This window comes from Falco punctatus (genome assembly GCF_963210335.1).
Source record: "Falco punctatus genome assembly, chromosome: Z".
NCBI classification, from domain to species: Eukaryota; Metazoa; Chordata; class Aves; order Falconiformes; family Falconidae; genus Falco; species Falco punctatus.
This window is the reverse complement of record NC_137586.1, coordinates 48649112-48710059: the sequence shown is the minus strand read 5'-3', so window position 1 is coordinate 48710059 and position 60948 is coordinate 48649112. Positions and strand designations below refer to the sequence as shown.

The window sequence follows — 60948 nt, the reverse complement described above, 5'->3', positions numbered from 1 at the left end:
TGCCATAGTTGTCACATTCGTTGGTAATACTTGCAAAGTTCACTGAAATCAAATCTCTTTAAAGAAGCACATGAATCTCAACAGAGGCCTTTTGCAATGAAATACTAGTTATGGAAAGGATGGAACAGCTTCTCTCTTGCTTACACATAGGTAAAAGACTTCAGTGAAATCTTTCCAGCTATTCCTCTCCCTCTTGCTTTCTCTGCTAGCTCTCTTTCCTAGGGAGAATCCTTCATGGTTAACCAGAACAAATTAGCAAACCATCTCTAAGATTTGTATCCATTATGTTTCCATCCAAAATTTGATTCAATGAATGGTTTGCCTATTCTGAATTTGTATGCATAAACATAGTTCTTCCTGAAATTATATTGAGAATATTTTATAAAATGAAATGTTTAATGTCCACACAGAAATTAATTAGAATGATCAAGTTTATTTGTGAAGTGTCAGCAAATTTAGCAGGGAAAGAACATTTGCTAGGTTAGTGAGATTGTGTAACTCACAGAAGTAGGTAGTGGTAGCTGTTAATGCAAATGTAGCCTCCCTGTCTTACGCCAGCACAGTTGAAATGGCCAGAATATACCTGCATTCATCCTTGTTCCAGGACTGCAGCAGTGTTACAGAATGGAAAGGGCTCGTTTGTTTAGAACCCATTTACACAGAAAGTCCCCAATTCTCAGTTCCACAAACTGGCACACCTTGAACTCTAATTTCAGTGAAGCTAAGCTTTCCCCCACTGAGTATTTTGCTTAAGGTTGCTTGCTTCTTACAAAGAAATCTCCCCTAGAAATGGAACAGCGACAGCAGCCTTCTTTGAGCTAGCCCTGGGATATTTCATAAAACTGGCAAGAGATAAGGCACACGTGTTTTGCTATCCTACATAAAAATATTCTACATAAAATTTCATTTTTTTAATAGAATTCCTATTTCTTCCATAGGTACTATTACAGAAAAAAGGACAACTAGCCAAGTTCTGCCTTCAGCTGAACTGTGCAAAGCCCCAGTGTAAAATCAATGAGAATCTGACCCCACAATAAATATTATGGCCATATCATAAATGTCTAATAGTTAGTGGGCTTTTAAGGAAAATTCTGTTCTTAGATACACCATTTATATACCTGAATGACTCCCTCAGCATGAATGCAATAGTGTTAGTGGTGGCATTGCTGCACAGTAAATGAAGCTCTTTAAAGTCTTACTTCTGCCAATGCAGACCTTTAATCTTCGAGCCACTGTGCGGGCCGTAGACTCTTTGGGCATATCTACATGCATCGTACAACTGTGCAGCACAGGATCTAGGTACTGGCAGAGGTCCCAGTTGTAAATCATCAAGTCACTGAAGTCGTAACACTTCACTTTTCAGCAGAACCAATTACTCTGATAGAACTACTGAGCCAAGATAGTTTTGCTGGTTTTGATTTTAGAGCTAGCTTATCTGGCACAGGCTTAAGTATCTCTTCATAGTACACATTATGTTCTTTGGACATACTTTAAAAGACCCAGAACAAAAGTCATACAGCTTCTTGCATCCAATTCTACCAGCTTTCCTTAAGAAAAATTTTCATAGGACTCACGTTTTGTTTTAGCAAGTGCTAAATCTCATGATCACATTTACAGTCCAGGTCTTCTGAGGCCTGTAATGCTCCAGACACAGACAAAGCCATGTTGTTGCATATTATTAACCTATGACACAGTAATAATGGCAGAGAAGAGGGTAGAATTAGTTTGTATAAATGGTATAATTTTTAATGTTTTTCTTAATTTTTTAAATACTAATATCTTGAATAAACATGATTATGCTATTCTGAAAACATTCTAGGTTATCATTATTTCTTTTAGGGAAAGCAAATACCATATATTCCTTTTATGTTGAGCAGTATAATAGCACACAGCCCACACAGTGGGTAATTTAAATGAACAGCAGGCATTCAAATTACACTGAAAGGATTGTTATATTTCAAGCAGGGAACATTTTTTATTACAGTCACATTCCTGATATCCTACAGGATGCATGCACTTTTTTTCTTCTTTCTTAATCTCAGACCAACAGACAACAGCTGGGGTAAGTGGGCATCTCTGAGATACCCATGAACAGTATATGAATACAGGTACCCCACCTATTTGATGCTGCAATGTTTTGTGCTGAGGGAAAACTGTATTTTGTGCTGAGGAACTGTAGCATGAATTGCATGCAAGCAGCCTCATCATATACAATCAGTGATGCAAAGTTCTGTTCAAAGCAGACAGCTACTAATGGCATTATCCAGCCCAACGAGCACAGATTTGTATAACAGGGCTTCCCAAAAGTATTAATCTAGCAGTGAAGGGAGGCAGAAGCTCAGTATTTTCTATTTGTGTTTGACCTCTTATCATGCTTTGGACCTTGATACAGCCTTGACTGCTTCTCTCTTGCTTTGGAACGAGCCTGGCCATTTTTCCTGTAGCTACACTAGGACTCCAACTGATGGTAGTCTTACACCAGATCTTTAATCTGTGTTTTCTCACCTCATTAGCTTCCTCCTTCCTCATCCTCACTATCTCTTTCAATTTCAAGGCTGCAAAGCTGTAGTTCATTATAATGAACTATGGTTCATTAATGGTGCTCTCCCAGCTATGGAAATTTCTCACCAAAAAGCTGCCACACAAATAAAGTGAGCTAAATGACTGGGAATTTTGCAGTGTTCAAATGACAGTTTTGCACAATCTTTATCACCTCAAAAGGAAAACAAGCATACCTGGGCATTCATAAAAATGCATACTTTCTAATGCTACTAAACATATTAGGCATCAAAACGGGAACTTAAACATTTTTGTTAATCTTTCCATGTGACTCAGATTGTGTCTTTATTGCCCACTGATGTGCAGCATACAGATATCCAAAAGTGCTACCTAAAACCTGCTGTAAGTCTGGAGGCTTTATAGCCAAAGGCACTCATGATTCCTTGCAAGCAAATCTGCTCTTGCCTATACAGCCACAGTAAGACTTCTTCTACCCACGTGACTAGCAGTGAAGATGTATCATCAGAATCCACTGCCATGTTCTCATAGTGAATGTAAGGAACTAGCAGGAGGGGCTAGTGCCCAGAGAGCACTAAAACTCAGCACAGCCTATTCTTAGCCCTGTTACCAGTAGACTAGATGATCTTAGACATGTGAATTCGCCTCTCCAGACCTCAGCTCTACCTACTGAGGGCAGTGACAGCTATCTGCCCTTGGCTTATGATCTGACACGTACTTGGAAAAGGTTTAATACTCCTCTTATTATTCACGTTTAAGGGTAAGTGAAGAACATGCAAATTCTGCCTTTAATCTATTCAAGCATGACCTGTATTCTAGAAACTGAAGTTTTACACTTTCAGTTACTTGGAGTAATGTTCAAAACAGTAAATAACTCCTGTCTTCCTCCAAATTAATACAATTTCTGCCAAGAAATTTTGCTTACCTAGAACTGTCCTTCAGAAGATTGTCCCTGATACCTTAGCTAATATTGTTTTTAAAGTGGCTTTGAGGTTTCTCACGTCCATTAAACAACCTTCATTTTTCATACTTTAAGGCAATTAATAACTAATAAAGAACAAAAAAGTAAGGACTTTATTTACTTATTTGCCTGATCAAGCTATTTAATATGATAACTCAGACAAAAGAAATTAAGTCTCTTGTGTTGTTCTTTTCTACGCTGGCAACTCTATGTTTTTGTGTGGCTAACAAGTTTCATTCCAGATTCTGTATTTTTACAGATATGCAGAGCCATTGGAAGAGAGGCTGTCCTTGTAAGGAGACTAAATATTCCTGACCGACTGTCCTCTGCAGTGAGTCCACAATGACAGGATGAACATGAAGCAAGGACAATTGGTGAGAAGGATCAGGTGTCATTGACACCATGATGAATAAGTGTACAGATGCCAGCAAATACCTTAAAAATCTTAAGACATTTAATAGAGAAATATGTAGTGAGAACCACAGAAAGAACTGAAAAATCACCAAAAAAATAAAAGTCAAATGGATCACACCAGATGTCTTATTCAGCAGTTTTCGTTGCACACACACCCCACCCCCACGCCCCAATCCTGACCTATGTTACCATGGCAATGCTCAAGTGATAACCCGCAGTGGCGGCTGAATTGGATACATCTGGCTGTGACAGCTGTATCTGACTCAGAGTGGATGCAGGAGAGACAGATAACAAAATAACAGCCACGGGCTGATTTGAACAATGTGCCCACTTAACAGTGCTGGTCAAGGTCTACTCAAGCCAAGTTTGAAAGAAACTAACTTCTGTAGTCAATATGCAGAGATGAGTCAATTAGTCAAATGTGAGTCGATTATCTTACTCCATAAATAGCGGACAGTCCAGAGCCCGTTGAGTTCTCCTGCACAGCGGTGGGCTGCACACCAGGATCTTCCCCCGAGGAGGGACACCTCTCAAAGGTTGCTCCTCAAGGCTGAGAGATTACTTGCTCCAACAGATGCTCAGTAAGTAATTAATAGCATGCTAAACCTTGACATCTTAGCTAAGTGGCATAAAAGACTGATTGCACACCTAGATATAAACAGTTGACCAAATCTGAGACTAAGTCTGGATCTAGGTGCACTTAAACTCTCCTCTGAGAAGGAGTTTAGAAGGCAAGGGAGTCCTTTCTGAACCTCATGACTCAACAGGAGGATCTTCCTGACATTTTTTTCTGACCTTGTTCTCTGTGCAGTAAATAATCAAATGTATCTTGCTATCAATCTTGTTAAACCACTGTCATTTACTATCAAACTTTATTAAATTGTTATTTTAGACAATAAATATATTGCTACTTGTTTCTTATGAGTGAAGTGCATCACTCCATCTGTGACATTCAAGAAGTAGATTATGACTGATATTGGTACCAAAAGGCTTGTACACTGTGTCAGGTACATCTGTAGTATTTAACATTTCATTACAGGCTTAGGAGAGCAAACCAGGCACTTAATATCCATAGGGCTCAACTTAGCAGGTACCATCGACAGATACATGGCTCTACTCGCCACTGTGAACATCCTCAGGAAAGTGGTGAATAACAATAGTACACAGCTCTGCAAACAGCAGAAACATGGACAGAAGCGGAAAGGATTCTTGCTACGCAAACTCTGGGCTTCAAATCTAGTTGGTAGAAGAGAAAGGTGGTAATAGACTTAGCCCAGTGTCAAGAGGAGAGCATGAAAAAGTCCTGATGACATTGTGTGTATACTGTAGAATCGGAAGAATTGCTAACGATGTACAAATTTTGTGCACTTACACTATAGGCTTCTAAGACAAACACCGTTTTTGTCCTTGGATATTTCTACAAAGGCATGAGATTAAACCACTGATACTAGGAAGAGTTTCTAATTAGTAGAATTCATGTCTAATTACTCTGATTGTACTCTTTATATGGTAAAAGGTTCAATAGCAATTGAGAGCAGAAATCCAGCAATTGATAGAGGGCTCTTTCTGCTACTACTCACATCCAATTACTGTTGAGGGATCTGAGTACCAGTCAGGTCTGTGCTGACCTATGATGAAACTTTCCATTTCAAATAGGTAACAATAAGGTCTGAAGAAAAAACCTGGGAATTGTGACTGCATAAATAAAACTAATGTCATTTGCAAATTATGTAGTAGACCGTCTATAACTAAAAAGTTAAGACCTTTCTCGAGCTGTTTGATGTAAACCAAATGTTTAATACAGAACACTTACAGCTAACACTTCAACTAGTTAGCCTTAAACACAGAAAGTAATAGCAAGTTTCCCACCCTGTTTATCAACAACTGAAATTTACGCTTTCAGTTACTTGGAATAATGTTCAGAACAGTAAATAACTTCTTTCTTCCTCCAAATGAATGCAATTGATCATAAACGGGGAAGTTATGTGGCATTGAAAGTGCAAAAATAATATGATGATTGTACGAAATCATAGCATCATAAAATAATTTAGGTTGGAAAAGACCTTCAAGACCATTAAGCCCAATTGTTAGCCTAGCACTGCAAGTCTACCATCAAACCATGTCCCTAAACACCACATCTCCACATCTTTTAAATGCCTCCAGGGATGGTGACTTCACCACTTCTCTGGGCAGCCTGTTCCAGTGCTTGACAAAACTTTCAGTGAAGAATTTTTTCCTAGTATTCAATCCAATCTTCCCCGATTTTACTTGAGGCCATTTCCTCTTGCCCCATCACTTGTTACTTTGGAGAAGGGACTGACATCCACCTGGCTACAACCTCCTTTTAGTTAGTTATAGAGAGCAATAAGGTCTCCCTTGAGCCTCCTTTTCTCCAGGCTGAACAACTCCAGTTTTCTCAGCCTCTCCTCATAGGACTTGTTCTCTAGACCTTTCACCAGCCCCGTTGCCCTTCTCTGGACATGCTCCAGCACCTCTATGTCCCTCTTGCAGTGAGGGGCCCAAAACTGAACACAGGATTCCAGGTGCAGCCTCACCAGTGCTGAGTACAGGGGGATCATCACTTCCCAAGTCCTGCCAGCCACACTGTTTTGTTTGGATGCAAGCCAGCATGTTGTTGGCTTTCTTGGCCACCTGGGCACACTGCTGGCTCATGTTCAGCTGGGTGTTGACCAGCACCCCCAGGTCCTTTTTCACCAGGCACCTTTTCAGCCGCTCTGCCCCAGCCTGTAGCGCTGCGTGGGGCTGGTGTGACACAAGGGCAGGACCCGGCACTGAGCCTTGTTGAACCTCATACCATTGGCCTTGGCCCATCGGTCCAGTCTGTCCATGCCTTTTGGAGTAATTTATATGAATAATAACAGATGGTAATTTTTATATTTATGTATACATGCTATGTACATATACAGTGCTGTAAAATTAATGAGGTTAATACAGTAATGGTAAATAATGATATTTTCTTATACAGTGTGACCTAGTTTCTGTCTGGTAATGGTAAATTAAGGGTTTTTTTGGATGATACTGAGTAAAGCAATTACAAATCTTTCACTGATCACTCAGTTTTTGCGAGCCCTTGTGGTGGGTTGACCCTGGCTGGGTAAGGGGTGCCCACCAAAGCCGCCCTATCATTCCCCTCAGCTGGACAGGGGAGAGAAAATATAACAAAAGTCTCATGGGTCAAGATAAGGACATTCAGCAATTACTGTCATGGGCAAAACAGACTTGACTTAGGGAAATTAATTTAGTTCATTACCAATCAAATCAGAGTAGAATAATAAGTAATAAACCCAAATCATAAAACACCTTCCCTGCACCCCTTCCATCTTCCTGGGCTCAACTGTACTCTGTAATTCTCTACCTCATTCCTTCCAGCAGAGCACGGGGACGTGGAATGGGGGTTATGGTCAGTTCATCGCACACTGTCTTTGCTGCTCCTTCCTCCTCAGGAGGAGAACTCCCCAAACTCATCCCCTGCCCTAGCGTGGGGTCTGTCCCATGTGGGACGGTCCTCCATGAATTTCTCCAACACAACCCCTTCCCATGGGAGGCAGTTCTTCACAAACTGCTCCAGCGTGGGTGCCTCCCATGGGGTGCAGTCCTTCAGGAACAGAGTGCTCCAGTGTGGGTTCTCAACAGGGTCACACATCCTGCCAGCAAACCTGCTCCAGCCTGGGCTCTCTCCATGGATCCACAGGTCCTGACAGGAGCCTGCTCCAGCACGGGCTTCCCATGAGGTCACAGCTTCCTTTGGGCACATCCACCTGCACTGGTGTGGGGTCCTGCATGGGCTGCAGGTGGGTATCTGCTCCACCATGGACCTCCATAGGCTGCAGGGGCACAGCTTGCCTCACCATGGTCTTTACCACAGGCTGCAGGGGAGTCTCTGCTCCGGTGCCTGGAGCACCTCCTCCCCCTCCTTCCTCACTGACCTTGGTGTCTGGTGTCTGCAGAGGTGTTGCTCTCACATATTCTCACTTCTCTCTTTGGCTGAAGTTTCTACTGTGCAGTGTTCCCCCCCACCCCCCACCCCCTTCTTAAATATGTTGTCCCAGAGGCTGGTCTGAATGCTGTCTCAGCTCTTTCCCTGCACTGAACCTCTTCAGTGCCCAAGACAGCACCCAAGCTGTCACCTGGCCCATCCCTGTGCCCTCACTGGTGCCATTCTGAAAGGCAGGATCTCTTAAGCATCTCTAGAAGAGTTCTGGCTCCTTTGGGGAGGATCAGCAATGGGCTCAGGCTTGGCCAGCGGTGGGTCCATCTTGGAGCCGGCTGGCACTGGCTCTGTTAGACATGGGGGAAGCTTCTAGCAGCTTCTCACAGAAGCCACTCCTGTAGACCTCCCCCCACTATCAAAACGTGGCCACACAAACCGAACACAGCCCTTAAATGGTTCGCACCTAAGAGCTGCTGTAAAATATGAACGGCATTGTCCTCCTTTTAAAAGGGTACAAAATAACTGGATGCATTAAAAAATTAAGGTCTGCACAGTTATGTTTTTTTTTTCCCCCTTTTCTTAAGTTTTATTTTCAGGTGCAATGCAAGTAGCTTTGAATTTTTAAGGCATTAAGCTTATACAAATTTAAGTCTTTGACTACCTAAAATATCATTTGTCCTCTGCTAGCTGTAATCACATTTGCAATAGCTGTGCTGTCTTTGCTGATTCTCAGTCTCATGTAAATGTTGAAGAAGAAAGTAATCCCAGCTCTGAAATTCTGCTGCTTCTTCATTTTCCCTTGTGTCTAAATGCTTGGTACAAGAAACATTTGTGCAGAGTAATATATTGGCACCCAAGAATAGCAGAGTTAAGATCAATGAATGACTCTTTTGGTTAATGTCATTCATCTACATTTAGCAAGTCACAAGTTTCTTAACCTTCCTCCTTCACAGAGGTTTCCTTTAGTATGCCTAGATGGCTATGATTCAAAGACACTGTGGGGTTTAGTGTGAATATTGATCAGCCAATGGGAATTCTGTTCTTAATATACTAATTCATATCCAGTATATTGTGTTATGGGTGCTTATACAAATTCATGAAGACAGAAATACTCTGTTTTGCTACAAAGGGTTCTTACCAATTTAGAAATTTCACAGCTTTCTTAAAAATATTAAATATTGTTTATGGGTTTGTCATACAGCACAGTGTCTTCTGTATTTACAGTTCTATGCAATTTATTAATGTTGAATTACTATTTTGTGTATGCACGTGTTTGTGCATGATTTAGTAAGGTGTAGAGGAAAAGGAAAAATGCCAGTTAAATGCAACCCTTTTTTGCTCTTCATGACAAATAAATTTTGTTTTTCTGTTCTTCTTTGGTTATTATAAAAGTTATCAGTATATTTTTCAGAAATGATCATGTTAAATACCGAGCAGTGTTATACTTTCTTCCCATTTCACAGGAAATCAGGTTAAATGCAGTTAGCTACAAATTTTTAGTGACAATAGCCCTCTCTCTTGTGTACCTGGACAGATATTAGAGAATGGAGTAAATAGCCTGTCTCCTTCAATCACCCTTATGGTATCTGACATTCCAGAATCCAGAGAGGATTAAGCCCTGTCTTGCTTTCCCTGTAAATCAGCAAACTCCTGCTTGCTCTCAAGTGTTCAGAAGCAAGCCCTGGAGTTATGAGCCTCATATAGACAAAAAGGCAAAAATATCTTCTTGTGCCATTTCCCTTCACCAGGAACCAAGTAAAAATCTGGAAAGTTTTGGTTTAGAGTAATACAGCCATTAATGGAAATTGCAAGTCATGAGAGTGTCCAAGGGCAACTGTGTTCATCATATTGCAGGTTTGAGTGAGAAAGCCTGGGCTGAAATCCACTGAAATTTAATGGAGAAGAAAATTACTTTATGGGATCTGACAATATTTTCTCTAAACTGCCAATTTCATCTACAGTCTACAGAAGTGACATGTCTTCCAATTTTGCGGGAGTAGCTGCTTTCATTTACTGCAAGCTAAGAGCTAGTCAGGGTTTTATTATTATTAATTTTTATTATTATATTTAATTTCAGTGTGCAACACTGTTATCTTGCAAAGAGATGAACTAAAACCCCATAGTTGCCAATCTACCTACAGGGCCTAAAAAGGTTACAGTGTAAGATGCCCCTATCCAGCAGAATTGCAGCTTGAGCTTTCTCCACAATTCACAGAGTAGCTCAGGCTGTCAGATGATTCTTTACTGATAAAACATATTAGATGAGGATCCATATTTCTAACCCCAGCCAATTCAAGAGGTAGTCTGGAGTCACTTCAATGTAAATGAGAATCTTAATTACACCCAGGAAGAATTTGGCCCCATCATCTCATGGCATTGGTGTAGACCACTAACTGCCTGATACACTATGTACGAGTTTTAATTGTGTTTGCTTTATACGTAAGATGTGATTGTACCAGAGATAGTCACATGCTCCAGTGGATTGTAAATGGGCTATGAAGCATTTAGCCAAATATTAAAAATACAGTATATAATTTTATTGTTATATTTTCAAAATTATATGTAGTAGTAACTTGCCAGTTATTTGCTTTTTTTTGAGTTTTTCAGGTTCAAAGAAGTGCAGTCACTAAAAAAAAATTAGAATTTTATGCTTCATTTACAAAATAGTGGAAATTTCCGAAGATTCAAATGCAGTGCACAAACACAAAAACACACAGCCTTTGTGATAACCTGCCCTGTAGCTACAGTCATATCATATTCACAGAGTAGGAGTCTAATTACTGCACAAAGTACAGGGTGTTAACAGATCCACTTCTGCCAATCAGCTGCCCTGGAAAAACACTCAATTTTTCCTTAAGATAAATTTCTTCCTATTGGACAAAAACTCCTGTAAATCTTTAAAAAAAAAAAAAAAAAAAAAAAAAAAAGATGTGCTAAGGTCTTTTGTAATGTCCTACATACCCGCTGATGACAACTCAATCTCATTTTAAAGCACAACTCAGAAATACACTATGGGAAGACAACAAGGTATTATTATAGATTTATGATAGCTATTAGCCATTTTTAAGGATAGTTGTAGGGAAGAACTAGATTTCTTTAAGGCAATGCATAGCTAAGACAGTAGCTTTCAATGTATGCAAGTGAAGAGGGATGTATTTTAGCCAGGGTGTGGTTTAATGAAAGCATTGTGGAGAAACAGACATTAACAGGAGGAAAACCATCCCAGAAAAGACAAACTGAGCTTAGGCCTTGATCTCTGCTGGCTGCTTTTTGTCAACATTATGCTCTGCCTTGCAGGGAGAAAACCTTGATAAGTAAGTAACTGTTTTACATCCTAAACTTTCACACAGAAACTGAAGACTTTCTCATTTTTCCATGCTGTACATGGGCCATGGGCTGAATTTTGACTCAGAAGCTGTGCTTTCAGTGCAATGCAGATGTGTGCTAAATGTGCAGCTCATATTCTGCTAGGGAGGTCTCTTGTTCCTTAAATGCCCTCTCCAACTTGGGATGCAGCATAGAAACCTAGCAATCAAGTGCTTGCCTAAGACTTTGTGAGGGAAGGGTGTAACAGAAAGTCTTGCAGGCTTTGTGCCTTTGTCCTCTGCACTTTCCCTTCCACTCGGCAGCATGAGGCATCTGGTTCACACCTTGCAGTTGCAGAGCAGAGTTTTTTCATGCCCCTGGGGGAAGGCCAGTTCTTCACTCTGAACAAGCCCTGTTCACTCTGCCCTACATTCAGATCAATACAACCTCCCTACAGCTTAGGGCAAGAAAATGTTTTCCCTGCTGTGCCACTGCTGGTCTGTGTGGGCCTGACCTGGGTTTAGGTCTGTGGGATCCACTGGCAGGACCATGTGTGAATAATCTGTATTTATGATGGGGTGAGGCATGCCTGGGATTTTGGAAGTCTGCCTTCTCTGGAGCACCTGAACAACCCCTCTGAAAGCAGTAGCTGTTCAAAACCATTGCTGACGGTAGGAACTGCCATACCGGTTTTGAGCAGAAGTATTAAGGAAAATCCCATACCAGTATCCTCTACAGTGTATTATAGTGTGACGATCCAGTACTGCACTTCTGCTCAGAAAATTCTCACGATGATTTCAACGGGAGAGAGCCCAGGCTGAAACTATAGAACTAGACCTTGTGTTTGTCAGTGCAGGTATATATCTGTGACCTGTAAATGAAAGATTTCAGTTCTTGGGACAGGTAAGGAAAAAATTACAACAGGGTAGGTATATTGATACTTGTAATTGAAGTAATTTCAGTTTTGGAAAGAATCAGGGTTTTGAAAAGCTATGTTTATAAAAGTTCTAACATCCCTTCTGCTGGAATAGGGTTCAAGAACTAAAGTCTCCCAGACTTGTAATGTAAACTGAGTGAGCAAAAGCAGTGGCAAATCATTACTCTAAAGCTCATCAGGTAGTTCTACTATTTCTAAGGAAAATTAAAAGCACATTCCCAGTAAGCACACACTCACTGTGCGCTGAGATCTGTTATGTCTCAAAACTACTGAGGAGCCACACTGTTTGTAACTACAGAAGCACTTTGTAGACTACTTGAGTAAGACTGAATTTTGCAGTCAGGATACCATGGGGCACTACCAGGTAAAAGCACAAGCTAAATTCCTGGGCAGTATTATAAACTTTACAGGCTAAGCTTTGCTGTGTTGCAGTAATTACAATACCTTGACTTTTTGGTTTCAGGATATTAATTAACCAATTCTCCAAGCACATGGGATTAAGATATTGCTGAGAAGTGGTGACAAAAGCAAAGGCAGGGGTTTGCTGCCAGGCTGTAGGAGCAGGCCTGTGGCTCAGAGAGGCACATGCTTTGATCTACAGCTGGCTGCCTGGAAACCTGTAAAAACAGGGGTCAGAATTGATCTGTACCAGAAGTGCACAGTTGCGCGAATAACTGCCTCAGGGCGTATTGACCAGGTCATTTTGTATCCTAATACACTTATACTTCTGTAAGACACAAATGGAGTGGAGAACCCTTTTCATTTCTGCATTTGGCAAAAGCATTAACACGATGAATGAGTCTTTCTTAAAAACAAGGAAAACAAACCCATCCCTTACAGAGAGTGGAATTTGTCACATCATACCAACTGTTGGGAGCTAGCTGCTCAGCCCATCCTTCTTTCAGTTTCAGGTGGGTGAAATTCTGAGGGGGTGTGTTGGACAAAAGCTATCTTATTGTGGGTTGTTTTTTTTTTTTCATATTGGATATCTACTATATTTCTGCAAATAAATATTAGACCTAAAGGATGAATTTCTCAGCTAGTATAAATCAGCACAGCTCCATTGATTTGTATAGGGCTATGCAGGTTTATGCCCACTAGGCATTAGCCTCACCAAAGGCTTTGTAATCTTTTTAAAGTTAAAGGAACAGGCTTGTTCCATGTTTAGGTGCTGAAAGAAAGAGAGAGTTATGGACACAGAGTAACGTAAACTACAACTTTAAATGATAAACTACAGGATATTTGGAGGGCTTAAAGACTAACTGCAAAAATCTACTACATTTGTTGAGAAAGCCACAAAATTACAGCCTATATACATATACTTTTTTATATATATTCATATATATTCCACTATTATTCAGTAGGTGGCAGTTAAAAGCCTGGATGAGCTTTGCCGTTGCCATTTAGGCAGTAGCACCAGCAGATGCTGGAGTCAGTCCATCTGTAAAAGCAGAAAGAGAGAGGCTGCAATCAAGCCAACAGAAGCATTAGCCACGGCCCAGGCACTGGGGAGTCAGTAGGAGAGGAGCAGCACAAGGGAAAGCAGCAGGCGAAAGAGCTGCAGCCCCTTGATTAAGACAGGGACTCCTTTTTGGTGGAGGAAACCCAGAGCAGAGGGGGTGAACAGCCGGTGCAATGACAGGCAGAAACTGAGGAGCATTTGGAGCTTTCTGTTCCTACACAGGTAAAATTTTTTCCATTGTTTTTCTGCATCATCTTGTAAAATAAAAATAGCTTTGCATTGAGAGTAGAGGTCTTTATCGCCTTTGGCCAAAATCCACAGTCCTCACTCAGGCAAAATTTCCACTGAAGTCAATAGAGTTTTGTGTGAGTTATGACTGCAATATTTGATCTAAGCATGTATCTTAGGTAGAGAACATGGCATGCTGTAAGCTGGGGCTGACAAGAAGCCAGAGGTTGGTCATATGCATACTGACCAGTTAAACATCATTTTTCTGTGTGCTGGGATGCTAGTAAGGGCTTCATAACCTTTTTTTAAAACTGTCTTTCATTAAAACTCAATGTGCTGGGTTTTGCCCTAGTTTAAACTGCTGCCACTGCAGTGCTTAAGGGGAGATGCATTTTTTTTTTAAATGAAGGCTACATTTTAATTTATACGATGAAAGAATCAAAAATGTTGAGTCTGAATAAAATAAGACCAGGTGTTTGTTTCTTTGAAACAAATACAACTTTGCAGCATTCCACTGACAAACAGGCAATGTTTTATTTGTGCAGTAGATTGTGCCTCTTTCAATTGAAAGAAAGAAAATAAATCATGAAAGGCCATTGTCCAGTATTTGTGAGGGACTGAATTCAATTTGATAATACTTCCTTTCTTGCTATCTTCCCTGTGAAATGTGGGATGCTCTATATGCTGCAGCGCTCAGTCACAGTTGGGTGAGCCCAGAAGGGGGCAACTTATTTGATGTATTTTGTTTTTAAAGCATTTCCTGAATGTCTTGTTTTCATGAATACCTAGTCATACATGAATATATATATGCCTGTTTATAAATGCACACACACAGGTATGTAATATGTACATCCCCATACCTTTACATATAAATGAAGATGTTGCAACTAATTTCTGTTATACCTGTGCCAAGCTTTACAGTTTACGGTATCTAGAATGTTTGCAGGTTTCATAATTATTAATTCTGGATCAGAGGGCTATTTTGCCTTGCCTCCTACCTCCCTTTCACTTTTCTGACTTAGGGACTTCACTCATGTTCAGGAGCTGCCCCACAGGGGCTTGCCATGCCTACTAAATGCAGTAGTGCCCAGTTCTCTCAGAATGGCATCTGTGCCATTGTTCAGGGACTATGAAATGTGGTATCCCTTGAGGTTTCATGCTCTCTCACACACTGCACACATTCCTGAGGCTTTTGCATGAAGAACTGTTTAAACATGGAAAAGGTTCAAATACACAGCTGCAAATCAATGGCCCCATGGAACTGGGGGAATGATTGCAGTTTACAGCTATTTATTTCTATCCCTGGTGTCCAGGTTTCAGCTGGGGTAGTTATTTTCTTTTTAACAGCTGGTGCAGTGCTGTGTTTTGGATTTGATATGAGAATAGTGGTGATGACAGATGTTTTTAGTTGTTGCTAGGTAATGTTTCAACTAGATCAAGGACTTTTCAGTTTCTTAGGCCCTGCCAGTGAGAGGGCTGGAGTGGCACAAGAACTAGGGGTGGACACCGGCAGAACAGCTGACCCAAACTAGCCAAAGGGATGCTCCATACCACAAAGAGTCATGTTCAGTATATAAACTGGGGGGACATGTCTGGGGCTTCCTGATCACTGCTTGGGGTCTGGCTGAGCATTTGTTAGAGGGTGGTAAGCAAGTGTATTGTGCATCATTTGGTTTCTTTTCTCCCTCCCCTTTGGATTTTGTTCTTTTCCCCTTCTCCCTCCTCTTCATTATAATTACTAGTGTTATTATTGTTGGTTTTATTTTATTCTATTTCAATTATTCAATTGTCCTTCCTGATTCTCCTTCCCATCCTTGTCGTGGGGTGGGGGCAGGCAGCGAGCATGATACTTAGTTACCAGCTGGGGCTAAACCATGACACCTGGGAATAGTGAAGAACAAATGGGTTTAAATAGACTGTGAATACACTTAGGCTGCAAAGTTTGAAACAATTAGCAGCAAGGTTCTGAAATTACCTTCTCGTTGAAGTAATAGAAAGAAAGTGTTCTAAATGTGTTTTACTTGGAACTTGGTGGAAGGGATTATGTGAAATGGTTGCCTGTAATGGCAAAGAACTGGATCTGATAATCGAGGTTTCTTTCAGTACTAAACACCATTCATACTTTTCACTGGAAGTTGCCTACATTCAAAAGTCTCTTTGCAAGTGGGTCAAGGTCTTTAAAAACACAGTTTTCCACACATCTCACACCAGAGACAAATGAAAGCGTATTTCTCTTCTACGTTGTGCTGCACTGTTGTTTACACCAGCAGACAAATAAGGTGTGATGGTCATCAAGCTGAATAACATCCCTTTCTCACAGTGCAGAGTACTTTGTAAGATGATTGGAGTTCAGAAGCACAGCTCCTTCTGGCCAAGTCGTCAGGATTTTTTTACACCAGCACTGCAGTCTCTGTAGTACCAACAAAACCAGTGGATAATATATAAACTCATAACTCTGTTTCTGAAGTTGTTACTAGTGCTATTTCTAGTTTCCTTTCAGGACGACCTGATAACTTGCTTTTGTGCTAACCAGCACATCTGTCTATCATGGTTTAACCCCAGCAGCAACTAGATACCACATAGCTGTTTGCTTACGCACCCTACTCCACTGCCCCCCACCCCGCCACAATGGGATGGGGAGGAGAACTGGAAAAATCTAAACCCCATGGGTTGAGGTAAGAACAGTTTAATGAAATAATAATAATAATAAAAGAAATAATAATAGAAATAACAATAATAATAGTGAAAATAATAGTAATAATAATAGTAATGAAAAGGGAGATAACAAAAAGAGAGAAAGAAATAAAACCCAAGAAAAACAAGTGATGGACAATACAGTTTCTCACCACTTGCTGATCAATGCCCAGCCAGTCCTTAGGCAGTGATCAGCCCCTCCTGGCCAGGTCCCTGCAGTTTATATACTGAGCATGACATTCTATGGGATGGAATATCCCTTTGGCTAGTTCAGGTCAGCTGTCCCGGCTCTGCTCCCTCCCGGCTGCTGGTGCACCTGCTCACTGGCAGAGCACAGGAAACAATAAAGCCCCTGATTTAGAGTAAGCAAGACTTAGCGACATCTAAACCATCAATGTGTTATCTACTTTATTCTCATACTAAATCCAAAATACAGCACTGTATTCACTGCTAGGAAGAAAATTAAATCTGCCCCAGCCAAAACCAGGACAAGATCCAAGCATCATGTGTGAAAAAACAAAAACTCACACTTCCATTGTGACTAAGTGTGTGCAATTACCTCAAACTTAGCTTATTTTAAAAACGCACAATAAACAGCATTCTGGTTCAAAGACGTTCCTGCAGAATGACCACATTCAATTCCATATTCTCTTTTCCTCTACTTCTTTCTTTTTATAATCTGATCCTTCTCTTGTTTTTTTATGTTTTTGATTTGTATACTACATTGGATTGCTTTCAGTTTGCAGTAAATCTCAGTAACTATTATGTAATATATAATAAACTGCATTCGAATGTTCCAGCTCCCGCAAGCCACGTGAGTACCAGGCCATTTGTGGACTTAAATAAAACAGTATTCATGGCAGTACATTTGGTTTGGTATATAGGGCTGATTCAAAATAGTTTTTAACTTTCCTATTATTACTTTGTATTACTAGGCCTAATTGAGCAATTCTCAGTATTACATAAAGGAAGAAAAATGGCATTTTTGTGAAACATGCATACAAACTGTTAGCAATATTACGTTCCCTTTTAAAGTAACGATTTCCTTAAGTGTACTAGGAAAAAAAAAATATTGGAAATTTTTTTCATATGTTTCTGTTTTATTCTGCACCCAAACAAAGGTTGCTAAGTATCAATGAACAAGTATTTTCACTGCATTCTTATTGTTGCACTAAAGTTAAAATGTGCATTAACTTATCTTATCTTACTGCTGGAAAGGCAGTAAAAAAGACCCACCAAGTGACAATGCAACTGTACATATGAATTGAAACAGAACATTCTTTATTTTGCCTTTTTGAGAAAACAAATATTGATTTGTTTTCAACCACAAAATATTGATTACTGTATAAATGAGTATCCAAGGAAGACAAAAGCAATGTCAAAAAGGGTGTGTCAAGTCTGCGACAGACACGTTTTTCCACTCGCACCAAGGTCAGGAGCACCACCTGTCAAGCAAACAAATTTGAGTTAAATGTTAGACTTCTGTATTGGTGATGAAAATCGGTCTCTGATTTCTCTGACTGTGCAGGGCTGCAGTACGCTATGGCAGCAAAATGCAATCACCCTCACCCTCACTGAAGGTAATGGAAATGGTTTTAGTTGAATCTGAATAAATGTCAATGAAGTTATGTCAGCCATTTAGTATCCGCATTTAAAGTAGGTATGTTGTAAAGCTCTTCTATGAAAAAGCAAATCCATTCCTGGACTGCAAATATTTTCTTCCCCAAATGTCCAGTAGTTCTGACTTAATGTGAAGCTAAGAAAAGGAGACTTCCTTTTATTTATTTATTTTTTATATTCTTCCCTGAAAATCTAGGGAAATTTTTATCTGTTCTGAAAAGTTAGTAATTTAAATAATCAAATAAGAGCTACCATCAACTGGTAAATTATTGCTGTAAACCCAACTCAAAAACATTAGCGTTTTCCCAATTTGTTCACTCAAACATTAAAATGCTACCATGTGTTACTGGGAAATTATTTTTTAATCTTTAGAATATAGTTTTCATAATTTTGTCTACAAGGAAAAGAAACATGAATTGCGAATAAACTACTCTGAAGGCTAAGCCTTCTTTTTTTCGTAATAGAGAGTACTGAAAGCCAGGGCAGTGATGAAAATTAGTACGAAATTGTTTTTCTCATTAAAAATAATTTTTAAAAACCCAGTAAGTATTCAGTTTTGTGGAAGTCTTGCAATGTAGATTTGCAAATTAAATTTTAAAGAAAATACACTTTAAAAAGAAAAAATATATAAATTTCCCCAAACCAGGTTATGATAAATTGCACATCGTAGACAGCAAATAGCTTCTTGTAAAGAGGTAGAAACTCCTATCAGAAAGTTGTCATTCCTGTATCATACCCACAGTTATACTTTAATTGCTGGTTTTCAACCTTTTCTGATTTGCAGAAAATTTTCAGTGTAAACACAGGCTTCTTACTAGTGCTTGGAAGCATATCAACAATGAGATTACATTACTTAATTACTTGTCAGGGATCCTTCTGGATCCTGAAACCTGCTACAGTAACTTATTCACAAGTTATTGCCCAACAAACCAGTTGCAAAATGTATTATATTGGCTGGTAGGGTTTTTGGAGGGCTTACCACGCGCAACTAGGACAAGAAGACAAATACTGATATTCTCAGTATAAGCCACATCATTTTGAAAGGGGTGTTAGTTGGGCTGTCAAAGAGTATCAGGCCTGTTTCAGTAGTCAGGATAACAACCAAGCTATCCTTTCCAGCCCAACAAGGAAAGATAATTATAGAAGTTATAATTATATGTCAGAAGCACTTAGCCTTTAATAATTCTGCTTCTATAGAAGATTTGTGCAAATAGTCTGAAACTGACATTAAAGAATTGAGGTCTACAGTAGAAAGGCAAAAGGGCCACTGCTCTTTGTACAATTTCCTCTGCTGAACGGAAGCAGTCTTCCATGGATGTATGGCTTTTCTGTGTAAAGACACACATTTATATGAAACTAGCTTGTTGCTTATGCTTGGATTTTTATCATGAATCTCCCAGTATATGGAATTTCACATCCAAAGCCTCTACGGTCAAATGATTATTTGGGATATTTTCCTTCTTGGTTTGGTGGTTGGTGTATTGGGTTTTTTTTTTAGTGGTTTATATGTTCTAACTTTCTCTATTCAGGAAAACTTAAAAGCCACAACTTTTTTCCATAAGATGCACAATAAAAAGTCACCTATTTTGGCTAGTGGACATCTGGAGAAGCAGAAATTCACTACAGTATGTAAAGTTATAGCTAGTTGCCAAAAGTAGAGTAGCCTGCTATTAAAAAATGAGGGGCTGAAAGGTCAGACTGAGTCTCTGATCCCGCCTTTATGTGAGTGACAAATTCCAGTTAATAACCCTACTGCTCTACCCCATGGCATAGTGTCCTACATGTTGAAAGGTGGACATAAAATGTTTTAAGTTGATCTTTCTATCTTTACTCAGGTAGATTAAATTTATTGAAAACTGAACAAAACCTACAGTGTTTGGTCTGTTAAGCTGGGAAAAAAACTCAAAAAAATCAGTCCCAGGGAGAGTTGAATACAGTGCTGTTATCTTGACATTTTTATTTCTGTGTGTGAATTCATGAATACCTAACTACACATCCACAAAGGCTTCTGAGTTATTTGTCACTGAGTTTTGACTGTAAGCACTTGAAAGATTAAGATACTGGTTTACCAAAATGCTTGAGTAGATAAGAGTAGTTCTGTTTAAGTCAATGAAGTATCTAACATACCTAAGGTAAAACCTGAGTTTAAACAGGAACTAAGTCATTAAACTCTCCTTTTTCTAATTTTAAGATTAGCCAATTCACTAAATAAAAAGTGGCAATCAGTAGGACACCTGTTCACCCTGGGTAAACTTAGCATGTTAGTGCTGTTTCTGCATGAAAGGAATGTTTTTTCACTTGGTGTGTTCAATGATGCTGAATCTTGTTTTATGGTAATGGTTCATTAGTACATACCTGTTACTCAGGGTTTAGTTCTGAAAGCTCTTGGACAACAGTAGACCAAATCATTAAAGTGTATTCCTGATTTTAAAGATCTTTGTTGGATCAGGTCCAGCACCTTTTGAATTTTCTGTACATGAATGCTTAGCAGAAAATGGAACCAATAGACCCTTCTGCATTGTTCATTCTTCCATCAGCAGTCCTGCCTTCAACAAGAAATGCCACTTTGGTTAAACTTAGTTTCAGAAACCCATGCTACCTATTGCCCCTGTAGAAAACTCATCTAGTTCTTGTCCCTTTTTTTCCCAGTTCTTTCTTGCCTAGTAAAACTATTCCTGCCATTATCCTTGCTGGCCATATCTTAGCCCAAGAGCTAGTAAATATTTTCTTACTGACAGTTATGTATTTGGGGGTTTTGTTTTACCAAGGGATCCATTTGATATAATAATTCATAGGGCTTCAAACAATTTTGAAAAGGTATTGTTTCGTCAAGGAGGTTTTCAACTTCAGTGTGATGAAAATATAAAAATTTTCTAAAGCAGAGCACAACATCTGTGATCACAGAACACTGCAGGGGCTGGATTCTACCTTCTTTACATGGAGATGTTTAGGACAATATTTCACTTCTTTAAATACAGAAAAAAACTGTGACAAATTATTTTGAAAGGATCCTGTCCTCTCTATTACTCTCCTGTGTTAGGCCAGCAGTATGAAGGGAATCTGTAAAACCTTTCAGAGAACCTCTCTGAAAAAACTTTCCAAAATTGATATCCTGACTTAATACTTAGATTGTGTCTGTAGTGTAGCATATGCATTTGTAATGTAGTGAAGAATCTGTCCCAAAACGGAAGAAACACTTTAGCCAACATTGAAAAAGTGGAGCCATTTTTATTTTTCTTCCCTTTTTCTTTTTTAAATATTTGAAAGTAAATATTACAATCACCTAGGCTATACTAGGTCTCCTGAAGGACATACTTTGTCTGCTGACATTCCGGTCATGCAGGGCTGTTTATCTTTCTACTTTGTCTCAGCCCTATCAAGTTTTGTACAGACTGAGCCACTGCTTTCATGTCAGTTAGAAAATTCTAAATGATGAATTTTCCATGCAAATTCAAACAGTTCAAATGTTGTAGAAAGTCTAACTCTAAACCAGAAACTGTTTCAGTCAAGCCAAACTGAATCTGTAGTTTGAATTTTTGCTTCCTATGCATATGTTGAATAAGAAGAGTGTCTGATTTTATCTCTTACTTTCACATGAACAAGTAAATATTATAACAAGGACAGTGTGTCAGAGGAAAGCACTCAACTCTTTACTTTTTACTTCCACGGAAGATGCCATTTTGTCTCTAACTTAATCTGGTCTGCCTTCTTCTGGCTGATGCTACAAAATGCTAAGTTAACATTCCTTTTCTCTCAAAGTATAGTTGAGAAAAACTCTTAATTTTTGCCATGGCCTTTTATGTCATCCAGTTTTGTATTGACTCTGAAAATAAATCTGGAACTCCAAAACTCGTGTTCTTTCACATCTTTTTTTGGCCACACTTGGTAACTTCTACACAGATCTTGAAGTTAGATCATTACATTATTACATTACATCATTACACTGCTTTCAACGTCCAATAGCTGAATGCTGTTTGGTCAATAAGACTTGTTATATGGGAACATTTCCACGCCATTTCTAGCTGCTGCACCTACACTGACCTGCCCAAAATCACTGATTTTCTCAATCTTTTGTCCACCGTAAACAGCCTTTATATCACATGAATGCTATATATGAAGACTTTACAAACAGTGTTCAATTATACTACAGTTAAGCCCAGGGTAAAAAAAAAAACAAAAAAACCCAAAAAAACCCATGACAAGAATGTACACCATTTAAGCATTTTCTTAAGGACTTTGCTGAACTGTGTTTGCTGAACCTGTAGGTCACACAAACAGTGCCCAACTTCCTTTTTACGGTAACTACTTTACACAGCACTAAGTCAGCTTTCTTTCAGTAAACCAGTATGTTAGCGCTTGGACATTCAGTGCTGGAAATCTTGAAGTGGATTTAATCTTCACTGATCATGCAGTATTGCCATTATTTTGAAACATCATTCTTCACCATCCTCCAGCATTAATTGAAAAAAATGTTAACACTGGGCAAGATTCAGAGACCAATTGCATAAAATTTTGTTTAGAGGGACTTCTATCATGAGCTTTTAGACTAATGGAAAACCCAAGCTATTACTATGAAATAACAGCAAAACTGGTGCTAGAGTCTAAGAAGTTTCTGGAGGCAACTAATTTAACCAATTACCAACATTTCAGCAGCAGCAGCATAATCACCTTTCCTAAAGCAATGAGATGCTTCTCAGAGAGTTATCATTAGTTGGAACAGCTGTAGGCAAAGAATTCTTTTTAAGAATAAAATAAGACACTTTGTTCAAACTGCACTGAAGACAGTGAAAAAGCCCAGAGAAATCTTAGGTCAAATGGCTTAATGTTCTCTGGCACTGCATAAATACCTTGAGCAAAATATAGTAAATTGGTGCCTTCAAATCCCACATCACACTGTTTTGTGAGAGACTTCTTTGCATTTCAAGACTTCCACCAGGTTTTTTCATAGGGAGAAGGTATGACCTGAAATATCTGACACACCTCTCTATATTTTTGCCTTGTTAAGGTATCTAAAAAGTTAGAACGATCAGGAATAAATAATATTTAGCCTAATATTTGTTATCCAACGATGTCTGAATAGTATCTACTAACACAAATATCACAGACTTAAATTCAAGTGCAAGGAAGTCACCAATACATAGATAAACATTTAGAAAAAAAGGCATGATGTTGCAGTAACTTACCAAGCTGTAACTTTGAAATGGCAAAGCAAATGTAGGAAGTGGTTTTAGTCTAAATGCATTAATTTTAATTATCATCATTAGTACTGTCAATCCATGCATAGTGACTTATGTTAATATGACTTGGCCAGTTGTCCTCCCATTTTATGTAAACATGTAAAGCAGAAAGAGAAGGTATTTTGAATAGATGCTTATATCTGGCCAAGGCTTTGCTCAAATATCAATGACACAGGCACTAACAGTGTGAAAATATTCTTCTCTATTAACAAACATGGCAAAAACAATACCTGTATAAAAGCCAGAGCTGACATCAATCAAAAGTGCTACAGCTTTTATTCAGTGAGGAAGTCACAATTTACACTAGCTGATTGTTGAGAAGCAGACTTTCAAAGAACACTTTGTTCAGCATGAGAATAAAAATATGCTTTCCACATGGATTAGAACCTCATGTTGCAAGAAAAGGCTGTTTTAACTGTTACCATTTTGTCTTCAAACACATACAAATTTCCATTGATTTGAAAAGACCAAAGCAAGCCAAGCAAAGAAAAAGAAAAAATAATGAAAAAGAGCATTTTGTAGTAAAAGTTGAAGACACTAGAAGTAAGAAAATCCCCACTCTTTAAGTCCAAGATCATTGGCAAATATGGTGAAAATACTCCCCAAGAAATGCCTGTTTATATACGTAATGGACAAGTAAAAACTTGCAGAGCTCTCTTTCCCTCCTGTGTATTAGTAATGTGTGCTTTTTTTCACATTTGGTGTGGTGAAATGCCCATTAACCTTACAAACATGCTGAAATCCATCTCGTGTATATCTACATTTGGTATTATTCTTCGCCTTGCACTTTGTGTCTTTGCATGATGGTGTCATCACTGGAAGCCTGATGGATTTTTAGTTTAAATTGATGCAAGCTTTTGAACTAAATGCATTGCATGTAAATTATTGGATTTCCATCATAACAATGACAATATAAACAGAGACATCTCCTTAAACATTTAAAAAAAAAAAAAAAAAACAAAATCAGTAACTGATATGAGATGATCTTACTTGAGGAAAAAGAGCTTTCAGGAAATCAATACATAGTATCTGACAATTGCTGTATTGTACATCAGACTGACATGTCAGTAGGATATCTTAAAACCTCAAGAACTGGATCAGTGAAGATGCAATCAAAGCCTCTGATTCCAGACAGCACACGTAGTATCAGGTTGTTTTCTAAAATGTATACTACCCTAAAAAATACCACCTAGCCAAAAAATTTCAAAGAAATGTGCAACCTGTGACATTTCATGGAAGTCTAACAATACGAGTGTGGTTAAATCCTTTTGCAACAAAACCAAAACTGTGGAAACACTGGAGAGTGGGCAATTTTTTTTCTATACAAGCTTTCAAGTACAAACTGGATGGGCTCACCAGCTAGGAGATTCTCATCTCATATTACTCTAAGGGTAAGTATTCAAGGAGGTTAATTTTCACAAGTTATTTTTCAGCCTTTCTAAACATTTTGCCTTCTATTATATGTGTTATTCATGGCTTAAATACAAGCATAAGAATCAGGTCATAAATAAAATTGATAGAAAAGTTAGTCCATAAAAAATTATTAAAGATAAGTGATAACTATGGAGATCCAGTGGCTAAATACAGGATCAGTGACATCAATTTGGTAAATGCTAACACACCCACATGTAATTAGTCACCCCAAAACCATGAAGAGTTTCAGCTATCAAGTCTATAATCCGTAGTGCAGGGTAGTTTGTTTAAACATTTTTAAATACCTCTTTTTTTTTTATCACTATATAACAAAATAACCGATTGTGTATCAAAATGACTCAGTCCTTGAACTGTATCCTCCTGTCAGAACAGCTCTTCAGTTCTTTACCTGGCATGTCAGAAACAGCTAAGAAAGGAACAGCACAAAGGTCTGTAGTTGAGTTTGAACTGGAAGCAGCCTTTTATCCCAATGAATAGCCCCGTTGGCCTCAGTCACAGCAGCTGAGCTAGAGCAACTCAAGCCTCGCACAAGTGGAGCATCTGCAGAAAACGGAGGTAAATCAGCAGAGGTATATGGAGACTCACTAACTTGCTGAACTTTGTAACCAACAAATAACGAAGGGTGTGGATGTAAGTTATAAAATGTGCTTCGTCATTTTAAGTGAGCATAGTTTTGTTAAAGTGATGTGTCACAGGATGATAGCAATTTTTTTCACTGATGTAGTCCATGAAGTAACAAAAGCAGCAAATGAGGATTTATTACGCATAAACTCCAGAATAAGTCAGCTTTAAAGTGTAAAATGCAACTGCTGTTCTCTATGTGTAGGTTATGAAACAGACAGGTTCTCAAGGTATGAATCAGGGAGGATACTGTACATCTGAAAAGTCAAACTTCTCTCAAGTTAATTTTCCCTTATCTGCACTGGCCAGAATACTGAACACTGATGAAACAACGTGCTACTTTGTTTTGTCCTGTTGTGTGTTTTAGTTAATATATTTTAAGACAAAGAAAACCCAATGCACTCATAGGGCGGTATGAAATGCATCAGGTTGGGTGCCTGTGCAGCACAGCCACACAGAATGGTTTTCACTGCAGGAGGATCTCTGACCAGACGCACACAGAGAATGTAAGCACACGGTAAAAACTAGGGAAGCCTTTCCCTGGTGTGATCTGAAAGCCTTGTCTGAGCTTATTGCGTTTTTTGCTTTGAGCAGAACAAAAATTAAAATAATCTGATTTTTTAATCTTGGTAAAACGGAGGATCCGTAGGACTAACAGACCTGCCTGTGGGACTGACCAAACAGCGACTGAGGCTGCTGCTCCCCCGCAGCAGCACAGGCTGGGCAGCAGCTCCGCGGGAAGGCCCTGGGGCCGTGGTGGGCACCACAGGGGCACGGCCCTGGCGGCAGTGCGGGCCCGCCGTGCCCCGGGCGGTGGGTCGGGGGGCGATAACCCGCCCCCGCGCAGCGCTCGGAGGCAGCAGCCGCGCGGTGTCTGTTGCGGCGCCCCCGGCGGGGGACACGGCCGGCGGCCCGGGGCGAGCTCCCCCGCGGGCCCGAGGCGCCGTGCGGGCTGGGGGCTGGGGCCGGGCCGCCCGGGGGGAGGCACCGCCCGGGGGGGCACCGGGCAGCCCCTCCGCGCCTGCGAGAAAGCCGTCGGGAAGGTGAAGCTGAACTCTTCACAGCAATGGGCACCGGGAGGAGGAGGGGTGACAGGCATGAGCTGCAACACAAATAGTTCGGATTAGATATACGGGAGGGAAAATCACGCTGAGGGTAATTCAGCAGTGGAGCAGGCTGCCCAGAGAAGCTGTGGGAAATACTGGAAGTTTTCAGGCTCTGACAGGACAGAACAACTCTCTAGTCTCATGGCTGACCCTGCCGTGACCAGCAGTGACCAGAGACCTTCCAGCCTGAATTATCCTGTGATTCTGTGGTCATTTCTATAGCCACTCTGCAAAATCTCCCTCAGCAATAGTTGTGCTCTTCTTACCACTACAAAGTTTTCCTGTTGTCTAATGTGAATCTATTCTACAACCTAAGCCCATTATTTCCACCTTTTTTCCACTACAGGTGCACACTATCCCTCTTTGCAACAATTTATTATGTATTTGAAGATTAGCTACCATGCCATTTCAGGTTCCCTTAGAAGCTTTTCAGATGCTTAATACTTCACACCATTAAGTGCCACATTTCAATTTGTTCTAACATTTGAGCAACTATATACGGCAGTTTCTTGGAGATTTCTGAGTATGCTTAAAGCGTGAAGTTTAATATGGCAGGATTACAGTCAGATAGCTTTGAAAAAATTATTTCTCTACTCTGTATTTCACTGATTTTCATAGTGCATTTTTTCTCATCATGTCATACTTCCCAGACTACATATTACCTGATTGTGCAACACTTAAGCTGCTTCTGAGGTGAAATAGCTATGATTTTCTCTCTTGCCTTTTTGCTCACAAAAATTATTAAACTATAATTCTTATCGTAGCTCATCCTATGCAGTCACCCTCAAGATGCAGTCCTACAACTGTTCTGAATTTGCGTGCTTACAGCTCGCACATACAGGTTTATTCTCAGTGGAAAATTGTCCTGCTAGCTTCCTCTGTTCTCATTTCTTGCTAGCTACTTTGGTTTTGCTTATTTTCTCAACAGCATGAGCTGGTCATCCATTTTCCTTGTTCCTCAGAGGATTTTCCCTCTTACATAAACACATATACCAGTGTTCTCCGAGACTACCCTTCTTTCCATTCTTTGAATTCTGCTGTCAGAGAGAAAAAACTTTTGCTTCAGTGCCTCAGGATGAACACTTCTATTTATCAATCTTTCCTATATTTAAACAGGTCTCTGAAAGTGACAGTGACCGCAGCATAGGAGAGAAGGAAGCGGTGAAGCTGCCTTCTGCCTGAAGCCCATCTGGGCAGACAGAGCTGTGACAGCGTCTCCACTTTGCCTGAGGATCAGCATCCCCAGTTGCCCTGGTTATTCTGCCTATGGTGTGGCAGATGAGGAAGTGCAACTCCTTCATTCAACACATTATGTAAAGACAGATGTTTTTAGCTTTCAGACATTAGAATTAGGACAGAATAGGATGCCCTGGACAAGAAGGATAACAAAATCAGGGTATGCTTGAACAGAAAAATGAAGACATTAGTGCAGCATGGGCAGACATAGCTTTAATCTAACTGGCACAGGCTGCAACAGCATCAAAGATGCAAAAGCACAAAATTCAGTGTGGGCTGGCAACCGGGATAAGGTCATGGGGGCTCCACTCACATCCATACCTCTACAGCACCAATCCTATTCTCCCTGTGCTAAACAGGTTAAGGGTAACTTAAAATCCTGCCCCACAATGCAATCACTCTTCCTGCTGCAATGAAGAAATAGCTTGAAGGCTTTCTTTATTCAGTAAGAAATACCTTTGGGTTGTTCTGCATTAGCTGCTACTCAGGAAACAGTGCAACAGACAAATTCAACTACCTTGGACCATTAGAGCACTTGGACAAGGTTCCCCATTAAATCAGCCCATTTTCCTAAGGGCAAATACAGGTGCAGCAAATTTCGCAGTTTGTTCCACACATATTTTTTTCTGTATCTAGCTTTGGTTTGAAAAGTAACAACATCCTAGACCTGTTTAAACTTCCAGGGTTTAATTTTTTAGTCTTTATTTGCTTAAATATCACTAAATATAAAGAGACTCGTACGTGCTGTGTACCTAATGAACTCCTACTGATGCGAGGACAAATTCATCTTCACATTTATTTCAATGAATTCCAAAATGACTACAGCTTGCAGCCCTGTGAAAGCTTTACTATTTCCATTATTAATAATGATGACAATTATTTGTGGTCCTACAGATTACAGACAGGTTTTGTCAAGGGGAACTGACTTCAGGGATCACAGTTTTGTGACCTTTGACATATGCATTTGCCAACCTTGACAATATAAGCCACTTAAAAATATTGTGAAGACACCTGCACAGCCTTTCTGACAAGTGTAGCATGTCTCCAGTCACATATAATCTGCTGTGAAATAAAGATTAGAATGAAAAGGCAGACAACATGAACAATTTCAGTTTACCAAAATGAACTCTTTGACCTGAAATGCGAGTGGAAAACCATGCTGAATTGGGGGTGCATGTTCTCAAAGAGTTAGAAACAAAGTACACTTAGTGCTACTGCTGAATAAGCTACAAACACATCTTAGATGTCCCTCAGGAGTGTTCTCCAGTTGTAGTAGAGAGAAATTCCCTAACTACTGAAGACGTGGCATGCTTTGAGTAATTGACTGTCATGCATGTGTATATTGGTGTGTTTCAACAATGATTTGAGGAGACTTGTTTTAGAGACAGAAGAGTATTTCAGTTTCTACAATTTGTTCTGGCCTTGGTCTTGCTGGTATACCATTTCCCAGATGCAGCTTTTTATTTCTGGGGATATTAGTCCAGTACGAAGAATACTGAAACTCACAATGTTAATTTAAGATAAATCATACAGTGATGAAGACAGTGTTTTGCTACCAGTGCAGGTAACATTGCATATCCTAAATTTACTATCGAAATAACTGATTTCAATTTAATATTTATTCATAATAATATTAATATAAAATTCATAATAATAATGATTGATATAAATTTACTATTGAAATAACCCATTCTGTAACGTGCTGCAAGTCTTCTTAAATTATTACAACTTGTGATGACTTATATCATATTCATTTCTTTTCTTGGGAGAGATATCACAAAGTGCATTCTCCACATATGTCTGTATTAATGTCTCTTTTGTTGGTTTTGACATTCTCTTTCCTAGATCTTTAGCTGAGCAACAGACAAACCAAGAAGCATGCCTGAGCAAAGCAATGATTACAGGGTTGTTGTGTTTGGAGCTGGAGGAGTGGGCAAAAGTTCTTTGGTCTTGAGATTTGTGAAAGGCACTTTCAGAGAGAGTTACATCCCTACCATTGAAGACACCTATCGGCAGGTGATCAGCTGTGATAAAAGCATATGCACTTTGCAGATAACTGACACTACAGGGAGCCATCAATTTCCAGCCATGCAACGCCTTTCCATTTCTAAAGGACATGCTTTCATTTTGGTTTACTCTATCACCAGCCGACAGTCCTTGGAGGAGCTCAAACCAATCTACGAACAAATCTGTCAGATTAAAGGAGATGTAGAAAGCATTCCAATAATGCTGGTGGGGAACAAAAATGATGAGAACCAAAACAGAGAGGTAGACACCAGTGAAGGAGAAGCCATGGCTAAGAAGTGGAAATGTGCTTTCATGGAGACCTCTGCCAAGCTGAACCACAACGTGAAAGAGTTATTCCAAGAATTGCTAAACCTGGAGAAACGCAGGACCGTGAGTTTACAAATTGACGGCAAAAAAAGCAAGCAGCAGAAAAGGAAAGAGAAGCTGAAAGGCAAATGTGTGGTGATGTGAAATTGCATTGTCAGAAGTAAGTCATGCAGTCTCACCTGTGTGACAATGCCCATGTAAAACCTATAGACAGCAAACAACCATGCAAGACCCTATTCATTAGTATCTGTTTTAAAAGAAACATTTGGAAAATGAGAAAATGACTTACTGTGAAAAAAACCAACAATTAAAATATCATGTACTCTAGCTGTCAGAAAAAGTAAAAGAAAGGCTAGGGTATCTAATTGTAATTTACAGAAGAAAAGAAGTTTCATCCCTAAGATAATGTGAAAGATCTGGAAAATCAACTTCATATTATTTAGATTTGCATATAACTACAAGAGAAGGCAATGTATAACGTTAGAACAAAAACAAAGAAATGGCCATGAAGAAACCTAGAACACATAAATGCATGCTGAGTGGTGTTATCACGCCCTTTAAGAATGCTGTGGACAAACAAGTCTGTGCAATTGTCATTACTGCTTGTGAAGCAGTGTGCATAAGATAGTCTCGGATCTGACAAATAAATGAACAGATTCACACTAAAAGGAAAGATGGGGGTAGCACAGTCAAAAGAAACAGATATTCTCTTTAACCCCGCCCCCAGAATAAGATTTCTTTCTAGTGTGATGTGGTGTTTGAACTGAAGAATGGCGTAAAAACAGCCCCTGTAGGAGATGGAGATCATGTCCTTTTCTGGACCCACCACTTCAAGAATGATCTGTGCTTCTGGCCCGACTATATTTCAGAAGAGCAGATGTTTGCCAGTGGAGAATGTGAGATTGTATAAAAATGGTGTACATGCAGAAACAGAAACCTTTCCTAGGGAGGACTGGCTGGGGAGTCCCATACAAAAGCTTCTATGGGTAAGGCTCAGTTCAAATGCTGCTCGTGGTTAAATGAACACATGGTGTGATTAGTGAATGAATGGAATGTTACTGAACTGGTGGTACCCTTGGAGAGGGATTGGTGTAGTATACAAAGTTTTCATTCAAATTACCAGATTATCTGAGTGAAATTCCACTATATTCCAATTAGAGTGGTTTTGCATTCATGCACTATTAGATCTATTGCCTTTATATTGTCTGAAGGGTTTTATATTTACCATTTAAACTCCTGATTTGAACTGCTGTGACTATTTATAGAACCAAATCCTATATCTGGAATTAGGGCCCACAAAAGTCTGTGGGAGATTTGCTGGAATTAGTACTACAGGATTTGGCATATTAACAGTTGCAGTCAGTACTGTGTTACAATGCAATGCAAAGTTCAGAACAGAAAAAAAACCTGGTTTAAACCACTCTGTCATGGGAAACTGCCTTTCTCAAAGCCTTTAGAAGGGGAAAAAGTGTACAAAATGTGAGCTTTTCTGGATCTCTCTCCAAAGCTTTTTAAAAACTACTGTTAATGAGTAAAGTATGTATCCTACTGGTAACAAAGACCATCTAAGATAAAAGAAGCACATACTTTTTAAAAGGACACATCAAAATTGTATAAGCTACAATTTGCACCTTAGGAACTGCTTTGCAATCATAAAAACAAACTATCATATTTTTCATAAATGCTTATGCCAAAATCATACTATGAGAAAATGCAGTCAAGTACTAGTATTATTAGTATGCATGCTGTTGCATTATAAATATTTTCTAGGAGCTGTTCAAATGCAGTATTTACATTAAAAATTGTTACCCTGTTGCTCTCAGAGTTACTGCTTGCTTACATTCCACCTTTCAAACAGAAGTACACATATTTCACAGGTAGAGTGATAGTATACAGTTCTTTGAGCAAGAACAGCTATTAGCAGTGTCTGGAAAGGAGCACAACTTCTGTCATTCACTCAGAAGAAACTCTGGCACCATTAAAATCAATCTTAACTTCTCAGGTGGTGAAATTGAGGCACCAAAAGAGGAAGCAACTGCACACAGGTACCCAGCACGGTAGTGGCAAACCCAAGAACAAAAGCAGATCTCCTCAGTCCCAGTTCAATGCTTGCTCTGTGTTTGGTCAGACTGTTTCTCCAAATTCTTAAACAGATTCTAAAATACATAAAGAGACCTGGTATGGTTTATACAGCTAAGTGCATCTTTTCCTTGTCAGGCTGTCAATACATCAAATGGTATTTCCAGATCAGGAATGCAAAACATGTAAAAGCACTACACTTAATAAGACTTTTAAAAATGTTTACACATCTACTCTGCTTGTAAGCAAATGGCTGATGATACTCATCTTCACAACACTGGATTCCACTAACGAAACTGGAAAATCAAAAGAATGATCACACTTAAGGAGTAGTGTGGGTCACTTACAGAAGTCAGCAGTACAGAGTTCTCCCACAAATGCTAACACTCCGGTGCCAAAGGTCATAATGCATATCACATGGCTAAGTGGCCATAATGTAATAATGATAGAAACTCAGAGAAAAAAGGGCCATATAAGGACAAAGATCCTTTTAAAATTATAGTTTAACTGGAGGAATTATTCACATAGTAAAGAATCTTGCAGAAATAGAATATTGGGGATCTGAATTTCAGGGCTGAAATTCAGCCTTGAATTTTTTTTTGGATGTGCCTCATAGCAAGAAAAGGGTAATTGTATTTCACAGGTGGAAATAAAACAAGCTGCCAGTCGGTAAGCTTGAGGACCATTTCCTTTCATTCCTGGTTGATTCCAAGTCTGGTACATAGTAAGACATGAATTATTTCATGGACTTGCATGTGTCAAAGCAAGGCCAGTACAGAAGCAATATTACTCATGGACCATAGACTTGAAATAGAACATATTTTATACCCTTGCATTGTCATCCTAGTTTATACTACTAGATTTTACATATCTTACATACTTGTGAGCTGGTTTAAACATTTGTTTTGCTATTACTTATATGATTTATTTTTTTTTAATACAGGGAAAAAAACTGTAAGGTAAATAAAGAAAATACACAGCTTTACTACATTTTCTGTTTTATTTGGGAATGTGATATCAGTATAATTAACTCTTTAATAAGTACAGAAAAAATATGACATGTTTAAAACCTGTAAGATCTACAGAGAATTTTAGCACCTAGGAATCATGTTCTAGAAAAAATGACTCTTTACAATGCATGACTTTTATATGTATATATGAAATATTAAGTTATATAGTTATCATAAAAATGTGTTGTTGCAATTTCAATAGAAAATATTTTATTCAAAAACTCTGGATATGGAGTCATTTGTGCCTACAAGTTTCTATGTTTCTGGTGATGTTCTGAACATACAAAATAAAATTTTAAATGGAATCACAACTTTGGAAGAAGCTTTGTTGATGACTGCATTACGTTTGTTTCACAAGTATATTAAGTATGTATTTTTTAAAACTTGTAAAGGCAAATCTTTAAATCAAAATATATTCTTACATATTAGGCAGTGTTCTAAAGTCTTCTGCTATACAAATCAGACACCTGAGAAGTCCTGAGAGAACTGGAGCAGTATTATCTATCATTTACCTCTCTTTTATTATACTGTGGCAAACATCTACACCTTCAAAGCAATCTACCTTCATAAAACAGGTTATCAGTGCGTGTTACTTTTAGTCATCAAAAAGCAAAATAGTTCTGGAAGCTAGTTTGTATTTTATTATTTACTTTAAAATAACAACAGATAAAACTTGGTGCTTGTGCAAAATTGAAACTTACTATATGGATCTTGCAATTGTCCTAATTTCTACTAAATTACTGTTGTTTTTATTTTTTGCAAGATTTCCTGCTACTGCATATTATATTATCAGCTGTTGTAAAAAAAATGTCAAATGTAATACTTCAATACTTCTTGCAATTCAGAAGTTGTGGTAACAGTTGTTCAGTTAAATAAACATTTCTGTACATAAGTAATAAGAGGGACCAACAAACAAGCTTTAATACATAGGCACATTGGTAGGCATTTGAACCAGTGACGAAATACTGAGCACTGAATGAAATTGCTTACCCCTGTGAAGTAATTTGACACAGCAGTCCAGAAATCTTTTCATTTTTAGTAAAAGACACCCCAGGATTCCTAGTAATTCTTATTAATATTTTTTTTCCTTCTAATACACTATCATTTACTATGCTTGTCCTGATTCTGACACAATCTACTGTGGATTGGTGGATGTGCCAAGTCAGTGTCCTAGGGTTTGCATAGTATAGTCAGTAATTATTTTATTATATTATTTTTATTATAACATATTCCACAGAAACACCACAAGCATTACAAAATTTGTCTGCTCCAAATTTTTTGTCATTGGTTACTACTCCTGTTTCCCACTAGAAAATATTTTCATTGTTGACACATACCCTCATACAAAGTTGTGAATACATACTTACCACATGTAGTTCACCGGCATTTTAACTGGCATGTCCCAGTTCTGTGCACCCACCCTCTGTGCACATTTCCTAATTAATCCACAGGTTTATTTCATGTGGTTGGTGTCTAAAGTCCAACTCCACTAAAACTGCGAAGAAAGGGAGAGCAAGCAGAGCTTGAACACTTTTGAAAATATGTACCTGGGTGCTCCTTGTGAAGGACACAGGTTCTTCTCTGTATTAACAGGAGGAATATGAGGTTTAGAAAAACATTAACGCTCTTCTGTTTCATACAGTTTGCCTTGGTTGAGCACTACTTTTTGTAATGACTCGTAGTGGACCTATTGAAAATCATAAGGGAACTGAAGCGCAAAGGAGTATTTAATATTCAGACAGATGTATTTATTCCTCATTGAGATGCAAAGAAATAGCCCACAATGAGTCCTAAATGAGCATCTCTATTCTGGTGCTCTGAAAGCTGTGGATGACAGTGTCTGTCACATGGAAGCTGCCTTTGTATTTGTATCCACTTCAGTAGAAAAAGTAGGAAATACAGAAGAAGTGGTGTTTTTGCATAAAGGGTAAATACTTTTTCCCCTGTATAAAAGGGGAAGATGATCATTTTTCATTAGCTTTCAGAAAGAGATGGGGAGAACACTGAGGTGCCAATCACTCTAACATATATCTGCTTTACAGCAGCTTTTGCTCAATGCTGTTGCAAAGATCCTTTGCCTCTGGTACTTCCTTATTCAAATCAGTTTCTGTTGCTGTCAGCTCAGTCCTTAAAACCAGGCTGTCAACCTATTCACTAATTTATTCAAGGTTAGGCATACGTGTGTGTGTGTGTGCGCCTGCACGTGTGTTGGAAATGGGAACGTCAGAAGATTTTACATGAACTTACTATTTCTAAGGAAATGTTGAGATCAGGGAGGACTCCTAAATGTATTTTCAAAGGGAAAATCAACATTCAGGGTCACACTGAGCTGCAGTAATAAATAGGGCTGTTACTTAAAGCAGTAGATTACACAGGGAGGGCAATTGCTGCTTACTTAGTGATCTAGCTGAACCTGTAACTCCTTATAAAAGCAGCTCCACACTGGATGGCTAATTTATATGCTTGTGTAGGAGAATACACTCTTTAGCCACAGAATTTTGGGTCTCTGTTCTTAACTCTTTAGCGCAGAGAGGCCTCAGTTCTTCAAAAGCAGAAACTGCTGGTGGATGTTCAATAATGCTATGCAGCCCTTCCTTGGATTAAGCAGATAGGTGCCTATGGAAAGCATCATTTAAAAGCAGGTAATGACTAAGCAGTTAGCTGAGAAGTAGGCGGCAGGGAGGAGAAAGGTGAGTCCACTTTCTCACCACTTGGAAAGAGGTAGGTGTTCTCCTCAAAGAAAGGAGATGACCTCTACAGTCATGCCCACTCTGTAGCATGAACACCAGGTCCTTTCCTCCTACAAACCTCATATTGATCAAGGCTTGTCTTTTACAATGAAATGAAAAATGACTGGGACAACCAAGTCTAACATAGCAGCAAGGGAGAGCAAGGTAGTTTTATAGAAGCAACTTTACACGTCCAAGTAATAATCCCATCATGTATGGTTGTGTGAAAAGCATGTTCACATACCAACAAACGGTGAAGGACTGTGTTAGAAGAAAGAAGTGGGATTATGCTCAGTGGCCTGTCTGAATATGGCAGGAGTATGAATATGTGTCATTTCAGTGGTAATATTTAGGAATAAATAAAATAACATAACATAAATAAATAAATAAATGAGGAAAAAAGTCAACTGCATATATTTGGAATTATCCTAAAAATAAAATCCATTGGGTCACAAAATGATCACTGCAAGTAGCAGTTGATACGAACGTTAAAAACCTAGTTGTACTAAAAGAAAAAAATCTTAAAATTCTGCCTCCCCTTTTTGCTGCCAAACCCATTTTTGTTCATAGTTGCTTTCCTGTTTCTTTTCAAATTCACATTTGGATTTAAGGTTGGCCTCATTTTGAAAGTCTGAGCAACACCTAATCATTTTACAGTCTTTTGCTTATCTAGTAGCCAAAGCTGAATACCATTTTTCAAAAGCCACCAAGTAATCCTACTAAGGTAGAGGACCATTTTAGTTGATTAATTACTTACTAACAAACACTTCAAAATAATTTGACAAGTCCAGTAATCATAGGGATACAGTAACTCTGTTAAATCATTTCCATGCAAAAAAACAATTAAAAAAAAAATCCTGTCAGTTATGTAACAGCACATAAAGTGTGTCCAGATTGCAGAACTGAAAAATACCACCAAAGCCAGATGGATGCAAACCCAGAATTTTATTACGGGGGGGTGGGGGGTGGAGAGAAGCAGCAGCAGTGGCTCTGTTTGGCTGCTTATCCTGCCTCTCCTCTCCCTGGGAAGAACAGCCAGCCAGACTGCCTCTGTCACAGCCAAGGTGCTCCCCTGTCTGCTGGAAATGGTTTAGAGAGCAGAGGAAAAAGCATTTGGCCAGAAGGCATTGATGTGTTTTCTCCCCTCCTCTAGAAATAAGTGCTGCTACATGGGCAGCCTGTCTGAAGAAGGGGGGAAGATCAGACCCCAGGGTCAGCATTGCTCCAAGACATACAACCACAACAGGGCTTGAGGTTCCTTCTTGAGCAGTAGGTGGGAATGGGGACGGGGGAGCATGAGCTATCATTTCTGCCCTGGCAGACACTGCCCATGCTGTGATGGTCATGAGGTGGTAACACTGAAAACCTCTGGTTAACATTATGGTCCAGCTATAAATTTATGGAAATACAGTTTAGCTGGTACCTCAACAGGTACAGATGCAAGTGCCTCATGCAGAAGTAATGTAGCAGCTACTAAAAGGAACAAAACCGTATCTGGTCAACAATTAACAGATAAAGAATATGTGTTGTCTTAAATGAAGTATTTCCTGAATTCAAAAGTCGCTAATCAAACCAGTGGATCCTCAGCTCCGTTGTTTCTCCCACTGATTAGTCCAGACCAGGTTAAAATCTGTAGAGCTGATAATGTGGAATAGATATATACGGTATGTTAGTCCAGGGGTATAAATACGTGAGATCTGTGTATTGTAGACTAATGTCGTGATGTGAAGAGATTCAAAAAGGATGTGACTCAAAAGTAATACACTTCAGCTTTATTTTATGGTCTTCATTGGCTGTGATTTTAGCTACTGGTCTGCATCTCTAGAAGTTACCATAGCCTGAACATTGTTGTGTCATTTAGGTTGTACAGCATCACTTTAAACTTCTTATGGAAGTTAGATTGTTTAATTTAAAAAAAATCAATGTTGCATTGCAGTCAAGAAAGCATATTATTCTATACTATACAGATGCATGAGATAATGTACTTTAATGCAAACTAGTATTTATAACTATATTATGTTTATTGTGATTTCTTTAGATAGTTGTGTTTCCTCAGAAACTTGAAAATAGTGCTTTTCTACTGGGTCTTTTAATCTGAATTAGTTTAGGAAAAGAAACTTTCATATTAAGACTATTTTCAACAAGAGATTTTTAAAGTGCATTCAATGGCAATTAGAATTGGAAGTTCAACAGAAAATTTAACAGTCATTTGTAGAGACAGTATTAGTCATCTGTTTCCCACACAAATATGTTTTATGGTTTGAAATGTCACTAAAATGGGTATTTTAGAACAGAAACCAGAACCTTGAATAGGAACAGCTTTAGCTTCTTGAATTTTAACTTTCAAATACATGGAAGTATGTGCAAGTTCAATTTTTTTCTGAATGTCAGAGACCAAAGTCATTCTTGGTTTAGCTTGCAATAGATTTGTCCCTGTGTTTTCCAGCTTGGTTTCAAGGACATGGTATTTGGTGTGGTAACAACGGACTTGGTCTTGTAACAGCAGGGGTTTGTACTCTGTGCTGTTACATTGTTGATTTTTTCCAGTGTGGGGACCTATCAAACTAAGAGAAAGATAAACTTGCAAGTTACAAAAGAGGACTTTTAGGAAATGTTTTCCTTTTACTAACTCAAACCTTTTCTTATCCATAGCAAAATGACTAATACACATGTCCAAATTCCTTCTGTATAAAACTGGAACAACATTTTTCTTCCTGAAGGTTCAGGAAAACTTACGAAATGTATGAAGTGAAAATTTCATTTCTTTATGTTGTTTTAATGCTATTTTATAAAATAGCTGCCAATATTTCTAAACCTATCATTTCTTCCAAACTTACAACATGGTGTGTAAATCTGTTCCGTCTGGACATATCAGAATTTACTCGCTTGGTTCTCGTGCTCTCATTTCAAAATACTCCAGTTTCAAAATAAAATATCTCTCTCCCTCTAACTTCATTTGCTACACCCTTCAGCTGTTAATAACGATTGAAGCTCCACCATGGTAATGCTTTCACCACAAAGGAACCTACAGGAGATGCAGTGGGTGTGTGGAAGGACTGTACTCTTAGTCTGCTGCTTTTGCTTGAGAAGAAATCTGCAGTACCTCCTCAGTTCCTCTGAATTTGGTTGCTTATAGATCGCATATGCTGGGCTCCAGCAGAGACCTCTACACAAGCATGGGCAGTTAGCTGGCAGCTCATGCTGAGCATGCCGGGCACTGGTACATGCCTCAGGGCTGGCATGGAGAGCATTCCTAACTCCAGCCAGCAGATGCTTCTAACCATTGTCTTTGCCCTAATATCCATCACACTATCGCCCCACCACTCTTTTGAAAACTGTAGGCAACTTCCTTTTCACAGCTCTATGGTAATAGGATTCATCACTGTGTGTACCAGCGCAGACACTGATTTAGAAGCCAGAAAAATTAGTTTTGGCTATGGACATGTTTTGTTTAGTCTGTAAGGTATGACAATATACATGCATTTTTTGCAGGCAATTTTCTTTTTAAAAGAGGTCTCCAGTGGTTGGTTTTATCTTTTTAACTTTATTTTATTTATTTTATAATATATATATATATTTATATATAATATAAATATATTTTTATATAAAATTAATTTAAATTTAAAGAGGAAAGACCATGTCAGATGAAAGCTTTCTTGAGTATTCATTTAAAGCCATTTTTGCTGTGAAATAAACCTGGAATTCTCAGCTTGGTATCAAAAGAAATAGTAAGTCAGTAGATAAAACTCTGGACTTCCAATTTCACTGACATGATCATCTTTGTTTACAGGAGGCAAGACTAAAATGACAAAAGTTCTTAATTATACCATAGTTTGAGAAAGCAAGCAAGCAATTGAAGAGTAAAAGTTACATGCAGGGGTTGATAGTGTGTCTGTTGCTCCCCTCCCCCCCGCCCCCCTCTTTAATTCCCCATCTGTGGGAAAAGAGACAGTAGTCCCAGCAACATCTTTGAATTGTAAAAAATAGATGTTAAATTCTTGAGAGAATTAGGGGATAATAGAACAAATTAAGTTCAGTAGGCTTTGGCTTAGGTTTGCTCATTGACTGAACATGTGCACGGAGTGACCAGAACTCATTTGGTCTTTGATGAAGAGTGGCTACTTTGAAATAAATAAATAAATAAATAGGTACTACTCCACTTCTTCTATCCTATGACTTTGGCCAGGATTAGAAATAAAAATCCCCAAAATTAGTGCGAAGAGCTCAGCTTGTCTGATTTTTGGTATACCTTACTTACTAGCAAAAGTAGATTTTCCCAGTTCTACTAGGGAAGATTTCAAGGTTTTTTGACACATCCAGACAACTTTCAAAGAGGGAAATGAATAAATCTGAATGGGTGATCTTTCTGAGAGTAACAGTGGCCAATGACCTTCTCAAGAAAATTTTATACTGAACTTCTTCCCTTTATTTTCTTCTTTTTGAAAAATAAGCAGATCAGATATAACAGATATTTCTGTTAATACAGTTGAATGAGATATGTACAGCATAATACTTTTACATCAGTTTTTACACCAACAGGTCAACAAGAAATTTTGTACAATTTAGCACACAGGGAAAATGTCACACAAAGACTTGGCTAGGGATTACAAACCAGTAAATGGCCAGATGTAATTCAGGTTTTCTGTCTCAGTCCAGTGCTTTCTTTCCAGTGGAGAGAGAAATGGCTTGAAGACCACATCAGTATGTAATTAATTCCTGGTTAAAAAATATAGTATATATCTGGAGGGATTGCTGTTAATTACTGTTTGTTCCCTATTTACACTGCTCAAATTTCTAAGGAACTTTATTTTTTTGAGACTAATTCTCATAAATTACTTTTTAAGTATTTGTTTTAAAGAACAATTATTTGTATACGAAAGAAGGTAGGTTGGCAGGCTAAGTGGAAGGAAAAAATTGCTCTTCGTTCTTCCCAAATGTCTTTCCTGACAAAACATAAAGAGTTTCTGAAACACATTGCTGCCTGCTCAGATTAGATGAATGCCAAAAGGAATGTACCATTTACAGTTCTAGCACCAAATGCTTGCAGTCATGCTTGCTCCCCTTAAGTTAAAAGCAGTAAGTGCATGCATATGGAATACCACCATGAGGCAGGGTTTTGCTTGAAGAGCATTTTGAGTACTTTAAGAAATGTCGGGGGGTGGGGGGTGGGGGGTGGGCTGGATAAAGCAGAATGCACCATGCGATGAAAGGATTTATATAGGCAGGAAAGACACCAACATGCAGAGGTTGACAACATAGAAATTCATAAGTGAGTCAGAGACATAAAGAGAAGAGGTGCATCTATTCTTGCTCAAATCAGTGACACTGATTATATGCACATGTTAAACCAGAACAAAATCTGACCTAGGTAGTAACACTGGTGGAAATGGATTTAATATTAAGTGAATTTGTTCATATTTGATGGAATTTTGGGCAGAACATTTAAACATTTTGTGAGTTTGTGAAATGTGAATTAAAATGAAGAGGTGTCGTTTGAATATGACATTTAGAAATGAACCTTCTGTAACTGAGTGCTGGCTGAGGCAACTGGATTTGAAATGTAGGAAACGTTACCTATAAGTCATCCAGATTTGAATGCTGGAGGTACATGATGTCTTCTGGTTATTAGTACTCTATGGAACAAGTCAAAGATCCCAGCCTCATTCAAACAACAAATAGATGTTCACATTTCAAGACCTGTGTTATTTTCACTGGCATTTTGACTAATATGAACTCTCTTTACTGATTAACCCAGCTCTTGGAAAATCCTGGAAAACTATATCCCACTTAAAATTAAATACTCCCTTTACAGGAGTAGTGACTTTATGTACATGATCTTTTTCTGATATTCATGTTAATTCATTTTGTCTTTAGTAATAATTAAAAAAGCTATAATCGAGATTTCTCTGATGTTTGTGAAGATGGGATGCAAAGTAAAGGTTCAATCAGTGGAAAAATGTAGAACAAAATTGGGTCTCATAGTTTGTTAAACTTTTCCTCTTTGTAACTGTTTATTTTATTTCAAAATAAAAAAATAAACCTCAGATTTATCACGTGAAATTTGAGATATGTTGACCAATGGTACTCTTTCCATATGTTAGAATTTTGTAATTGGTATGCATGCAGATTTTGTTTTGTTTTTAATTTGGCTGTGAGTATTAATAATTCATAAATGAAATAACATTGTTAAACAGATATTACATTAAAACAAGACCCCTTTTTAGTCACTTTGAGTGATTTTAGACCTCTTTAGTTAAAGAATGAGGTGGGAGAGTAAGGTAAAAAGTGTTTTTAAGACTTAAAATATTATAATGGGATTGCCTACGGAGAATGTGGGAGACTAGCAATCCAAAGGCTAGCTGAGAAAAGAATAGAGCAAGATACTTCAGTTCAGCAAGTCTTGGAAAGGATTGATAGTGAATTCTCTTTCTTTTAAGCAGAAAGTAGAGAAAATTGCAGGAGAGTATTGGCATCTGTAATTGTTGTCAATAAGGAAGAAATTGAGAGTAACATAGCAGAAGACAGCATGGGTGAAAGTGATTGCAAAACATAAAGAAGGAAGATCAGCAAATTAAAGACAATGCATTTCTGGAGTGGGGTGGGGGCAGGGGGGTGGGGTGGGGTGGAGGGGGGAAGACTTCAACCAACTAGTGAAAACTCAAGATATTATCTCCAGTTTTGGGTCCAGAAATATGCAGACCATTTGAAGAGATCTGGAGAACAACAATGGGAGTAACAGGACATTTAGAAAGCCTGATCTATGCTGAAAAGATGGAAAAATGGCTTGGGCTAGTACAGAAAAGGCATATAGCAGGGGCCATAGTAGACCTCAACTATGCTAGTAAGTGAAGAGAATAAACTCTGTTGCACACCACTTCTGCAAATTTTTCAGCAGTCTGAGCAGGCAAGTGCCCAAAGAGAGACTGAGTACAGAAACTAGTTGATGGATTTGCATCCTTTTACCCTCATCATAAGTGTCAGGTGGGGGAAAACACCCACTGGTGGGAGAGATATGCATACTAATGACATAGTTGATCTGGCTCTCTGACACATCCTGAAAGACATCAGCAGTCTGACTTTCTGTTTCTTCTGTGATCCAGCACAGTCACTGAGGATAGCTTATAGTCATCCTGGCACAAATATAAACTAATACTGTCCCTCTGATGTATTGTTTTACAACAGACATACTGTTTCACTAATACTACTACTAGTAGGAAAAATGGTGGGGGTGAAATGCATACAGTATGGCAACGAGTGATATACAGAGTAGTTGCAATAGAACACAGTAGCTGGTGTATGAAGCAGCAGAAGACACCACTAGGAGGGTTAGTGGACTTTAAAACAATGTGATGTAGTAACTGGAAAGTACATTAACTCCAGGTGTTGTGGTCAGTAGTTATATTTTAGAATGTCTTTCTGAGGTTATGTATATTCTTAGTTAAAGGTTGTTACCTTTACATGCTGTGTGTTATTTTTTTTATGCTTTTTACATGCTGTGTTATTTTGATTCATTATGAAGAGGAGTGTTGTTATAAATACTGAGCTTACTGTAAGCACTGGGTGTTTTAGGTTCTTTAACTCATTCAAAAATGCTCAGCTGAACTGCCAGGGGCATTCTCTTCTAGTAGAGTTTAGACATTGCTACAGATAAAATAGACAAAGAGAGAAAGGCACCCCTGCTATGGGCATTTTCAATGCTGTTTTTTTCTTTAAAACAGTTTGCATGTTGTTTAGATTTTACCCCTTTGTGTTCCTGCAGCTGAAGAGATTATCTTTTCCTGGGAGAACTTCATAACTGGTCTTAATTGTTTTCCATCTTTCTTCACCCGTCCCTATGGTCAAACATTCTGAGAAAAATAATAGAAACAAGATTACTTTCTTCAGGCATGATAGTTTCTCTGTTACTATTGCTGCAGATGCGGCAGAAAAAAAAACATTGTCTACCATTTTCTTATGTTTTACCAAGTAAGATTAACAGCCTAAATATTATTTATTTTACTTATTGTTCTAAAAATATGTGATCCTACAAGAAAAACTACAACCACTATATAATCATTAATGTAACCTATTCTTTTTAATCCTAGCGCTTTCTATCTAAATGTTGAGATAAAAACATAGTCTAGAAAGCCAAAACATTATCATTTGGACATTATAACGTTAGGGTATGTTTGTTGTTTTCTGTGGGCTCTACTTAAAAAAAAAAATACCAGCCTGTTATAATTATTAGTATATATATTTGAAATTTAATTTCAGACTGATTAAGGACTTTTTTTGGCATTTGGACATAGCTACTGTGATGTAGGAGAAAAATCCCCACCTGGCAACAGAGGCTGCCATGCTGACAGCAGTGTGGGCAGCAAGAATCGTGTTTCACTGCATCTTTTATCTTTTTAGTTCATCATCTGCACAGAGAAGTGGTGTATCTGGCATAGGATTACTTTTCAGGATATTTTTGTTATCTTTTATATTTCCAAATGTGAGGAAAGATAGGCTGGCTTTAGTCATTTTATGAAACACAAATGTGTGTATCAGCAAAAGTGATGGCAGATTTATTTTATGAGAAATCTGAAGTATGGTCAAATAAAAATCTTAGTAATTTATGAATTACTTTAATGCCATATATACAATACAATTACAACAGCAAGCAGTCTCCAAGGGAGCTTAATCATGATAGATCCATTGAAAAGAAAACCAACCCAGAAAAACAATGAATACCCTATCTAGAGAGTTGATCATCTGTCAGGATGGTTGATAACTGGGTGGGTTAGTTTTTTCTTAAAATATTTTTTGTTTATAATTTTGTTCTTTATCGTCTTTAAAACATTGTGGGAAGGGAAGTGTGCCAACAGGGAAGATCCCAATGGAATATGAAGACATTAATTTATTATATTTTTTAAAATTATGGTTTATTTCTGTCAACTGAAAAAAGATTTGATTTAACTGGCTTGTTTTACACCGGTTCCCTTTTCTCTTCTTTAAAGAAAAGTTATTGTGAACTTGAAAACCTTAAATACTATGCAGTTAGTTCAGCACTATACAAGTCTTCCATGTTTAATTACCATGTGCATTCAAACACATAATGTGATACTTTCAGATGTACAATACTCCACTGGGGACTCTACTAAAGAATGCAGTTTGTAATGTTAAAGATTAAAGACTGTCAATTCTGTCAACAGTTTTCTTCTTTTCCTTAGAAGGAGTGATAAAAGCTAGAGTACCTAAATTCATTTTCCATTCCCATTAAAATTTGGTTTCTGTTGCCTATACTTAATTACAGTGTGTTATTTAATATAATTACCTAGCATCTTTGAAAGTCAGTTCTATTAGAATGATATTTTTTAATGTACAGATTTAAATGCACTGTTGAAAATACTAGAAGAAAGCAAGAGCTGTACTGTGATTCCCTCAACATTCATGAAACATGGGCAACATGCTTTGTATTTAACATGGGTTATTTTTGGTACCTAAGGAGGCAGAAGAATATGTCAAGGTTTTGTTTTATTTCTGTGTGATTTCTTTTTTTGGAAGAGTTGTAGTTGTTTTCTGAACATCCATAGTGTTATTCTGCCTATCTAAAGAATAGATGGTTAGCTCATATTCTAAATTCATATGTAACTCAAAGCTGGGAAGATTTGCAGAACTTGGGGTCAGAAAGATGAATGTGCAGAACCTTCTCTGAGAGATCAAAGGTTCTTGCTTTCTGATTCGCTGCTACTTGAGTGCCTGAGAAAAAGGAAATTGCTTTTTCCAAGTTTAGTAATATCTGACTTTGCTGAAATAACTTGAGATGTATACTTTCAAGTACAAATCAAATCTATTATTTAATTTAGACTTTCTGGTCAATGATTCAGACTGCAAAACAATGTAACATCCATATGTGACTCTTCTAAAAGCTGTATTTTTTGTGTGTTCAGGGAAAAATCCCTGTAAAATATTTTAAAATGGACTGAGGAGTCGTTTCATGTTTTTCTAAATAAACTGACAATCCAGAACAATTTTGATAACTTAGGTGACAATTTTCTGCATAGGTCAATATTGGTTGATGTTCTGGCTTTGATGCAGCACAGTAGTATTGCCAGAACTATTCTGAGGATACTATATAAACAAACAAACAAAGAAAGAAACCAAAACCCCAAAGACCAAAACCAATGCTTTCACAAAATCAGAAAGAAAATGCCAAACCATATGACAAAAGAAAATGAGATTTTTGCACTGATTAGTTAGGAACAAATTATAGATAGGATAATTTGCAAATTATACATAGGGTAATTGTATCTAACCAGATAAATTGTCTTCCTAAATTTAAGTTCTTCTGCCCAGCATTGCATGTAGTTGACATGTCCCACCACATGGAAATGTGTCATTTGTATATGGGGTGAACAACCCAAGCCAGCAATATAGTCTTCTGGGATTATTCTCAGTGATAGAATACAGATTGCTAGCAATTATCACTGCTGTTGGAAGAAGGCTATGTTGAAATCCTTTAAAATATTGGTTTTAACACAGATTCACATAGTAGCACACAAACCCACTCTTGGTAAGAAGGAAGCAAGTATCTGTGTTTAGGACCCTGCTTCCACTGGTCAGCGATGTTACTTTATGTAGTGATGTTACTTGGCAGATTTCCTTCGCAGTCTGAGATAAAGCAGTTTTCCTGTTGTAAGGTCTCCTGCCTGATGCCTTTGTTTCCTGTGGATGTATTGAATAGGAAGCCAAGGCATCATTCAGTGGGTGCCAGGTTTCACTGAGGGTCTGTTTACAGTTTCTCCACAAAAGTGACAACTGCTCTTTAAAACTGAGGAAAAGTACCACGTCTATGATCCACTTGCTATCCCCATGCCCTCAATGGGATGTAATTATCTTGAGAACTCAGCGAAAGGAAAATGAGAAGCTGATGCCTGCAGTAATTACCAAGACAGCAAGTCCTTGCTGGAGTGAAGCAGGGATATAGCCATGGCTCTGGTACAAAAGGCTTTACAGAGACCTCAGCTGGGAAACCATCACACACTGAGCAGTGTATGGTGATGTCTTCAGGAAAGGAGGGGAAAGGAGAGGCAGCTGCACCAGAAATAAGACTTAAGGTATTGAAAAACATGAAAGCTTTTATAGGTAGTTATTTTCTAAGAGCCCATTTACTGACAGATGAAAAAACACATTTATAAAATCTTTGGCTGAAAAACGCTACCACTTCAAACCATGTCCTATTCAATCATATGCCATCAAATCAAGTGGAGAGCTGACAACATCTGACATATGCAGAAGGTTGTGGTCAGCAAAGCATAAAGTTAAATGTCAGGAAAAAATACAATAAATCACACAGAAAGGCAATATTAACACTCAAGGACATCTAGTTAGCTGTTCCAAAACCTCTGGGGAATATGTTGTGTGAATATAACTGTTATCTGTCTACGTTTATTTTTATTGATTTATTGTTGCTCATCTATTTTTAGCTGGTTGAGGTGATCTGAGAAAAAACAATTATTACTAATACCATCCCTCTAATTTGCAGCCATGTTTCCTATGTCCCCGGCAAAACAGTGATGTCTGCTACTCTTGAGAGTCAGCAGCAGCCATTGCTGTGTGGCAGAGCAGGCAGTCATTTAAAATATTATTGCTATGAACGACATAGCAAACCAGTTGAAGTTGATGGTGGAGATTACATGAAACATGGTGATTACAGTGCAAAATGTTAACTTTCACTGTTGCTTTATATGACTAAGGGTGCAATTCTTGCTCCTAAGTTAAGTGACTTGCACACTCAAATTGTCAAGGATATTAAAGTTTTGTGATTAAATTAATAAATAACTTCAAACAGGAAATTGTGTGTGGAAATCTCAGCACAAATATAAAAAGCAAATGTTGAGGGCAAATGCTGGAAACACTTGTTGGTATCTGTAAGATTTTTTCACTGATGAGAGCAGATCTGGTCAGTACCGTTAGTTCTTACTGTGAATTTTCCTAGATTTTTTCACTTTATCTGATCAGTTAGAACACTGCTAGCAGCACTTTTCAAATATCACAGAAAGAGTTCAGTTTGTTTTCTCAAGATGAATTATACTGGTTTGTTGCTTTTCTGCTAACACAATGTTTTCCATTAACTGCAAACTTTAAAATCAAAAGCATATTAACCATTGAAGAAATGCAAAGGGAAATTTTTTTTAGGCAGTACTTGCAAAATCTCCATTTTAGGGTGAATAAATTTATGTTTAATCAAGATAATTAGAATTATTAATAAGGGCATTCTAGAAATTAACTGCTGTAGTAAAATCGAGCATTTTTATGTCTAAAAATCTGAAAATGAGTCAACTCATTGGAAGTTTTAGGTGTACAGTATTTCTATTCTTAAAGGATAAGACTAAAATTTTTTGATCCCTGAACAGTAGTTCAGTAAAAGACAAGTTTAATTTCCATTTTCACAACCCATTTATGTGATCTTCATAACAACATCATTGAAAATGAGGCTTTAGAATCTAATGGCAAAATTAATTTCCATACCCAGTTAGCCTGTTGGATAATCCAACATGGGTATAATCCCAGATTATTGATGAATGTAGACTGCAGAATTTTTTGTAAAATGAAGAACAAAACCAAGAGAACAATTGTTTATTAAGAATACTGTATGCCAATAGATACATTTAAAATATGATATGACAGATAAACTTAAAAGATTTAAATTTTAAAATCTTTGTTTTTACCACTGTTTCAAGGCCAGCCTAATAAAATCCTCTCACACTTTAAATGAGTGATTTACTGCCTTACTTCACAGATTGCTTTTATAAAAATACTGTAAAACCCACAGCAATAAATCATGTGATAGTCAGCTTAGTTTAGATTTTTCCTATATTCTTAGAATGATTTATTACTATATGCCTAATGCAGATGATAAACCAAATGTCAACTACATCTTTAATAAAAATAATTTCTTCTTAGATATTTCAGATTTTTTTCCTCCTGAAGGTCTTTGAGATTGAAATATGTTAGCATATGTGACACTACAATTTGTTCATACTGTTGACTGTTCAGGGGCAGCCTTAAAAATACAGTAATGTAGGTAAAGATTTTGTCATAGAATTTGGAAGTGTGTAATGAATATTGCAGTAGATTCTAGTGCTGAATCATCACAAGAAGATAAGATTTGTGCTAGAGTTATCAACTGAAGAAAAATCCAAAAAGTCTAATAAGATAAGAAAACACTTCAGAAACATAGTGGTCTTCACATAAAAACTACTGGTTTATGGGGCGGCGGGGCTGGGGGGTGGGGTGGGAGGGAGGCACAGGGAACAGGGGAGGAATTGTTAATACTTTTCCCTACCTTTCTGTTCGTTTTTTTTCCATGGTGTACGTCATCTTCATCTTTAAATGTCTAGAAGAGATCACAAAATTAATCTGTGGTGGAAAAAATCAAGGGTTCGAATATATTCTGAGAAGAGAAAATGAAGACTCTAAAGTAGAATTTGGTACACTTGTAAAAAATATAATTTAGTAAACATCTGCTAGCAACAATGCAAGTGCATATATACCAAAGGCATATACATTGTATTTTACTACATTTCCTTCTCATTTTTAACACTTTCTACCACATGGTAAATAGGGTAGAGAAGTCCTATGCCCTTCCTCATAAACAATTATGAAGGGCAGAGGACCAGATAACAGAAAATCCGTGACAGATTAAGGACTTTTATCAACATAATGTAGCTACTGTGCTAGTGTTTTGAAAACTGAACTCGATTTTACTAGGCTACAGAAAAAGATAGAAGAAGATTACAGCCATGCTGCAGCTCTGTGTGGACTCTAGTACCACAGACAGTAACTCCTGTGCACCAGGTCCCCAGATATCTTGGTGAATATCTTACAGTTTGTCAGTATCTTGTTTGTACTAGGAGACGGGAAACTCTGCATAATGGTCCAGTTAGACAGCTGATGAATGCTGAATAGCAGAAAATAATAATTTTCTTAAACCTTCTTCCTGCACTTTGCCAACGCAGCCCAGTACACAGCCTTCATTAGTGCAAGGACACATTGCTGACCCATATTAAACTTGTCCACTAGGATCCTTACAAGTTTTTCTTTGAAGTCCCTTTCCAGGAGTCTTCCTGGGGTATTGAGTTTGTCCACTCCATGGGCATGACTCCACATGTGTCTTTGTCAAATTTTGTGGGATTTCTGTCTGCCCGTTTCTTCAGATTATTGAGAACCCTTTGAACTCAGTCAGTCCCTTTGAGTAGGACTTCTCTCCAGTTTATCTACCACTCCCCACAGCTTAGTCTCATTTGTGAACTTGCCAAGGACCTTATCCCATTATGTGAGTTTGTAAAGATATTAAACAATATTGGTTTCAGGATCAGCCCCTGAGAAATGCCACCGAACTTCCAACCATCGGCATCATCCTTTGAGCGTGACAATCTAGCCAGTTTTTCACCCACTAGTAGTCCATTCATTCAGTCTGTACCTCCCCAACATGGCTATGAAGATGTTATGAGACCATACTGAAAGCCTGGCTAAAGTGAAGGTAAAAAATATCTGCTGTTCTACAACTATGGATGGAGTCAGTTAGCTCATCAGAGTGCAGTCAGGTTGGTGAGGCAAAGTCTGCCCTTCATAAATCCAGGCTGGCTCTTTCCAGCCTTGTTCTTTTTGAATGCAGATGCTTTTTGGATAGAGGCTTTTATCTATACTTTGGGGGGACATGTAGTGGAGCATACCACTAAAATCCAGCTACCCTGATATTTCCTTCTAACATGCCGGCTAAGCTGTGTGCTTTCAGTGTGCTCCAACAGCTTGGTGTACTGAGCAGCCAAGAAATATGGTGCTCTCAAAGGTGTCTGCAAGGCAGTGAAGGTTCACCCACTGGGCCAAGTAGAACCACATTGGTTAATACACCCAGATATGTATGACAAAAAAGTACTTATTTCAGTTTAGGCAGAAACAGCACTTTTCAACGTTACTTGGCTTGGCTCATGCAAACTGCATTTAGGGTATAAATCATGGAAGTAATTATTTGGGTTTTGAATTTAAAACCTCTCTTTTCATTGCTGGAAAGAACTGCACTGTCTTACTCCTCATTAAAACATATCAATAGTTATTCTGATATTTGTACCTTGCCCGGTTACAGCTGCCTCAAAGACTGCATTATTTTTTTATGTCTGTGTGGAGGTTTCACAAGGAGAGTGATCTCACACCCTATGTGTGTTACTTTTTTTTTGCCTCCTGACTCCTAGATGGTTTATTTTCAGCACAGAATTCAGAGCAAGACACACCATGTAGATGAGAACAACATTTACAAAGCATATCATCATTTTTAGACTGTCTTCATTTGCATTTGGAGCCCAGCTAAATGCCTGAAAATACACATTATTTTTTTTTTTCAAAATTAGATTCAATGCGTAATTTTTTCTTTCTTTTTGAATAATGCAGGTTTTCTCATACTTGCTCTGAATGCAATGACTTGCCCTAATCCTCTGTAATTTTAAACCTGGGCTATCACTCCCTCTGTTTAATTACAAAATTTTTTACATGGATCAATTTTACCCAGTAAGACTGTGCTGCTGGCATATTCTTTTCACATTGTTTTGGAATAAGTGGGTTAGAAATTTTTGCAGTGTTAATGGTTTTCGTTATTAAACAGAGCATCACTTTCCATATCTGCAATCTGTAACAGCTCACTAGAAAAACAGAGATTGAATTTCATCTAGCAGTGGGATATCCCACCCATTCAAATAAAGAAAGAACTAGATGAAATGTTCGATTTCTGGTTTGCAAGGGATTTATTTAGTATTTTGCAAGTTTGCTTGATCCAATTGGGCAGAGAATGCTCATTTTTTTATGTTTACTGAAATCTAGTCCAGGAAAATACCCAAGTAAGAAAGCTCTGTCCCAAGGAACCCAAGTCTTTTGGTTCTGTAAGAAAGATCCAGGTCACTCAGGACTTCCAGATAACCCACTGAGCACCAGAAGCCAAAATCCTGGAAGCCACGCAGGATCTGAGGAGGCCAGGGATTTCCCACTACAGTCCATGGCTGCCAGGCCAAGGATACTGTAAAATATCTTGGGTTTATCCAATAACTGTTTTTTAGTAAGTTCCTCTAATAGTGAAAAATTCGCTAAGTGTCTCTGCCTGTAGCATGAAGTAGGTCTAAGACTGCTTAGACAAGGTCTAAGCACTATATAGCTGAGTTCCAAATCTATAGTTCATTCTATTCAGTGCTGTTATCAGGCTAGAACTTTGCCATTGTTGTAGCTGGTTTGCACTTTTCACATTTTGAGACTGTTTCTCACAGAGTATCTGTCTTTCCATTCACATCCCTGCTCACATCACCATCTGTCAGACCATTGCTACCTTGACTAATTGATTTATTATTAATGAATGCAACTGTGCTTAAAGATTTTATCTAGGTCTCTGTAACAGAAGAACAAAATATCACGTAATGAGATTGTGCCTATGATATGTTCATGCTATTTCTAACTTAATGAAGTAGCATGAGAAAAAAAAAATCAGGAATATCTGACAGTTTTCCAATTAAGCTCCAGCAGAACAAAGTTTGTATCTTACAGAGGAACTTTAACTAAAGGCCTAGCACTGGTTTGGGGTTTTTTTTGGTGTTGGACTTTAAAAAAAAAAAAAAATTAAAAATAAGGATTTGTGAAGCGTTTATATGCAGCAGAATAATAATTATTTTTTTAATGCATCCACCTAACACATACTCTTCCAGCACTGCAAAAGTGAGTGCGTTAGAGATTTTCTTGATGACAGGTGCCACACAGATACAGCCTAGAAGAAGGTTTTTAAATCCTGTTCTGAGCTAAATTCAAATCATCTAAATCATGCTACCCTTCTCACAAGCTGCAGATACTCCACTTAACAGCAATAATTTAAGAACTCTCCCTGTAGGTCTTCTGTGAGGCAGCACCAGAATCTCTGGGTTTTGAAAGTTTGAAATCATCTTCCAGTTTGTAGACTAAATATTATTTACCATATTTCTAATCTTCTATTTGCCTTTCTTCTGTTTTGAATTCATCTTTCTAAAATATTGGTTTACGGAACTATACATCATATTAAAAGAAGTCTCAACAGCATTTAATACAACAGCTTTAATTTCTTTTTGTCTAGCAAATCCTAATGATTTATACATACTAAGATCTACATTTTCCCCATCAGTCTCTTACAATCATCTGCTGATTGACTGTTACAGCCAGAATTTTTCTTAGTCCATCATTTCCAACAGATGACCTCTTACCTAACGGAATTACTTGTTATTAGTCTCTAAGAACTTGTGTAACTGAATGCTAAAAGCCTTAAACAGATGTGCCCAAATCTCATGTACTTAGGCCAACAATAGCATGCAAAAGGAAACAGGATCTTTTTAGCTAATCCTGTGACTCTAGTCATGTACACATCTCAGTATCAACTGACTACTTACTCTTAACGTAAGCATCAAATTTCAACTATTTTTAAACTGCTTTTTGGAAATTATAGCTATCATTAAATATTGATTAAAAAACAAACAAACAAACAAAAAACAACCAATGACCAAATTAAATTCTGGGACTCATGAAAACACGTCTTCTACTAAACAGATGAATCTAAATAGTTAGGTTTTGTGTTAAGGTGATGTTAACATCAGCCATGAAAGTTATATACCAATGCTTGTATTAATATAATGCTGTCTACATTCACCAACAAAATCTTTACTGGAGACAAGATTCCAGCAAGACAACACTGATTTCACTGAGGCTGCAATGTTAAGGAGAACATAGCAACTCAATTAACAACATAATAAGCTCTGACATCTGCACCATCATTTCACAAATGAGTCATCTAAACCACCCAACTCTAAAGTAGGAACAGGCTAAAAAAGAGAAAGAAAGGAGTGTAGCCAATCAGACAATCTTCTGCCAAATTACTACTGAAGTCCTTTGCCAATGAGCAAGATTTTATGTTTTTCATAAGGCTATGCACTGAAATGCAGAGAGGTATATCTGTTCCATGGGGGAAGCAGGCAGCATAACGAAGTATGAGAGAAACACTGTAAATTTCTGTTTAAGTAAGCCAAAGAAATAATGAATAGGTGAATATAAGATTCCAAGATATTAGTATTATATGATATGATACCATTTCTAAATGAAGCTTTCCTAATTATTTTTCTAGCTTTTACAATTATTTGTTTTTGTAGAAGTCAAGAATTTTCTGAAGGAAGGAAAAAAAATCAAACCAAAAAAGAGCTGAAGAGCAGAGTATCAGTTCCCACTGGAATTTCACCTGCCCCTTAGAATTAACAGCCGCTTAGCAGAAGCAAAAGAAGGTCATAAATATATTGTTATTAGTCTAATCCAGAGTTGGGGGAAGAATCTGACAAACTTATGGTCATGCAAACCAAACAACCTGGTTTTGGGTCTGACTTCAAACTGAAGAAATATTATGTTAAAAGTTTTTAAACAATTCTGTCCCTCCAAAGAAAACAAACAAGAGAACTTAGGGCAAATCTTTCATTCAATATCTTTAAGAAAACCTGTCTATATAATACAGTTGTGGTATTGAATAACCTAATTTAAAATTGCAGCATGAGAATCAATTTTTAGCTGAAGTGAACCATGTTCCAAACCAGAACATTTATGCAAAATACGAGACAAGAAACAGAAAAATTATGCTGACTGCATTGTGGAAGTTACCCAGATATTCTTACTTAGGTAAGCGTAATGAACTCAAGTGAACTTAAGGCTTATGAACACAAAGTTTATGAAGAGCATAAACAGACAGGACAATCGCTTGGACACATCATGTCATCACACTTTCTCTGTGTAGTACAGCCTCAGCTACTGAGCACTTTCTTTTTTTTAACACGACTGAGAACCTCCCCTGTTCTTTTCTGTCCATCATTGGTTCATTCTGTTGTGCTTTTCTGAAATGCCACAGAGAAACTCCTGCTTAGGCAGGGAACATAAAAGCTCTGCTCCTGACAGCAGAGCTGCTGGGGTAACACTGCAATGTGACATTAGGAAGTCATCCACTTTAAACTTGAAAAAAATTGCTCCGGCTAAATTTGTGCAATAACATAACACAGTCCTGCTTCACCATCTACAGAAAACTTCATTACCCTGGCTGCAAATAAATATGACTTTGTACACTTGCTCTGCTGATTCTGTTAGGAACACTGAATTTCTTGCTGCCTTAAAAAGAAACAAGTCCTTAAAGCGATAAAAATTTGTAAATTACTGAGTAGAATAAACATATTCTATTAACTAAGTAGTTTAATTATATTTAATCCAAGCAGAATCAAATTATTATTTTATCCTATATGAAATTCTTTAGTTTCAGGTTTATTTTTGTTTGTTGTTAATTTTACCTCTTTTTCCAAGCTAAATGTCGCCTTCAGGTTTGGTAAGAATAAGAATACATCCATTTTTTAGAGGTTAGGAATTTATGAAAGGGGTCCACTTTAGCTGGAGGGAATAACAAATGTGCGCTAGGCTACATTTCTTCATGAAAAACCTTCCAGTGAGTTATGGAGGCAGGAAATGTTTGGTGAAACTGAACGTACGATTTCCTTTCTTCTTTTTTAGTAAGTACTTCTTTATTCTTTACTATTATATGGTATTGAGGTTGTGAAACAGAAGTGTTTTATGTAGTAGCAACTCTGCAAGAGACCAGCATTTCTAATTTTCCTGGTTTCCACCGGATGCAATACCAAATAATGACATTTTTAGGTTGCCCAAGTTGTGAAATAGCTGCTATCTTAACTTGAATGACTGGGACATCTTGCAACCAGAGTGATACGAGATCACCAGCTAATAAACTGTTTCTCCTTCAAAAAAAAAATAACGCAAAATATCTTTTTTACTAATTCTTAACCAGATTAAATAATTACCTGAAATATCAAATTGTTGTATTCTGGATGTCTACCAAAATCAGTTCCAGCTGGAGAAGTTCTGTCCTGTTCTTATTGTTTCATTTCATTACGAGTTCAGAATTAGGTCGCTGATGTCCATTTGCTAAGAGAGTCATCTAGATTTCAGAAGTTTTTTAAGTATCCATGTTATAAAAGGTGAACGCTGGGCTCAATGTTTTGACTTAATTTTCATCTGCAAAATAATATCCTTTTCTGCTCTATTCAGTTAACATCAGGTGACTGAGGAGGTTTACAGCTGAGCAACTATTTCATAATAAATGTTTCTACTAGTGAGACTTTATAAATAATCAAAGTAAGAAAACTCCATAATTCTGAAGTTAATGCATACCATAGAAATTCAAGGTTTATACAAAGCTTATTCTCCTCAGGCTGGAGTACCACACAGTGTCTGTTCTTTTTTTGAGGAGACATGCATTCTCTTTACTAGACTCACCCAGACCTTGGGGTTATACCCCAGCTGGTGCCACTTGGAGCTTCCCATGGCACTTGCAGGAAAATTGCTAGGTGAGCTCTGCTGCAAGACCTTCACCTAAACCCAGCTAGTGACCTCTTCTGTCTCTTCTTTTATCCCCACTCATTCTCTAATCGTTCCCTTCCCCTTTTGTAGAGCATGCGTGCCCCCTGACCTGTGGTCATAAGTTTAAAAAATGCCCCTGTACTTCCCTGCAGTACTTAGAGCTCTGGTGCTCTGTACTTCAGGAAAGAAGGAATGGATATTTCACTTCTCAGAGTGTTACTTATTAATGAAACTGGAAAAAAGTATTCAACTTCATCAGTTGCAAGAAAAAAAAATGGCAGAATGTGAAAAGAAGAAAGTGGAAGAGGAAAACTAGAAATATCAGTAAATAGAATGGATTTCTTTGAAACATTTTGTATAGATATTCACATAAAAACTTGTATAAAACCAAGGAGAATTACCTAAAATAAAATTAAAATTTAATACTTCCTCTTCCTATTCATCCCTCTGTTCTCAAACTGTGGTACTTTATTTCAGCGTCAACCTTCACAATTAAGTATCCTTGACAAACATGGGTGAACTCAGAAGATGTAGCAAATCTGGACACTGTTCCATAAAAGAACTATTAAGAATTGCATGCCAGGAGGTACAAGTCTAGGAAAATTCATTACAAATAAATATTTCCTGCTGAGCAGATGTAAATCTTTTAAAGCAGAATTATGAAAACTAATCATACAGCCTAATTAATCACAGCTTTTTTTATTGTTATTATTTTTAAGGAGTTTCACAAGCTAATCGATCATTCTGTTTGAAGTCTTCTAGATATTCTCCTTCCTTATACTGAAAGATATATAAGTCTTAATGATTAGGTTTTTGCTCTAGAAAGAACAGAGAGTGTAGACATATGGCATCCTCATAGAAATGCTAAGTTTGAGGTAGAGTACTTGTGGTTCTTTTATGCAACTTTTCCATTTTAATTTGAGTAACACTGATGCTTTATGACGATAAGAAAAGAACTCTCAGTGTGATGGTTACAGGAGGATTCAATGTATACCACTGAAAATTTTGTCTAGTTTGGAAATAATGAGGACAAGTATAATTTTCGCATAAAATTGGATTTCTGGTATTGTATTTTTGAGATAGATGTGTTTGCTAAATGTTGCTGGCAATATATAGGTGCAAAACCACCTTATGAAAGTAAAAAAATACATACCAGGATTAAAGCAATATTTACTTATGGGATACAGTTGATTCATAGCTGAGTACAGTTTAATTATACAGTATAGTAGTATAACATTATAGTACTGAAATGCACATTTTATTTTTATTTCTTTATGGCCTTAATAAAATTAAATTAGAACTTTTACCACCGGTCCAGGAGTACTTATTCTATTTGCATTTAGCTGGGCTAAGCTGTGGCTGTTCTGCATCAAAGAGGAAAAAGGAATGGAAAAAATATTCTCTTGTAGCATATTTTCATTTCAAGAGTGAATCATTTGGTAACAAACTGTTCTGAGACAATTAGTTATGAGTCACCACCCACGAGCACACTTCAGCATACTCTTTTCAACTTTATGTCTTTTTGTCATTGTAGACTAAGCTCAAAAATTATGTCTGCATGTATCAGAACTTTTGTATTTGTGGCTATTAAACTATATTTCTTAATCACAGTGGACTGAATTGGAAAGTTTTTAGAAGTTATGCTTCCCAACAGTTCTGAGTATTCCTTGAAATACCCTGTTTATAAGCAACTGAAACACTGAACACTTCAGAACAATTTGTGAAGGATTGGTTTTTAGCATACTAATTAAATACTTCTGAATTGTGTGAGCATCAGAGAAATATGACCATTTCCATGAAATGCAAACTGTGGTTTTACCTGCAAATGCCATGCCTTTCACTCTCTAGATGTCTCCCTTCTGTCAAAGGTGTAAGTTTAGGTCTGTCTGAATGTTTAGGAAAGCGATCATTCCATATAAGTGGGACTTCTGGCACAAAAAAAGCATCTGCGTATGCTCAGAGCAGTAAGTTGTTTTGCAAGGAGCTGTCATGCCCAGTCCCAGTAGGGCAGAGAGGCTGGACTGGGTCTGAACCCCTGAGAGCATACAGCAAGGCATCCTGAATAGGGAAAGAGAGAAAAAAATGCCTCCATCACACAAAATGCCTCTGTCAGGCCAGTCCAACAACTCCGATGGGTCACGAGCAGAGGGAGAATATCCGAACGCTGGACTGTCGCTAAACAGTTGGACTCATAGCCCAAAACCACACACTGGATAGAGTTTGCAACCTAAACATTATCTTCAGGTTGACTTTCTAGGCATGTGGTTTCTCCGTCTCACTTTCTGTGAAATCTCAGAACTGCTGAGACTCTGGATTCCCCCCAGGATTTACAATTACATAATTCATGCTTTCCAGCTTGGGAACCACTTTACATCTAGCTCCTGTATCTCAGCCTTTGCCTCAGTTCCTTCATCACCCTAAGAACTCTATTAGATTTGGTCATATAAGGTCCTCCAGGGATTACATGACCCCTCTTTTCTCCAAAACTTTCTGTCCTTCCAACAACTGCCTCTTAGAGACACCAAGTTACCAAAAATGCCTTCCCAAGTAAACTGCTGCCAGGACTTCTGGCAGAATCATCCTTCTCAGATTTGTGACTTCCTTTAAGCACATACTCACTGAGTCCCTTTTGGAGAGTAGTTGTTGAGAGAACAACCCTGATGTGAGTGCAAGCACAACCTCCATGCTGTATGCCTGCCTGCTGGGCACATCATCCACTTTTCTATTGTATACTGGAGATGACTGCAAAAGCGGAAAGCAAATTGAAATGTCTAAGTTGTAACATTATTCAGAAAGAAAGAGAAAAAGAAAACATGGGCTTCTTGGGCGGTTTCCCTTCAGCAGTTAAGGAGGCTGTTTTGCGTATAGGCAATGCCAATTTAAATCATTGCCTATTGGGCTCATTTCCTAACGATATTTTGAAGTGATAAATGGTTTGAGGGTAGGCATGAAAATGCCAGGTATCTTGAAGGCAAATTATCTCCCTGTGAATAAATGAGCTTTTTGTCCAGTGAACTAAGTAAATCAGCTTGAAGGTGCTGCAAGGTATTATAAATTCTCATAGTTGCATTTTGTTTTTTTTTCGTTAAGGTATTCAGGTTGGTGGGATCAAAGAAACATTTCCTTAGTTCTGCTTCAAAGACACACTGTAAAATGTAAAACATGAAATGTGAACAGGCTTTTTTGTCTCCTCTTCCCCCACAAATCTTTCTCTCTTTTTGCATGGGAAGCAGTGCTCTGAAAGGAGACTGTTCCTGAAGCTTTTATATTTAGTGACAGTGTGTATACCCTTGTCATCTAATACTTCTAACAAGTCATAAGCACCGCCTTTGAGTTGACACAGTTAATTAGGCCTTCTGAGTTAGACAGTGCTAGTCTGTCCTCCTGAACAGTAACGAACCAAACTGAACTGAAAAGGGATAAACTGGAGCATAAAATCTGAAAAGGACATGTCAGAGAATACTGTCACATATAGTCACATTTTAGCTACAAATTCAGGCAGGATTAATTCATTGAAATCACAGCAGCCATACAGCAAAGTCATCACTGGAAGACTAGTTCTATTTAACCCTATTTTCTGCATGGATCAAGTTTGTGGATTTTTAATTCTAAGTGCAACGCAGCTCTGGTTAAGAAAGTATAAAAGTCTGGTCATGCAGAAGGCTTTGGGAATACAAGATAGGCAGTGTGGGTGTATACAGTGCTGTATAAGAGAGAGTGAAGATTCCTCTTCAGCACAAGGAAGAGGTCTGACTCTTCTTTCTCACACAAATTTGATGTCGAAGCAATGTCACTGTAGTCAGCTAGAGTCACATCTATGTATTAATAATTTATACGATGGAGTAATATCTCTGGACACAATTTTTAAAATACAGAAAATCATTATGGGGAGCTATTATGCTGTTAGAGAAGAAAAGGAAGGCAAAGAAGAAAAAAGTAGTATTAAAAGATTATCACATTGTTACTAGGTATAACTCTATAAATCCAGGTACAGGTGTACTAAAGCATAAGCAATCTTGGATAGAATAACTCCCCTACCCTATGAGTCAGATAAAAAAATCAGTCATATCTGAGATGTGAAAAATTGTGGCTAACTTTTATGCCCTGTTTATTTTCATTTTTCAAGCATCCCAATTCTGGAATTTTGTCAGGTCCAGTTGTGAAATGCCTAAGTGTCTCAATAGACTGTTCTCAAAACATCTCTAGAGTAAACAACTGGACAGACAAAAAAACCCCTTTGCTTTTGTTTTGATACCCAGCTTTTATGGGCCTGTGTACCTCTGCTGAATCTGTAAGGTATTGAGAAGATGGGAAGATGTGCCCTGCCCCAGTTTTGCATGCTGCTGCTTTACAATCAACTTGGGTAAATGTTAGCTCAAATATCTTTGCTTTGTTCCTTTGAACCTCATGACTGAGGTCAGCTTTACAGCTTGCAGCCAAAACTAATTGCAAATGAATGACTCAAACTTCTCCTCTGCCCATTGTTTGAAACATAAATCACATGTTTCAGCAGCATTTACAAACACTGTGGAGTCACTTCTTAAAAAGTAACAAGGGCCCCTGAAATCGTAGTAAGATAGAGGCTTTTCACCATTAGCTGTGTTTTGATAAAAGTACCCAGAGAAGTCAGAAATCCTAGCTGCCTGGACA

The 60948-nt window shown here is 38.0% G+C and overlaps 1 protein-coding gene across 1 annotated transcript; it reads left to right on the top strand.

Moving 5' to 3' along the window:
- The first annotated feature begins 3889 nt into the window (after positions 1–3889).
- DIRAS2 (DIRAS family GTPase 2) lies at positions 3890–35336 on the top strand. The gene is made up of 2 exons (XM_080371993.1): positions 3890–13771; positions 29571–35336. Exon 2 carries the CDS (start codon positions 29604–29606, stop codon positions 30201–30203), a length of 600 nt encoding a protein of 199 aa, XP_080228119.1. The 5' UTR covers positions 3890–13771; positions 29571–29603; the 3' UTR covers positions 30204–35336.
- Positions 35337–60948: the final 25612 nt, after the last annotated feature.

Coding starts and splice junctions, on each gene's coding strand:
- DIRAS2 (XM_080371993.1), top strand. CDS start 29,604: ATGCCTGAGCAAAGCAATGATTACAGGGTTGTTGTGTTTGGAGCTGGA.